This window comes from Drosophila obscura, unplaced genomic scaffold, assembly GCF_018151105.1.
Source record: "Drosophila obscura isolate BZ-5 IFL unplaced genomic scaffold, ASM1815110v1 contig_75, whole genome shotgun sequence".
NCBI classification, from domain to species: Eukaryota; Metazoa; Arthropoda; class Insecta; order Diptera; family Drosophilidae; genus Drosophila; species Drosophila obscura.
Window position 1 is genome coordinate 1,811,139 of NW_024542867.1, and position 70,525 is coordinate 1,881,663.

The following is a 70,525-nucleotide window of genomic DNA, read 5'->3' on the forward strand; positions in this document are numbered from 1 at the left end:
GAGGCGAGGCCTCGTTGAGGAGGTGTATGCTGGAGTGGACGGAGTACCACGACGAGCGGCGGTGCGCGTGGCCAGTGACGATCGATCCAAGCTTATGATGCGTCCCGTCTCCAAGTTAGCTGTACTGGATGTGGTGAATGCAGCTGCTTCACGGGGGTCGGGATGTCGCGGAACGGATTAGCTCTAACGATCGATAGTATTCGCATCTAGTATTTTTGAAGAGATTAGGTATTTGGGTGACCTGCGGTCACATTAAAGTTAAGAAGTCAAGCCATGTTTCCCGCTTCGGCTTATTCCGATTGACGTGACCAAGAGAGTAGGAGGAAAGACTGCGGTATGTTATAACTAAATAGTTGAGGTTAGACCTAAGCCAATGTATTTCACCCCTACAGAATAAAACACACCACACATCATATGGTGCACACGCACATATCATTTACGCTACGAGATCTGGTATTCTTGTTTCGGTGTCGATATACTGAAGTGTTGAAGGCAAATCCTACGCGGTCATCGTCGGTCGGCGTCAACAATTTTTTATATACAAAATCGACTATCAGTCTACTTCTTATAGTTAATTGGATTAAGTACAATAGTGAGAGTGCACACAGCTTAGTTTTCACTCCCATTTTACCTCCTGCCTTAACTCTGAGGTCTTCTTCTGGACCGAGCAATGATTTCTTCAACGTTCCAAAATCAAAAGTACCGCTATGTCCAAAACTTTCTTTCATCAAATTCTTCGATATCTAAATTGAGCTTGCGGGTGGTGGCTTATTTAAATTAATTTGTTTCATTTTTTCATTTTAAACGAGAAAGAACGTGTGAGTCGTTTCTGGGGACACGACTCTACTTATACCCGTACTCAGTCAGCATATACATTTTTGAGCTTATGATTTTTTAGAATTTTAGAAAAAAAATTTTACATTTTACATTTTTTTGCTACATCTGCTATCTACATATACAATGTCTATTCTACATCTAACATGTAGATTGTACATGTTCCATTCATATTCTACATCTCCACCGCTAGGGGTTGCTCGCGCACTGAACGCGGCGGAGTGTGCGAGCGAGAAGGAAAATGAGTTGTGTTGTCGTGGGCGGGAGGGGGAGGGGAAGCAACTGAAAATTTCTTCATTCTGGCTATAATTATGATCCGATCTGATTCAGATTCAGATTCAGATTATCTTTAAAAATGTGCCTGCCACAGATTTTCGTCTTTTGTGGGGGCGGGGCGAAATTTTGAAATACACTTGTAGCAGTGGGATATCACATGAGTCTGGAAACCAAATTTGGTTGCCCTAGCTCTTATAGTCTCTGAGATCTAGGCGCTCAACAAGACAGACAGACGGACAGACGGACAGACGGACAGACAGACATTGCTATATCGACTCGGCTATTGATGCTGATCAAGAATACATATACTTTATGGGGTCGGAAACGTTTCTTTCTCTGCGTTACACACATCCACTTTTACCACAAATCTAATATACCCCTTAACTCTTTTTTGAGTACGGGTATAAAAATTAATTAACCCAGCACTACTATTTCATTGAACAGCATATATTATGGTTAGTTGTCTAAAGTCATGAAAAACAAGAAAATGAATTGCAAATGTAGCGGGGTTTCTTCGAGTTTATAATGCTTACATTCCAGGCTTTCCGTAAAGGTATCACATATTCAATTTTAAAGACTAGAAATATCTCAAAAAAAGCTTTGAGAGTAGTGACTTGCGGCACTACCATTTCATTGAACACAACTGTAGGAGCCTCAGCGGAACAGAGGTGACAAAAGTCAAAGAATTTAATGAGCGCTTTGGATAAAATAAATAAACTAATCAGAATTTCCAGAGCTTTCGAAAATGAAATTTTCAAAATATTCAGTATTAATGTTTAGGAGATGTAAGCAATAAAAGTTGCAAATTTTTTCCGTTTCATAGAAAGTTCTAGACTGACTTCAAAGCGAAAAATATGTTGTTGTTGTCTATATGCTGCAATTGTGTAAGAACGAGGTTTTGAGCGTGTTAAAAGGGGGAGGGATCAAATGTATAGCCGTGCAAGACTGAGTTTGTGTTAAAATAAGTCGTGTTATGCGAGGGCCGCAATTTTGAACGAAAAAAGTTAAAAATAAGATTTATATGAGATATACAATACATATACATTAGGCTGGACCAAAATTTGACAACAAATTTGTTATGATCCGCCTTTTTGCCGCCCTGGTATATCGCTCCCAGCTAGCTCTCGGGTAAGTCAGGGGTGTTTTCGACCCGATACCCAGGGGACGGATTTAACAAAAATTATATATTGAAACATACAAAAAAAACACAAATCAAACATTCTTCCTGGTCTCGTCTTCGTTTGCACTCTCTTTAGCGGGGGCAGCCGGTATTCTTACCCTTAGCTAGGCCCTCCCTTCCATGAGCGTTTTCGAAATCTGCGCTCCCATTTTTATACCCGTACTCAAAAAAGAGTTAAGGGGTATATTAGATTTGTGGTAAAAGTGGATGTGTGTAACGCAGAGAAGGAAAATTTTCCGACCCCATAAAGTATATATATTCTTGATCAGCATCAATAGCCGAGTCGATATAGCCATGTCTGTCTGTCCGTCCGTCCGTCCGTCCGTCCGTCCGTCTGTCCGTCTGTCCGTCTCGATGAGCGCCTGGATCTCAGAGACTATAAGAGCTAGGGCAACCAAATTTGGTTTCCACACTCATGTGATATCACACTGCTACAAGTGTATTCAGAATTTCGCCCCGTCCCCTCCGCCCCCACAAAGGACGAAAATCAGTGGCAGCCACAATTTTAAAGATACGATAAGACTAAAAACGCAGTATAGTAGAGAATGCCCATATCTACCAGATTGCCGAATCTGAATCAGATCGGATCATAATTATAGCCAGAATGAAGAAATTAATTTTCAGTTGCTTCCCCTCCCCATCCAACCTCAAACGACAACGCAACTCATTTTCCTTCTCGCTCGCACACTCTGCCGCGTTCAGTGCGCGAGCAACCCCTAGCGGAGGAGATGTAGAATCTAAATGGTACATGTAGAATATACATGTTAGATGTATAATATAAATAGTATATGTAGATGTAGATAACAGATGTAGCAAAAAAATGTAAATTTTTTTTTTTTAAGTTTTAAATAATTATATGCTTAAAAATGTATATGCTGACTGAGTACGGATATAAGTAGAGTCGCGTCCCCAGAAGCGACTCACACGTTCCTTCTCGTTTTTATCTTGGTTTCGCCCTCTTCCCCGCTCTCGACTCACCCAACTACAGGTATCTACTCACTCTTTTTTTTTCTTTTCAATGCATAGTTTATATTATCTCATTAATCCTGCCTAATATTAAACATTAATTCCTTTTTTTTTTAATTTGAACTTATAAATAGAAAAAACTAAAAACACTGACAAACCAAAAATACTAGCAAAAGAAAATACGAAATCTATTCCGCCCCAGTTGGCAGCCCCATTTCATCGACAACAAATTAACATGAATCAGCTGAAAATTAATGTACATAAACGATCTTAAACTAAAAAGAGCTCTTGTTAGTGCAATAAATAAATAGGGAAGGGGGTGTCGTTCGGGGGAGGGAATAGTCTCCGTTTACGAATTTTTTTTTTTTTAACGAAAATCTAATTTATTTTATAGCTGTTTTTATTTCTTTCTTCTCCTTTTTTCTTTTTAGTCTTTTTTTTTTGTTTTGTGTAACTACTTGTGCGTTTGGAAAAACGTGGATATCATATATGTGTTTGACTTGAATGTGCCGGGAAAGGTGTTGGTTTGAGGTTTGGATATGTGTACGTGCGGGTTTTGGGTTAATGTGATGTGTGTGAGGTGGGCGAGTGTATCCCCATTGTGGTGATGTAGATCCGGCTCCTCCTCCAGGGGCTCTCCGGCCTGGTGTCGGCTGTGTCTGCTACTGCCGCCTCCTCCTTCCTGCGCCGTCGTCGTCCCCGTTGTTTCCTCGTAATGGCCGGGCTTCGTTCCCCCTGCCTTCGTGGTCACTGTGTTTTCTACGTTTTCTTTTTTTGTTCTGAATTATTTTCTTTTTTTGTCAACACACGTGTGCCTCGTTTGAACCTTTTCCGGAAACTGATCCTCGCAATCTAACCTTCACGGCCTCGTTTTTTCTTCTCCAGCCTTGCCACCTTGCTCCCTCCTTGCAACCCTGTTCCAGCCTCCCAGGATCCACAACAGAGGCCGCTGTCTCCTCTCCTTCTCCAGCCCTGTCAGCAAACGGCTCCTTCAAAAAGGCGTCCATAACACCACACTCCCGTTTAAAGGTCCTGCCGTCGAAACGGGAGTGCAAAACCAAGGCGGCGTCTGGATTCTATACGCCAAACGTAGGCCATCGCCCAAACCCTGAGATCGCGAGGCTCATGCTCTACCGACTGAGATGACAGGGCTACTGTTTGAGATCCTTCGCATGGAACACTCCTAGCCGTGCCCCTTGTAGCGTCTTCAGTTCGTACAAGCTGTTTCCGATGCTCCGGACCACTCTGCACTTAATATACTTCGGGCGGAACTTTTTTTTTTTTTGGTATTTAATCGCTAAAGCGAATAGAGTGGTCGCACGACGATGAATCTGCAATGACCAGATACTTCAGTTGGTATGGTGCTATCGATGATTTGTTGTGGAGGGCATGCACGGTGTTGCTTTTCGATGATTCCAAGGTTTTGTTGATGAGGGCATGCACGGTGTTGCATTAAGATGATGTTCTCGGTGATATTAATTTTACAAAGTAATGTTAGGTGTAATGATTTTAACAAAGTACATTAGATTGGTGTTAACGGTGTAGGTAATTATTCAGTATAATATTTAGTTTAAAAGTGTATTCGTGTGCGTGAGTTTTACAAGGAAATTAATAATAAAATGTCAATTATACAATGTAAGGGTTAGAAAGTGTAGTGTGTATGTTTTAATGTTTACGTTTTACAGGTATTCTAAGATTAAAGTGATATGTTTGCTTGAGATTAGTTTGTATGAAAATTATCACAGAAAAAAAGCAACAGAAGGTTGCTCCAGAGAGTAGGAACAACAGAAGGCTGCTCCTCAAAGTGACTTCCGATAGCACCGAGTTGCCTGACCTGAATTAATCCCATGTGCTTTGATTCAAAACTCCAAATTGGCCTCATCAATATATTTCGCCAATTCTCTAAAGAAAAGAGGCTCTTTTGTGAGTAATAACTCCTTGATGTTATTAAATCGCTTGAAAATCTTGTACTTTTTCCTAATACTGGCATGTCTCTGGCAGTAGAAAATTTCGTGTTCCGCATCATCGAGAACACTGCAAACTTCACAGATGTTGGAATTTCTGGCTTTGATCCTATGTAAAAAGACGTGATCATAGGTACGTCCAATAAGTAGTCTGTTTATGACCTTTATATTTTTGGCACGCCAGTCAAGAGCCCAGTGCCACGGTTTGACTGGAATCTCGCTATAAATTGAAGCAAAATACGCCCCTTTAATTTTTGATATTTCTTTATACTCATTATTCCAGTCGATCTGGACTCTAATCTTAACTGTTCTAATTACTTCATCGAAGCTGAGAGGTATGTTAACTATTCTACCCACGCTAGTGGCTGATTTGGCTAGTAAGTCAGTCTTTTCGTTAATAGCAATGTTCTTATGACCGGGTATCCAGTGCAAAACAAAGTTGCTAGTGAAGGAATTGTCTATATTGAGGTGTGTTTCGTCTGTTAAGTATGAATTTGATTCATTGCTTTTCAGAGCCTTTAAGGCCCCTTGACTATCACAGAGAATAACAGTTTTATTATATCTTTTTTTACTTGATATCTTTACTGCTGTTAGTATTCCTACAAGTTCTGCAAAAACAGAAGAGGAATTATTTTCAATCTTAAATTTATAGCTGTTGTTACTAGGGTAATCCAAGATACCTATACCTATCCTATCACCATTGATGGAGGCATCAGTGGAAAGAATGTTCCACCCATCTAACACCCACTCTTCAAGCTTGGCTTGAAATATGGCATTACATTCTTCGTTTGAGATGTCTTTTTTTTTCCTGTCAAAGACTGAGAAACAAATTGCAGCTTTAGGACTGTGTTTGTATTTTTTATTTTCAGTATAATTGTCGAAAAGGTCCCTAAATTCTTGGTACACGGCTGTGTAAGCAGTCCTTGCGTTAGACAGAGTGATATTATCATAAAGAGTCGGATTTAGCACTTTAACCTTAAGCAGTTCTCTGACTGTAAGAATCTTAGCTCTGTGTTTAGGCGGTAAAATACCAGCCAGAGCAAAAATCAGGTGCGTAGATGTTTTTGGAGGGACACCCACACATCGGCGAAGGCCGTCTGTGCACAGTGTAGTCTGTGCAGTATTAAGAGATTTGCTATTGCCAATGTTTAGATTTGAAAAACTGGTAATGGCGTGCTCCTGCTGAAATCTGATGAAAGATTTGAAGATGTTGCAAGAGATTTTGGGTTTGAGACCTGATTTAATGGTGGTTACAGCATGTAGCAGAAGCTGACTTTTGTCTGACTTGTCCCTGATTTTTGCAATGTGCAATTTGTCTGACATATTGGCACTAAGGACTCTGCCTAAAAAGGTGATGGATTCCTTTATCGGAAAACTGCTATTATTGCATGCTACCGAGATGTTGTTACGTCTTCCCCTCCCAGCAACCATAACTGCAGATTTGCTGGGATTGAAATTAAGACCTAGATCCTGACAGAGCAAATGAAAGTTATCGACCTTTACCTGTAAGTTGTTCCTAGCTTCAGTTATGTTGTACCCAGTTGAGATGATGGCAAAATCATCAGCAAACTGAATTACAGTCGTATGGCAATCATTGATTTGATGCAGCCTTTTGGTGTACAGATTGAAAAGTATAGGCGAGAGGCAGGAGCCTTGAGGCAAACCACCATTGACTTCTTTAATGCAGTCACCAAGTTTTAAGAATCTTGATGAGAAGAAATTAACAATCCAATCTGTATATTGCGTAGGAATGTGTTCATGATCCATTAACATTTGTAGGGTTTGTAGATTAACACAGTTATATGCATTATCTATGTCTACAACAACAGTTACAACCGATTTTCCCCGTTTTTTCTCATGGGCCATGGTATTGATAAGATCATTTATACACATGGCTGCTGATTTGCCTTTTTGGTATGCATAAGTCCGTCTGGGCATGGTATTGTGTTCTTCTAAGAACATATCGAGTCGATTCTTAATCATTAGATTAAGAGTTTTAGCCAACACAGAGATGAGCGAGATAGGGCGATAGTTTTGATAAATGCTGAGATCCTTACCGCGCTTTGGGATGGGAATGACTTTGATGGAACGCCATTGATCAGGGACTCTACACTTTGTAAATAGCTTGTTGTATTCTTGTATAAGATTGTTCTGTGCTGGACTACTGAGTGCTTTTACCATATCATATGTAATTCCGTCTATACCTCCCGCAGTGTTTCTGCCTCTGTTGAGAACAGCAGACAGGTCACTCAAGTCAAAAGAATCAATGTTCAGAGAAGTTTTTCTAGGAAAATATGTTTGAACTTTCGCTGATACAGAGACTTGTCTTCTAAGAAACTCAAGGTACGGAGAAGACCATTCTGAACTAAAGCTTGATTTTAAAGGATCATTGAAGGACTTGATGTTCCTCAAGAAAAGCCAGGCTTTCCTTGAGTTTGGCTGTTGATTGAGTAGATCAATTTTGTTGGCATACGAGTTCTTTTTTGCAAGCTTTACTGCCTTTTTCCATTCTGTTTTCAGGTTAACCACTCTTATATAGTTGTTCAGACTTGGAGCTCTCTGTGCCAGGATTTGTGATTCTGTATATTTGGAGTGCAGCAGCTGTAATTCTGGATTCCACCAAGCTTTGGGGCATCTAATGTTGCTTAAGGCATAAGTTGAGACCCTAATACTGTTTGTTAGGCTATTCGTGATGTTTGATATATTTCCTGCTAGCGTAGCACCTGCAAGTCTTCTAAGGAGTCTGTTTTTGGCAAGAAAGAGCCTCGGCTTCTCTTTGGTTTCTGGTATTATTATTGAGATAGGGTGATGGTGGCTGCCTCCAACAAAAGTGGAATTACAGCTCCAAGTGATATTTTCACAGCAGTTTGTGAATGTTAGATCCAAAACAGAACCGCTTTGACTGTCGATATGACGTCTAAAGGTGCAGTTTCCATCATTTAAACACTTATAGCCAGAATTACTCATATAGTCTTCCAGAAATCTACCCTTGGCATTCGTGACGTAGTCACCAAAGCAGGTGTTTTTTGCATTGAAATCTCCAGCAAAAATCACGTTGCTCCTGCCATCAAGCTTTTCAACAATGTCTTGAATTACATTTTTAAAAGTATCTGTCTTCATTGAAGGTTCAAAGTAGACTGAGACAATGGTAAAGTTTTTGTTTAAGTTGCATGTTTTGGCGATGAGAACATCATGATCTGAGTTGTAGACTTCCTTTTTAAGTTTTATACCGTTTTTAAAAGCAATGGCTACTCCACCGTAACCATCATCTCTATGTTTTTCAATAAGATCATAATTGATCAGTTTTCTATAGGTAGTATCATGAGAAAAAACTTCGGGAGAAAATAGCAATGCTATATTCACCAGAGTTAAGGGTATATTCTATGTCATTTTTATTGTTTTTAAGAGATTGGACATTGAGCTGTAAGATTTTAACAGTCATTATTATGTAAAATGTCTATATTCTTCCCTACATGCTGGTTGCTGTGATGCGAGCTACCCTGTAGGACTTTTCCTCTGATGTTTTGAAGAATATTAGTGCCGTTAGCTGACAAGAGCAGTACAGGAGTGATAAGTTCAAGAATTTCTTGAACTATAGTGCTGTTGACACTACTTAGAGTGTCCCCATTTTCCTTGTTGGGAAATTTATAGGCATGATCACTGGAGTCATTAGTGTATGAATCTAGTGAGAAGTGCGGTTTTTGTTTCGCAAAGCCTACAGTTCGTTGAACAAGTCTGCTGCTATAGGAGTGCTTTTTTAAAACATGGTTAGCTTCTTCATTCTTGTTGATGACTTGGGAGATTTGATCATTTGATTTGGTATTATTTTGATTGAACTGATTTTTGTGGATAATCTGAGGAAATTCTTTGTCGTAGTCAAGATTGCGATCATAGTTTTGTTGGAAAGAAAATTGCTTTAAGGCTTCTTTCCTGGCTAATTTTTTAATGGTCATAATTTTATTTATGTCGACTTCTTTGGCCCATACCTGACATTTGTTTCTCTCAAAAGCATTGTGCCCATCACACTGACACAAGATGCACTTGTTAATGTTGCAACTTTCATTGCAAGTATTGCTACCACATTTTTTGCAACGCTTTTGTGACTTACAACGTGAGGCTGTATGTCCTAAGCGACCACAATTGTAACACTGTCTAACCGCAGGAATATAATAACTGACTTTTAGCGAGCATATGTCATAAATTTGAACAGACAATAGGGATTTCTGTGCCTGCAAAAGAAATTTTGACAGTCTCAGTTGGTTCAAGAACTACTTCATTCGCTTCATTTTTAGATTTTCTTAAAATGCGTTCAACACTGTTTATTTTAATTATCGAGGAAAGATTGTCAAGAAGTTTTATGTCAGAGATGTTTGTAGGAAATGCCCCTAATGACACCTACGGTTTCAGTGAAGTTCTTTGGAATAAAAATATCGATATTTAATTTTTTTAATTCATCGTTAAGCACAAAAGCATTCGCATCATAAGGGGTATTAAAGTACAGTTTGTATAGAGTCGCTGCAAGGGGGTTTATGCGCTTAAGTCCATCAAGATTTGTATGTTTAATTTTTTCAAAGAGATAAAGGTCACTTTTTATATTTTTATTTTCAAAAATACTGCTACGTTTAGTTGCAAGAAGAACACAGGCTTCTCCTTTAAAAGAGAGCTCATACAGATTTATGTCATGTTGTTTGATTTTACTGTCATTTGGAGACACGCTACCGGCAGCAAATGTATTACTATCTTTGTTTGTATTGGTGCTATTTTCCATTTCGCTTGTATGTACGATTTTTTTCCCGATTGAAATCCTGCCTGAGCCCTGCTATAAACTTTTTGATATCCATAGTCTTGTTTGCAGCGCTCTCAGATGCACGCTTTACTCCTGACGGCCACTATGGTGGCGTCAGCCATCTTCGCTGGTGGTTTCACCAGCCTGCCAGGGACTTACCAGCTTTCTAAATGAAAAGCACTATTAGGACCGACAAAGTATAATAATTAGTTGAAGCTCTTTGATTCAAGAGGTTTTTAGATCTTAAAATCAGAAAAGAAAACAGTCGACGATTGCACATTAAACAAGATTGAACAAAGGGAGTTAAGAAAAAACATTAAACATTAATTCCTTTTTTTTTTAATTTGAACTTATAAATAGAAAAAACTAAAAACACTGACAAACCAAAAATACTAGCAAAAGAAAATACGAAATCTATTCCGCCCCCGGCGCCCCATTTCCTTCGACAACAAATTAACATGAATCAGCTGAAAATTAATGTACATAAACGATCTTAAACTAAAAAGAGCTCTTGTTAGTGCAATAAATAAATAGGGAAGGGGGTGTCGTTCGGGGGAGGGAATAGTCTCCGTTTACGAATTTTTTTTTTTTAACGAAAATCTAATTTATTTTATAGCTGTTTTTATTTCTTTCTTCTCCTTTTTTCTTTTTAGTCTTTTTTTTGTTTTGTGTAACTACTTGTGCGTTTGGAAAAACGTGGATATCATATATGTGTTTGACTTGAATGTGCCGGGAAAGGTGTTGGTTTGAGGTTTGGATATGTGTACGTGCGGGTTTTGGGTTAATGTGATGTGTGTGAGGTGGGCGAGTGTATCCCCATTGTGGTGATGTAGATCCGGCTCCTCCTCCAGGGGCTCTCCGGCCTGGTGTCGGCTGTGTCTGCTACTGCCGCCTCCTCCTTCCTGCGCCGTCGTCGTCCCCGTTGTTTCCTCGTAATGGCCGGGCTTCGTTCCCCCTGCCTTCGTGGTCACTGTGTTTTCTACGTTTCTTTTTTTGTTCTGAATTATTTTCTTTTTTTGTCAACACACGTGTGCCTCGTTTGAACCTTTTCCGGAAACTGATCCTCGCAATCTAACCTTCACGGCCTCGGTTTTTCTTCTCCAGCCTTGCCACCTTGCTCCCTCCTTGCAACCCTGTTCCAGCCTCCCAGGATCCACAACAGAGGCCGCTGTCTCCTCTCCTTCTCCAGCCCTGTCAGCAAACGGCTCCTTCAAAAAGGCGTCCATAACACCACACTCCCGTTTAAAGGTCCTGCCGTCGAAACGGGAGTGCAAAACCAAGGCGGCGTCTGGATTCTATACGCCCAAACGTAGGCCATCGCCCAAACCCTGAGATCGCGAGGCTCATGCTCTACCGACTGAGATGACAGGGCTACTGTTTGAGATCCTTCGCATGGAACACTCCTAGCCGTGCCCCTTGTAGCGTCTTCAGTTCGTACAAGCTGTTTCCGATGCTCCGGACCACTCTGCACTTAATATACTTCGGGCGGAACTTGGCATTGATGTTATTTTTAAAGCTGCTCAACATGAAATTCCGATTGTACACTTCCTGACCAGGTAAGTATCGAATTTCCCTTGCCCTCCGATCATATTGTTTCTTCGATCTCCCGTAGGCCTCATGCGAGTTCTTGCGGACCTCATCGCGGATGATCTCCTGCTGGTCATTCCTTGCCACAAGTGATACTTGCGCATCGTTCAACGCTCCAAGTCTCCGCGCCAATTCGTAGTCCCGCCCGCTGGTGAACATATGCTGTCCGAATAGTACGAAGTACGGTGACGTCCCGATACTCGTAGGTATGGCGCTCCTGGCCGCACACTGTATCTCCGGCAGCTTCTCGTCCCAGCGCGTGTGGTCTTCGCTGACATACGTGCGGATTGCTGCGAGGACAGTTTGCCTGTCCGCCGCGTTTGCCTGCGGTGCATAGTTCCCCGACCTCGTATGCGTTATGCTCATTTTTTCCAAAAATTGGTTAAACTCGGCTGACACGAACTGTTTCCCATTGTCAGTGTGGACCGTTTCTGGGACGCCAAACTGTGCTAAGACCTCATGCTGGAATAGGATCACGGCCGATGAAGTGGCTTTGGACAAGGCCTTCAACCAGACATACTTGACATGTAGTCGAAGACTATGAGAATGACCACATTCCCACCTCGTGTCCTAGGATATGGACCCAGAAAGTCGAGGTAAATCTTCTGCATTGGTCTCTCGGTAACGGTCTCGGCCCCCATCAATGGACGATTAACTTGCGTCGTGTGTTTCGTTTCTTTACAGGTACCACACTCTGCGACATACGCCTTCACCTGCACCGCCATCCGGGGCCAGTAATAACACTGCCGCAGTCATCCCGGTGTCCTCGCGACACCTCCATGCATTGCCACGTCGCTATCGTGTGCCTCCTGGATCAGCGTGTTCGTCAGTGCTTCTGGAATCCACTGCTTCCACTAGAACTCCTCCAACTCTGGCCGGGCAAATTGTTTACGCCTAAACAGCAGGCCATCCTCTACCTTCAGGTCTGGAAAGTTGTCCCTATCCTGCTGGACTGTCTCTATCCTCCTCAGGTATTCCTCGTCTTCGAATGCTGTGGTGTCGAAGTCCAGGAAGTCGATCGCCTCTACGTCAAACGGACGAGACAGCATATCCGCGACAACGTTGTCCTTCCCCTTGCGGTGCTCTATTTCGAAGTCATACGCCTGGAGAGCTAATGACCATCTAGCTTGTCTCCCATCCAGCGCCTTGAACTTCATCAGCCACTGCAAGCTTGCGTGATCCGTTATCACCGTGAATGGCATCAGCTCTACGTAAGCCCGGAACTTCTCTATTGCCTTCACCGCAGCTAAACACTCTTTTTCAGGAACGCTGTAATTCAGTTGCGATCGGGTCTTCCGCTCCTTCCTTCTGGAAGAGAACTGCTCCAATCCCCACGTGGCTCGCATCCCACTGGATAAAAAAGTGTTTCTTAAAGTCCGGGTGGCGTAACAAGGGAGCGCTGGTAAGTGCTTTTTTTAGCTTCTCGAACGACTCGCTCGCTTCTACCGTCAGCTTAAATGAACCTTTCCCTTTCAGGCAGTCTGTGAGAGGAGCTGATAATGCCGAGAAATTTCGAATAAACCGGCGATACCAGCCGGCAGTCCCCAAAAATCTCCGAATTTGTCGCACGTTCGTCGGCATCGGTATCTGCGTGATCGCCTGTACCTTCTCCGGATCGGTCCTCAGTGCGCCGTCGCCTACGATGTACCCTAGATAGTTCAGGTATTTATACACGAACCTCAACTTCTTTTTCCCGATTGTCAAATTTGCCTCATTGAGACACTTTGCCACCTTCTCCAACAGCTTCATGTGTTCCTCGAACGTCCGGGAAATGACTAGCAGGTCATCCAAATATACGAAGACATGGCTTCGTAGTCGCTGGGGAATCACGCGGTCCATTAATCGACACAGCCGCTGTGCTGCGTTTCACAATCCGAACGGCATCGACTTAAATTGATAGAGTGGTCTCCCTGGCACCGTAAATGCTGTATACGTTCGACTTTCGGGCTCCAGCTCTATCTGCCAAAAGGCGTGCTTCAAGTCAATGCTGCTAATGAACACGGTGTCCTCCACCCGGCTCAGGATCGATTCGATGCTCTGCAGTGGGTAAGCATCCTTTATTGTTAACTTGTTCAGCTTCCGCGCATCCAAACATAATCGGTTTTTTCCCGGCTTTCTCACTAGCGTCACCCGATTGCTTCACGGACTTTCGCTGAGTTCGATGACTCCTAAGCGCAGCATCTCATCAACCTCCGCAAACAACGACTCCTGCACTGCCAGGGATACTGGATAGAAGCGCTCCTTGACGGGTACTGCCCCCTCGACTAGGCGTATCTCGTGCTTCTCGATCTTCGTTCTTCCTAGACCGTGTGCATCAAACGACCGAAACTTCTCCTTCACTTGGTGTAGTCGTGTCTGTTGGGAGTATGTCAGCTCGTGGGGTTCCATCGGTCTACTCCTCGTCAGCAGTTCGGCCTCGATTTCAGCTACCTCTTCTCCTCGTTCCCGGCCTACTATCTGCGGCGCCAGTCGAAACTTCCGCCAGAAATCGACTCCCAGGTACAAAGGCTGTTTCAGCGAGGGACACAGGAACAATTCCATGGTAATTCCGTCACATGACCCAGGATTTGATGAGGCGTGCCTCCTGCGGCTTGTACTGAGGATTTCTTGGACTCTTGAAGTTTCAGTTCTAAATCGTCAATTAACTCCTTTCCACCTCTTTCCAGCAGGCTGACTGATGCCCCTGTATCGAGCAAACCCATCAGTTTCATCGAGCCCAGGCTAACTCGCGCAAATGGTCGGTCATCCTGGCTCATAGCAGAGCGGATTGCTGCACATATGCCGCGTCTCCTCCTCTGGCGTGCCTGGAACCTGACCCGAGCTCTCTGTGTTCTGGCTGAACCTGTTCGAGCGATCTCTTCCACCTCGTCTCCCATTATCCTCTTCCGGGTCTGCTCGTATCGATGCTGCCTTTCTGCTAACGGCTTACGCTCCGACCATCTTGCCCCAGGTAAGACTGATTGGTTTACCTTATATATTGTATTATATATATCTTTTTCCTTATTTCTAGGTACGATATCTACATGTAATTTTATATTATCATTGGAGGACAGAATTATTGGTTGTTCCTTCGCGGTGACGTGGAACGCGACTCCTCCAATTGTGTCGTGCTCCCTTTTCCGTTTCCCGGCCGGCATTTAGTACACTTAGGGAGGATTACCCCGGCTGCCCCACACTTGTAGCAGAATATATTCCGCACCGCCGCCTCACACTCAAAGTATGTGTGCCCCGGCTGAGCACAATTCCAGCACTTCAGCTGTGTGCGATCGCCCCCAGACTCCTTCGCCCTATATACGGCCTCCAGTGGCTCTGTCTGCTCCTCCAGCTCGTGGTTCGTCGCTTCTACTTCGTGCACTTTGGGGTCTTCCCTTCGCCTGTTACTCCCGTGATCTGTACCGCTCCTTGTCCATCGGGTTGACAGCAGCTTCTCGGCATCTGCACACTCTTCTCGTAGTTTCTGCAGATTTGGGATTTGCACGAGACTCTGACCACGAGACTTGGTACACCGTCTGCAAATGTTCCACTCGGAAGATGAACTCCGCCACAGGCATCCCCTTCGGATCGCCATCGAAGCTCAGACCCCATTTCCGGATCTGCACCTGCTCCTGCCTGACTTCCCCGTAACTTGGACGACTCCTGTTAGGGTTTGCGTTGGCCCCTGAGCCTCTGGTGTTGAACTACCAGTCATCCGGTGGCCGGTCATCCAGTCCCATAAGCATCGTGACTTCGTGTCCTGGCACCTGCGACGCTCGTTCCGGCCCACTGCCAACTTTCCCGTCCTGGGACCTAGTCGTCGGAATTCTGTATGGCTGGTACCTCCTCTGCACTTCAGTGCTTCGCCTAGTTTTTCCCGACCCTTTAAACACTTCCGGATCACTCATCAACCAATATATCTTTCCTTTACCTACTACCTAATCACCTATGCATCAATATATGTAAACTAACTCTACGTATATGTGTTGGTGCTAAATCAATTATCCTACAAAAACCTAAATACATAAATGGACGACGAGAGAATAAATAAATAAATAGTATAATAAATAAATACCCGATCACTCACACAAATGTTTAAATAAATATATGGTTTATACTCTAAATAAATAAATAAACACCTACGTAAATAATTAATCGCATAAATAAATAATACCATAAATAATAATTCCAATAAATAAATAACTCCTCTCCCAAAAAAAATAAATCCTTCTTCGCTGACCTACCTATTCCTTCTTTTAAAATTGCTACTTTACAATGATAGTGAGTATCTTCAGTCCTCGAGAATGACTTTTAAAATACTGATTCCAATCCAAAACACTTACGTCAACAAAACAAAAATCTTTCTTTCAGGCTAAACTAACTGGGCGAGACGAGGGACAACTGCAACTCACTGTTGCAGCAGGTGAGCGAACCAATCCGTTTCCATCGCTATTATTTTCCGCTTCTTTTTCTCTTCGGAGTGCCAACTCGCCTTGCTGTTTCTTTCCAGACCACAGCGGTTCCCCCCAGTCGGACAACGATGCTGATGCCCTCTCGGCATCGCACGGACCACAACCCGACAGACCCACGATGTCTTCCTTTTTTTCTGATCAGCTCCGTGGATTCCTCGAGTCGGAGAACGCTGCAAACGCCCCTAAGGCACTGCACGGACCACAACTCGCGAAATCCACTCGCCACCTCTCTGCGGCCTCCACGAATCGGGCAGCAAGGCTGACCACTTTTTCGCAGTCCCTGGACCACAACTCGGGACCCACTCTTCCATTTCTTCTCTCCTACTTCCCTCAACGGCTACTATGGCTCGGGTCTATTCCCGGCTCACGGACCAGCTGAGTTTCTCTATTCCAAGGCTCGATCTCAAACTGGGTGTCTTAAACCCCTCGTTTCAAAACCGCTACCTTCCGTTTTAAAATTGGGCCCCATTTGTTATGATCCGCCTTTTTGCCGCCCTGATATATCGCTCCCAGCTAGCTCTCTGGTAAGTCAGGGATGTTTTCGACCCGATACCCAGGGGACGGACTTAACAAAAATTATATATTGAAACATACAAAAAAAACACAAATCAAACATTCTTCCTGGTCTCGTCTTCATTTGCACTCTCTTTAGCGGGGGCAGCCGGTATTCTTACCCTTAGCGAGGCCCTCCCTTCCATGAGCGTTTTCGAAATCTGCGCTCCCATTTTTTTTATCTTGGTTTCGCCCTCTTCCCCGCTCTCGACTCACCCAACTACAGGTATCTACTCACTCATTTTTTTTTTCTTTTCAATGCATAGTTTATATTATCTCATTAATCCTGCCTAATATTAAACATTAATTCCTTTTTTTTTAATTTGAACTTATAAACAGAAAAAACTAAAAACACTGACAAACCAAAAATACTAGCAAAAGAAAATACGAAATCTATTCCGCCCCAGTTGGCAGCCCCATTTCATCGACAACAAATTAACATGAATCAGCTGAAAATTAATGTACATAAACGATCTTAAACTAAAAAGAGCTCTTGTTAGTGCAATAAATAAATAGGGAAGGGGGTGTCGTTCGGGGGAGGGAATAGTCTCCTTTTCCAATTTTTTTTGTTTTTTAACGAAAATCTAATTTGTTCTATAGCTGTTTTTATTTCTTTCTTCTCCTTTTTTCTTTTAAGTCTTTTTTTTTGTTTTGTGTAACTACTTGTGTGTTTGGAAAAACGTGGATATCATATATGTGTTTGACTTGAATGTGCCGGGAAAGGTGTTGGTTTGAGGTTTGGATATGTGTACGTGCGGGTTTTGGGTTAATGTGATGTGTGTGAGGTGGGCGAGTGTATCCCCATTGTGGTGATGTAGATCCGGCTCCTCCTCCAGGGGCTCTCCGGCCTGGTGTCGGCTGTGTCTGCTACTGCCGCCTCCTCCTTCCTGCGCCGTCGTCGTCCCCGTTGTTTCCTCGTAATGGCCGGGCTTCGTTCCCCCTGCCTTCGTGGTCACTGTGTTTTCTACGTTTTCTTTTTTTGTTCTGAATTATTTTATTTTTTTTGTCAACACACGTGTGCCTCGTTTGAACCTTTTCCGGAAACTGACCCTCGCAATCTAACGTACCAGGCAGCTGCGAGCAAGCTATGCGCACGTGGCAAAACAGGTGAGAGAGTTTTCGTTCCGATTCGACGGGACGGCAAAGCCCCTTGAATTTTTGGAGCAGGTCGAATGGTCAGCGGACATGTATGGGCTGGAACTGAATATGATCCCCAGGGCGATGCCCGAGCTGCTGAAGGGGCGGGCGCTTACGTGGTTGGTCGCCAACAATAAGCATTGCCAATCTTGGGCGGCGTTCTCACGCAGCTTCCAGGCGTTCTTCCTTCCGAGGGGTTATTTTGAAAAATTGCTCCAGGAGGTGAGAACGCGGAAGCAGAGGTGGGGAGAACCCTTCAAGGATTATATGGTGGAGATGCAGACGCTCGTCCGGCCATTGAAGTGCCCACCAGAGGAAGAGTTGGAGTTAATCCAAGAGAACAACATGCCGGGCCTAAGGATGTTCATCCGACCACACAGATGCAAAGATCTGTAAACGCTGATGACCCTGGCGGATGAGTTTTAAGCGCTGGAGAGGGATCGGGTGGAATTCCAACGAGAGGACCCGACGAGTCGGGCGAAGGCCAATAACCCATTCACCAAGACGGCCGGGACGGAGGTATGCCGACGATGCAAGGACGAGCCAGTGACCGACACCACCAAGTCAGCGGATCGGAAGCCAACGCAGCCAAAGGCAGAAGAGGCGACAGCGATGTAGTTATGACGAGCTGGGAACCGGCCCCCAAGAAGGCTCGACCAGTGGCGAAGCGGCCGGCGAAGCGGCCCTCAGCAGAGGCGGAGGAGCGACCGACGGTGAGGCGGCCACCGACAGACGCCGAGGAGCGAGAAGCCGAGGAGAAGCGGGTCGCGGAGTGGCGGCGGCGGATCGCGCTGGAGGCAGCGAAGGAGGCGCTGCGGCAGCTGCAGGTCTGGGAGGACGCGCAGGCGCTGGCGAAGAAGTTGAAGGCCACGCAGGAGGCGGAGCAGGCGGCCGAGGAGGCCAAGGAAAGGGCCCGGCGGTAGGCGGAGGAGCACCACCGGACGTGTGTGCTGAAGAGGTTTGCGGCCGAATTGCGAGAGAAGGAGCGGCAGAGGGCCGAGGAGAAGAGCCGTGAGGAAGAGGCGAGGCGGAGTGCAGAGGAGGAGGAGGGTCTGTGGCAGCCTTCCCCTCCGACGCCGGAGCCCGAGAGCCGAGGCCAGGCCACGCCGGAAGAAGAAGAGTGGCAGGAGCGACTACGCCGGGCGGAAGAGGAGGAGGAGGGCCTGTGGCAGCCTTCCCCTACGACACCAGAGCCCGAAAACCGTGGCCAGGCCACGCCGGACGGGGGAGCTGTGGCAGCGACGGCCGCGGCGACCTAGGTTCCCCAAGGGACAGGGGCCCCAAGCCTCGTCACAGCAACAGCGGCCGGGAGCGGACAAAATAAACAAAAAATACCTTTTTGAAGGCAGCGGGCCCAACTGCCAATTGGGAACAAAGCAAAAAAAAAAGGGTTGTACATTTGGTACCTGATCGCGATCCCAATTCCCAATGGCATTCGTATTTCCAAATGTGGCAGGCGCCTTACCCTCGTATCCAATTCCGCAAGGTTTCATAAAGGACTTGCCAAATCTTCCGTTGGCTGACCCTTCTTTCCACAAAAGCTCGTAGATAGATGTGCTCCTAGGTGCAGATATCCTTCCATCCATTTTGCTTGGCGGCTCTCAACACATTTGCGGATCACTACTCGGACAAGAGACCATTTTTGGATGGATCCTTACCGGACCAGTAGCTGAGTCAACTGACCTCCAATTTCCCCATTTGCTCCAAGGATAAATGTCAGCACAGAACAGCGTTTAGAAAACCTTCTAACGAAGTTTTGGGAGTGGTGACCTTCCATCCAGTTGGGTTGAAGATTCTTCGGAGTCCCTCCGCGAGGCAATATTGTTCGAACCACCCGTAGAGATGCAAGTGGCAGTATACGGTGTCGTTGCCTTTTGAATCCCGAAGCATAAACTTAGGGCATTCAAGATCAATTGCGCCAGCTCAGTTCCTGAAAAAAATGTCGGTTAAACGAAACGTTCCGTTGAAAGAGCAGTAGAGTCCGCAGAATGACTAGTTGATATGCGCCAAGTGCCACCAAGCAATGTTGATAATGATATCTGCCCCATCACGCTTTCAAAGCCGGACAGCACCACTACAAAATTGCGGGTAGTCTTTAACGCTTCCAGTAAGTCCTCGAACGGCAACAGCTTAAACGATATTTCCATCCAGGACCTGTTCTCAGATCCGATCTGACCATTCAGATACTTAATGGAATTCTTCCGATATGCCTTTGGTGTGACATCACAAAAATGTATCGCCAAATTACCCCCACCCTTTGCATACAAGATTCCAATGAATTCTGTCTAGGAATAAAAATGGCGAGCTCTGTGATTATGAGCTTACCACTGTTACGTTCGGGGTAAACTGCGCTCTTTTTTTGGCCATTCGTGCTGAAGGAATTGTGCAAGGGTCCTAAAGCGATTCCCACTGGCAAGCGATTATCAAAAAGGTATGCCGACGTTTTGGGGTGCCCACACAATACAAGGTGCAATCGCATCTATAAAGGAGCTCGCGCTGAACTTGACAGTGCGGGTTTTCCGCTAGGAAGTGGACTTCGAATGCAAAGCCGGTCCTCCAAGGTCATTTGGGACCATTTCCTGTGCCGATTTCCTTGAGATGGAGGACTCTAGTTCCGCTAAGCCTTAGGTATAGGTGGCAGGCGGATAGTGATGAATTCTTTTTTCGGTCATCCGGGGTAGCCATAAGCTCCTCCTACACAAAAAGAGAAGTTCTATCCCAAATATCCAAATTATTCGATCCAGCAGGATGGCTGGCTCCCTTCATAGTCCGAGCAAAGATCTTTATGCAGGAAATCTGGCTTAAAGAGCTCGGGTGGGATGACTCTCTGCCAAAAGTCCTCCTCACAAGATGTCAGGACTTTCTCCTTAGCTATCCTGCTCTTCAACAAATTCGCATACCGAGATGGGTGCAGTATCACCCTAGCACGAAATTACAATTTCATGGGTTTTGTGACGCATCCCAGCACGCTTTCGGCGCTGCCATCTACGTTCCTGTAGCGAGGGACAACCAGATCTCCGTCCATCTACTAGCAGAAAAGACGAGAGTTGCTCCTGTGAAGACCGTGTCTTTACTACGCTTGGAATTGTGTGGGGCCGTTCTTCTCGCTGAGCTGTCCTCGTCTCTTCTTCCTCAACTGTCCCTTGATAGCTACGAATGCTTTTATTGGACAGACTCCACAATTGTGCTAGCCTGGCTAAACAAAGCTCCATGTAGATGGACAACTTTTGTGGCCAACAGGGTGACTAGAATCACACAGTCCGTCATCCAGGGAACATGGTCTCACGTAAGATCGGAGCACAACCCAGCGGATCTAGCTAGCAGAGGGGTTTCATCCCAAGATTTGGCGAGAATGGTTGCAACTCAACCAAGACCAATGGCCCATCCTAGCTGAACCTCCGCACGAGACGGAACTGGAGCAACGCACGGTGAATTGCAACTTGTCCAAGCCGTCCCCGGAACCCAATGTCATCGACCGCTTCTCAGAATTCGGAAAGGCCATGAGAGTCCTATCCTTTGTCTTCCGTTTTATAAAGCGGTGTCAGAAGCCCGATACTCTAGTTCCAGTCCAGCTCGGTAGCAACGAGCTCTCCGAGACTCAAGAGCGTATGGTCATCTGTGCTCAACGTGCCGAGTATGCAAAAGAATTCCAGCGCTTGCTAGACAAGCAGTCACTTCCAGCGTGCAGCACCAGTTACCTCAACCCCTTTATCGGCCAAAAAGGTGTCCTCAGGGCATGCGGTCGGGTGCGAACCTCCGAGTCATTGAGTTATGATGAGAAACACCCGATCATTCTTCCTTTTTTCTGCGTACTCACGCGTCTCCTCGTTCGGTTTACTCATCGCATCTCCTTGCACGGTGGGAACCAACTTGTGATGCGACTTGTCCGATCCAAATACTGGGTCCCGAAACTGCGGACCTTAGCGAAGACGACTATTAATTCGTACCGAGCTTGCACGATTTATCGACAAAAATTGCAAACCCAGCTTATGGGGGACTTGCCTAAGAAGAGGACATCCTTCTCTCGTCGTTCGGCCCGGCCACTTTCTGGTTGGCGGTCCGCTGATCTCCATTGCAGAGCCAGAAATAAAAGATGAAGCAGGGTCAATAATCAACAGATGGCAGCGTCTGTAGTGCGCTTGTTCATAGAAAAAAATAAAATTATTTCTCTATTTTACTTTTTTTTAAATTCAACGGTTTAATTTCAATAACCGCCTGAAGATATGCCGTTCAAAATATTGGTTTCCGATCGTAGTAGCTTCATAGATTCATAGAGCTTTTGACGAAGCATATGTTTTGACAAAAAGTGGCAGCGCCATCCCGTTGTTTTGATTCTGCATTGTGCTTATATTTATTGCTAATTGCTTTTATTCGAAGTATAAGGCAAAAAGTACTGTACTGGAGGGAAGACAAAACGTGGGCTGCTGCACAATTCTGTTCCGGGAGTCTGTCTTTCCCCTCGTGATCGTCAAAGAGTTCAGTGGTGCGATATTCTGGTGCTCTGTATAATAGATGAATCTTAACCCTATATACAGCCAGACACCACGCGAATTAATTGAGATTAGAGTTAAAAGACAAATTTTCCAACCATTCATATTCGGGCTATATCTGTGAGTATGCTCATATTTTAACCGATATCCAGTGGTCTAAAAAAGTGAATTGTCGCAAAATTTTTCGATGCAGCGTGAGGTGTACCTAACCCCAAGACCACGGCAGCACCTGCGTGGTCAGCCACAACGCTCGTATCAACCCTCCTGGAGAAGAAATCCACGTTTTCGATTAAAGTGGTGCAGTTCCCATTGGGGTAAATATCTAGCCGCTCATTCCCAATATTTGGTTTTAAAGTGTTCCTCTGTATATATAGGACTTAGCACCACTAATTGCGTTTTGCAAGTAACGTCTGTGTGTGCATAACCTTGCCGAAGGGTGTTCCTCGTGCTTTGCCCTTGAACCATCGCCACTCTCCACGCCCGGCTGTACCGATAGGCTTGCCACTACATTGAGCAGCCTCCTATAGGAGATCATAGCCACCTGGTGAACTGTGCGCCCTCACGATCTGAGACGCCAAGAGAGGCTTTCATGTCGCAGTGAAGGGTTTTGCTGGATCTGTTAGGTGCCGTGCCGCAGCACCAGCTATGCCCGCCCCATAGTGCCAGCCTCGACGGAGTGCCTGCAGGTCACTGACCTCAACGTCTCGACGCCTTCACGTGGCATTATCTGGATTCTGCACCCTAAGCTGCAGCAACTGTTTCGGCTGCCTTGGATTATTAGATTATATGGGTATAATTGGGACCTGAAATGACCATATTTTAATTTAATTTTGAATTTTTGTTTAATGAAAAATATCCATGTCAAGGTCTAAGTGTATTTATATATTTTTGGAACTCGTAGTAACACTATTATATTTCACAGAGACCATCATTCATCTAATCGCTCATCTAACCATTCATCTACTCATCCCAGCACAATCAACACAAGGAAAGATCTTTCTGCGTGGAGCAACGTAACTAATATCGTAAGTGATGAACTAAAAATTGAAATCAAGCCCTGAGATTAATGAAGGTGGTAACCGTTTGCTTTGCATTGGCCTTTAGCCATTAATGAGTTCCCTAATATTTACATCTGCACCTTGCCATTGTGCATGTTCTCCACTGACCTTCTGTCACAAAGCTTTCCTGGTTTTTTCTTGAAATTTTGAAATCAGTCGAAAAAAGAAAAGAAATGAACTTACTTATTGATAAGGTTCCTCATACTACATACTTAATCTAAATATTTCGTATTTTTGTATCATATATTCTTTTTTATATCTCTATACTATCATTACATTCTTTTTCTCTTTGCTTAACTGATTCGTCAGTCACTAATTATAACTTATATACATTTACCCATTTATTATTTAATCTACGCATATATCGTTATGAATCCTATTATAATTCGAAATTAGTTGTACAAACATTGGGTGTTAGGCTCGGTTAGAGTTAGTTCGTTTTTTTAGTATAATAAATGAATAATTCTGAATTTCTGAAAGTATCTTAGTGTTGCCATGAATACATGCTAAATTTCGTATTAGGAGCCATGCGAGTGTCTGGTCGGAGGAATATGGTGTAAACCTAAATGAAAAGGGATCATTCCATAACACCAAAAAAATCGGGGAAATGGGGTGATCAAGGTTGGGTGGGCATTGGCTGTTGCAACAACACCTGCACAGCTAACAGGCATTGCAGTCGTTTCGCTTCCCCTTCCCTTTAAGTTCCCATTCTATATGTAGTTCTCCTAGCATCCTCATAACGCTTAAACGGTAGAAGCAAGGTTATGCACGCGAATAAAAAGAATACGATTTGGTACATACAGCGAGCACGTATTCATAAGCCCAGATCGGAACCCCCTCCTACTACCGATAATACATCCGGAGCCAGCGCGTGCAAACTTATGATATACAACCCAGACCAGCTCGAGTGGCCCATCTACAGCAATTATCGTTGTAGGTGACATGCTACACGTCTGAAGGCTCAAAACCAGCAGTTTTGTCTCCGTTGGAAGGACGAATACCTAAAAGAGTTACACAAAAGGAATAAGTGGCAACTCCCAACAAGAAATCTTCAGGCAGGCGACATGGTTGTCATCAAGGAAGACAACCTACCCCTCAATGAATGGCGCCTAGGAAGAATTGAGCGAACGTGTCCGCGGCACCATTAAGCGGCCAGTAGCAAAACTCATTCTTCTTCCGGTAGACAGTGCTGTCCACGTCCCAGTATCCAACTAACCAATATGTTTGATGTTGTTTGTTGAAAATGATCCATCCGCTAATATTCCACGATCTCTCTTTTTCAAGCATGACACCTCGCCAACGTCCAGTTCAGCTGGCGAGCTTCCGCTGTCGGGTCTGCCGAGGAGTCCACGCGCTAAGGAAGTGCCAACGGTTCCTGAAGCTGACCGCGGAGAAACGTCAACGGGCAGTGCTGATTAACAAGTACTGCCACAATTGCCTGGCTCAACAGCACTCCGGTCGCTCATGCCGAAGCGGCGAAAGATGCCGGGTGTGCGGAAAAGGCCACCACACACTCCTCCACCTGGGCGGATCGCCCCAGACTTCACGTCCGAAGTCACGCTCTCTTCCATCAAGGGAAGACTCACCACCAGCAAGATCGACCTCCAGATCCACTGCTCCTCCGACGACACTGGCATCGCTCCTGCAATCCAGGAGCACCAGCATCCTCCCGACGGCATGGGTCGTCGTCGATGCGGGGCACAAGACCTTCGAGGCTGGCGCACTCATTGATCCGTGCAGCCCAACCAGCTGCATCAACGCATCATTGGCAACGGCTTTTGGGCTTTCCGTCACTCGCGTTGGTGCCGAAGGTGCTTGCACCGCCTTCATCCAATCAAGGACAAGGAGCGATGTCAGGCTGGAAGTCGTGCTGTCTGTGCGACCTCAACTCCGGATAAGGACTCCGGCCAGACCCTTGGGCGACCACGTCAAGGACCACTTCGCTAACATGCACTTGGTGGATGAGAACTTTCATCGGCCGAGCACCGTGTCATTGGTACTGGGGGCAGATGTCTACCTCAAGATTATTCTGCCGGGAGTGATCCCAAGCAGTGAAGGCTTCCCTGTGGCCCAGAACACGGTGTTCGGATGGACCCTTTCCGGAACATGCAGCACGGCATAACGGAGAGACGAATGTCCTCCCCCGTTCCTGGGCGCCCCCTTCTTGTTGCAATTATATTGCAAGGGGGGGAGGATGTTCATGCCGAAAAGCATGCACCATGTGCCCTATCATCTCAATAAGCAAAACAAAACTCACCTACAACCCGAAAGCTCTGAGCTGAGCAGCGGTCTGCGCGCCCAACTAGAGTAAGAACTGAGCTTAGAATAGAAAAACAGTATCACGAATAAACGGAACGACACCAGACGCACGCGCACCTTTTGCTTTGGCGAAACTGCTATTTTGTTCCATCTATCTTTCCGAACTTACTGGCAAGAACCTCCCCCCACGAACAGTTAGTATATAAATCGCTAACATCATATCTTGCAGTAATTTTCGTACCATGTTTAAAGAAACATAGCAAATTTTTAACTTGCAAGGTCACTAATTTGCGTACTTCGTCATTATTGATGACTCCGTATGCGCTGGGCTTTGAAGCTTTTTCTAGATATTGCCTGGACAATTCTACTTTTTCTTTTCCTGAGCAGGATTTTTGTCTACTTGTCTGTCTTGTAGTGACTTTTAATATATTCGTTGTAATGTTTTTCAATTCTTTTATTGTTATTCGTGACATTGCATCTGCCACGAAATTGTCCTTACCCTTTAGATATTCGACTGCGAAGTCATATTCTTCTAATTCGAGCCTCATACGTGTCAGTTTTGAACTTGGATTGATCATTAAAAATAGATATAACAAAAGGCCTGTGATCTATTTTAATTATAAAATGTTTTCCATAAATGTATGGTCGAAAATGTAATATTGCCCAATGAATTGCAGCTAAATCCTGCTCAGTAGTACACTTGTTACTTTCACCTTTTGTAAATGCTCTTAATGCATATGCAATGGGAAGTTGGAGTCCATCATGGTTTTGAGTTAAAACCGCTCCACACGCTTGCTTACTTGCATCTGTAACACTACTCGACAAAATCGAATTTTTTTTTTCCTCAAGGATCCAAACCGACTTTTTCTGATAGATATGGGGCTTTAAAATTTTTTAAAGAATTATGGTTTTTTTTCTATGGCAGAATTTTTTTTTTTTAATTTTTGAAGTCTGGTATTTTTTTTTAAAGCTTTTTTCAGAGGTAGCGCTTGTTTTTTTCACATAACTCTAGTATCTTACGTCCGGTTGTAAAGAACTTTGCTATTTTGAAAAGATAATTAGAACAGCCCAAACACTTTGTGATTTCAGCTTACCGTCTGGGAAATATAAAGCACTGAAATGCAAAAATTGTTCCCAATTGGCAGTTGGGCCCGCAACCATCGAAAAGGTATTTTTTGTTAATTTTTTTAATTTTTTAGGTTTGATTAACGAATTTTTTTAAGTTTTTAATTTGGTACCCAATTAGTGTTGGAATTGGCAAATTAAAAATTTGCTAATTCGGCTCTGCAAAAGCCACGTGCGGCTTTAGCTTGACAACAGGTGCGTATAGCTCGTAAACAGGTTCGAGTTCGAAGCTTCCGTTCGAAGCTTCCGCTCAGTGGACAGCGCGAAGTTCCAGGAAGCAGGACTGGAAGTGAGGAAGAGCCCGGAGACCAGGCCTCAGGTCGTGGTGTATGACGTCGACACGTCCATCACGCCTGAAGAGTTCATGGAGGAGCTCTTCACTAAGAACCTGGAGGATTCCATGTCCGCTGCGGAATTTAAAAAGACGGTTCACCTGGGCAGTAGACCCTGGTCGGTCACCGACGGCGCCACGGTCAACGTGACGCTGGAGGTCGTTGCGAAGGCACAGGAGGTATTACGCGATTGCGTATATATCAAGTGGTTCCGATGCCGCTGTCGTTCCCTGGTCAGGACCTACGCCTGCCACAGGTGTGTGGGTTTCGACCACAAGGTGTCCCAGTGCCGCCTAAAGGAGAACGTGTGCCCCCGGTGCGGACAGGGCGGCCACAACGTTTCGAAGTGCCCAACCCGGTGGACTGCCGAAACTGCCGCTTCAAGGGCTACCCGGCAGCACATTCCATGCTGTCAGCGGCATGCCCGATCTACGCAGCGGTATTGGCGAGACATTAAATGCTTAGCTTCATACAAGCTAATTGTGGCCGTGGCCGAGCGGCCGTGGTGGATCTTGGATCCATCATGCGCAACTCTGGCCATCTGTTCGCACTGGTCCAGGAGCCGTAAGTCGATAGAGCAGGGCGGATTACTGGCCTTCCTTCGGGAATGCGAGTATTCCAGGACCGCCCCTTTCGTGAAGGAAACCCGGAAGCCATCTGCACGCCAATAGACCCCCTTACCACCGAACATGGAGTATGCGTCAGAGTGCAAGGAAGATTTGGCTCAATCATCCTATGCTCGGTATATTGCCAATTCAACACCGACTTGGCGCCGTACCTCAGGTACCTAGATGCGGTGCTGCTGCTGGCCAGCCGCACTCCCGTCATCTTTGGGCTCGACGCGAACGCAGTATACCCAGCGTGGTTTAGCAAACTCTCCGAGCATGCTCGGGGGCAAGCTAACTATGCACGGGGTGAGCTGCTGTCTGAGTGGATTACCGAGAACCGAGCCGGCGTGCTCAACGAGGCCAGTCGGGTGTTTACATTCGATAACCGCCCACAGCGACATCGATGTAACAATCGCCAATCAAGCTGCGACTATGTGGGCCACATACGCTTGGGAAGTGAGGGAATGGGATACGAGCGACCACAACATGATCCATGTTGAGGTGACGCGTGATCCTACCGACACAGTTGAGAGCATTGCTCCTGTGCCGTCCTGGAAGCTTTCCAATGCGCGCTGGCGATTGTTCGAGGCAGAGGTGGTAAGGGAGACATCCGAATTGCCGGAGGACATCGCCGAATCGCCGTTGGACAACCAAGTGGCTGCACTGCGGCGCAATACAAGAAGCTCATCCTGAGGACGAAGGAGGACAACTGGCGACGCTTCGTGGGAGACAGCAGAGATGATCCATGGGGGCACGTCTACAAGATTTGCCGAGGACGCAAAAAGTGCACGGAGATTGGATGCCTTCGGACGGATGGTGGGCTGGTTGCAACATGGCGCGACCCTGCGTATGTGCCCCTACGCAACTTTTTCCCTGTTGCGGAGTCGAATTCGCACATTGCCATCACGTCCGAAGCTCCACCGGCCCTCGAGGTTTCCGAGGTTGATGCTTGCGTCGCCAGGTTGAAGAGCAGACGCTCTCCCGGCATGGACGGCATCACAGGTGCCATTTGCAAGGCATTGTGGCGTGCCATCCCTCAGCACATGACAGCGTTGTATTCCCGCTGCCTGGAGACCGGATACTTCCCCAAGGAATGAAAACACCCTAGGGTGGTTCCACTCTTGAAGGGACCCGATAAGGACAGGACGGATCCTGCTTCATATCGGGGTATCTGTCTGTTGCCAGTGCTGGGCAAAGTGCTTGAGGGAATCATGGTGAACCGTCTGAAGGACATCATACCGGATGGCTGCAGATGGCAATTTGGATTTCGCCATGGACGCTGTGTGGAGGATGCTTGGAAACACGTCGTGAGCACTGTTTCGGCCAGCCGGTCGAAATATGTGCTCGGAGTCTTCGTGGATTTCAAGGGAGCCTTTGAAAACGTCGAGTGGGATGCTGCACTACGTCGTCTCCTCGAGCTGGGCTGCCGTGAAGCAGGCTTGTGGCGAAGCTTCTTCTCCGGCCGGAGTGCGAGCATCGTCAGCAGGCATGGAGTAGCCACTGTTCCGGTGACAAGAGGTTGCCCACAGGGGTCCATAAGTTGTCCATTCATATGGAACATCTTGATGGACGTATTGCTCCAGCGCTTGGAGCCACTTGGAGCGCTCAGCGCGTATGCTGACGACCTGCTCCTCCTCATCGAGGGAAACGCCCGTTCAGAGCTCGAGCGAAAAGGAGAAGAACTAATGTCCATCGTAGGCGCTTGGGGAGTTGAAGTCGGCGTTGCCGTTTCAACTAGCAAGACGGCGATCATGCTGCTCAAGGGCATACTTAGACGGCCATTGGTACGGTTTGCTGGAGCAAGCCTGCCATATAAGCGCGAGTATCGGTACCTTGGCATCACAGTCGGTGAGCGGTTGAGTTTTCTCCCGCACATCACGGGCTTGCGTGATAGGCTGACTGGAGTCGTAGGGACATTGTCTCGCGTACTGCGGGTCGACTGGAGACTCAGTCCTCGCGCAAAGCGGACAATATATGCCAGACGCCTGGCAATCAGATTCAAACTCAAGCGTGACTACCCGCTGGAGGAGAGCGATTGGCAATACGGCGTAGATTTGGCAAATCTTAGCTGGAAGCAGAAGATGGCACGACTAGAGGAATGCCTGCTGATCGGGTGGCAACGCAGATGGGATGATGGAAGCCATGGATCGCTGCATTTCTGCATGAGAGAAGCCGAAGCGACACGCCTGAATGTCTATGCGGCGCAGAGCGCGGGGATTGGCAACATGTTCTATGTGTTTGTCTGCTCTATGCAGATTTGCGAGACCTCGATGGACTTGGAGTGCAGTACACGGATGGCGAATGGATCGTCTCCGAAGTGGTGGCTTCGCAGGAGAGGATGCAGTTGCTGGATAGATACGCTGGCGAGGCGTTCTCCAGACGGCAACAACTGATGGACCCAATTTCGACAGACGGGCCGAGAGCCCCGCACTTAGAGAACCCCCTCAAGGGTACCCTATCCGAGCCATTCGGGGCTAAAAGGGGAGGGTCCACTGAGCCCTAAAGATTGGTACCACGGGTTGTTCAGCGGTCCAAGGCTGTTCATTGAGGTAGGCCAAATTTAACGCGGGAAGAGCCGCTAGGCTCCACGTGGAGTTGCGATCTCAACCGGGTGCCGAGACCCTTAGATCGGAAGAAGTGATAGATACACTTCGTTCCTCACCAATGGGAAAATATGCCCGACCAGTATACTTTCGAATTGGTACCAGGATAGGTCGTTATGCATTTGCTATAGCTTCTTATTCTGGGGCGTAAATTGGCGCATGTACCAGATTAACCGTGACATGTGCATTGCACTAAGCACATTAAACACCGTGGTTGAAATCCTTTCCTGTGGAACCGCCACGTTAAATAAAGCTGAGAGATCAGATTCATCTGTCCTTGTGTCCTCAAGTGCTCTCTGACTTCTACTGGAAGCAGACGTGTTTTTTAAGCGCCCCGCTTTACCGTCGACTTTCAATCGTTGAAGAGGAATTTTTCCCGTGTGGAAAGTGTTTATATTTGTCGCGAGTGTTTCGCGCTATTGTGTATTAAATTATGCGTTAATTTGGTGCCCAAATAGTGTTGGAGTTGGCAAATTAAAAATTTGCTAATTCGGCTCTGCAAAAGCCACGTGCGGCTTATCTCGACAACAGGTGCGTATAGCTCGTAAACAGGTTCGAGTTCGAAGCTTTCGTTCGAGGCTTTGGCTCGAAGCTTACCTGTCGGAAGTTCCCTCTGGTGCTTTCGGAGCTTTCAAGTCGAGCTTCTTTTGAAGCTTGGTTGAGAGCTTGGAGAGCAGCGCTTTTGGTTCGTGTCTCCGCTAAGGCTTAGTGTCAGAGAGAACCGGTAGAGGGAGCCAGAGCATGGAGGTGGACACGGAGGCCGACGCCAGCGACGCTAGCCTGACTAGTGTTGGGGCGAGCTCGTCGTCGAGTGTCCCCGTCCGTAGGAGGGGTCGGCCGAAGTCAAATGCGGCAAAAAAGGGAGCGAAGAAGATCGGGCGGGGGATTGGGGTGACGGGAGAGTTGCCGATCCCAGCAGTCAGGTCGCCGCCACTGTCGCTCCCCTTTGTGGAAGTGGAAGTCAATGGAGGCATGACCCCGGAGGCCGCCATGGCAGATTTCGTAGCTACCAATAGGTACGACGAGCTGGTTATGGCTCTGGCTGTGGACAAGGTGCGCCTGGAGGAGAGGGCACGTATGCCGCCTCCACAGAGGCCCGCTGCCGCTGCCCACGCTGCCACCACTGCTGTTCCCACCGCAGCGTATGCGGCAGCCTTCCCAGGCTTGCCGGCACCGAGCGTTGTTGCTCCACCGATCGCGAGGCCGCGCGAAACCTGGTCGGCTCTTATAAAGAGCACGAACCCGGAGGAGACGGGGAAGCAATTAGTGGAGCGAGTGAGGAAGGACGTTGTGCCCAAACTCGGAGTCCGAGTGCACGAGGTTCTTGAGCTGAAGAGCGGAGGAGCGATCATTCGCACGTCTTCGGTCAGTGAGCTCAAGAAGGTAGTGAACAGCGCGAAGTTCCACGGAGCAGGACTGGAAATGAGGAAGAGCCCGGAGACCAGGCCTCAGGTCGTGGTGTATGACGTCGACACGTCCATCACGCCTGAAAAGTGGTTCATCATCAAGTGGTTCCGTTGCCGCTGTCGTTCCCTGGTCAGGACCTACGCCTGCCACAGGTGTGTGAGTTTCGACCACAAGGTGTCCCAGTGCCGCCTAAAGGAGAACGTGTGCAACCGGTGTGGCCACAACGTTTCGCAGTGCCCCAACCCGGTGGACTGCCGAAACTGCCGCTTCAGGGGTTACCCGGCAGCACATTCCATGCTGTCAGCGGCATGCCCGATCTACGCAGCGGTATTGGCGAGGGTGCAAGCTAGACATTAAGTGTTTAGCTTCATACAAGCTAATTGTGGCCGTGGCCGAGCGGCCGTGGTGGATCTTGGATCCATCATGCGCAACTCTGGCCATCTGTTCGCACTGGTCCAGGAGCCGTACGTCGATAGAGCAGGGCGGATTACTGGCCTTCCTTCGGGAATGCGGTCCCTTTCGTGACGGAAACCCTAAAGCTGCCATCATCGTCGATGACCGGAAGCCATCTACGAACATGGAGTATGTGTCAGAGTGCAAGGAAGATTTGGCTCAATCATCCTATGCTCGGTATATTACCAATTCATCACCGACTTGGCGCCGTACCTCAGGTACCTAGATGCGGTGCTGCTGCTGGGCAGCCGCACTCCCGTCATCTTTGGGCTCGACGCGAACGCAGTATACCCAGCGTAGTTTGGCAAACTCTCCGAGCATGCTCGGGGGCAAGTTAACTATGTACGGGGTGAGCTGCTGTCTGAGTGGATTACCGAGAACCGAGCCGGCGTGCTCAACGAGGCCAGTCGGGTGTTTACATTCGATAACCTTAGAGCCCACAGCGACACCGATGTAACAATCGCCAATCAATCTGCGACTATGTGGGCCACACACGCTTGGGAAGTGAGGGAATGGGATACGAGCGACCACAACATGATCCATGTTGAGGTGACGAGTGATCCGACCGACACATTTGAAAGCATTGCTCCTGTGCCGTCCTGGAAGCTTTTCAATGCGCGCTGGCGATTGTTCGAGGCAGAGGTGGTAAGGGAGACATCCGAATTGCCGGAGGACATTGCCGAATCGCCGTTAGACAACCGAGTGGCTGCACTGCGCGCGCAGGTGGGTCCGTCAACGGGTGGTCCGGGTGCGGCGCAATACAAGAAGCTCATCCTGAGGACGAAGGAGGACAACTGGCGACGCTTCGTGGGAGACAACAGAGATGATCCATGGGGGCACGTCTACAAGATTTGCCGAGGCCGCAAAAAGTGCACGAAGATTGGATGCCTTCGGACGGATGGTGGGCTGGTAGCAAGATGGCGCGACCCTGCGTGGTGTGCCCCTACGCAACTTTTTCCCTGTTGCGGAGTCGAATGCGCACATTGACATCACGTCCGAAGCTCCACCGGCCCTCGAGGTTTCCGAGGTTGATGCTTGCGTCGCCAGGTTGAAGAGCAGACGCTCTCCCGGCATGGACGGCATCACAGGTGCCATTTGCAAGGCATTGTGGCGTGCCATCCCTCAGCACATGACAGCGTTGTATTCCCGCTGCCTGGAGACCGGATACTTCCCCAAGGAATGAAAACACCCTAGGGTGGTTCCACTCTTGAAGGGACCCGATAAGGACAGGACGGATCCTGCTTCATATCGGGGTATCTGTCTGTTGCCAGTGCTGGGCAAAGTGCTTGAGGGAATCATGGTGAACCGTCTGAAGGACATCATACCGGATGGCTGCAGATGGCAATTTGGATTTCGCCATGGACGCTGTGTGGAGGATGCTTGGAAACACGTCGTGAGCACTGTTTCGGCCAGCCGGTCGAAATATGTGCTCGGAGTCTTCGTGGATTTCAAGGGAGCCTTTGAAAACGTCGAGTGGGATGCTGCACTACGTCGTCTCCTCGAGCTGGGCTGCCGTGAAGCAGGCTTGTGGCGAAGCTTCTTCTCCGGCCGGAGTGCGAGCATCGTCAGCAGGCATGGAGTAGCCACTGTTCCGGTGACAAGAGGTTGCCCACAGGGGTCCATAAGTTGTCCATTCATATGGAACATCTTGATGGACGTATTGCTCCAGCGCTTGGAGCCACTTGGAGCGCTCAGCGCGTATGCTGACGACCTGCTCCTCCTCATCGAGGGAAACGCCCGTTCAGAGCTCGAGCGAAAAGGAGAAGAACTAATGTCCATCGTAGGCGCTTGGGGAGTTGAAGTCGGCGTTGCCGTTTCAACTAGCAAGACGGCGATCATGCTGCTCAAGGGCATACTTAGACGGCCATTGGTACGGTTTGCTGGAGCAAGCCTGCCATATAAGCGCGAGTATCGGTACCTTGGCATCACAGTCGGTGAGCGGTTGAGTTTTCTCCCGCACATCACGGGCTTGCGTGATAGGCTGACTGGAGTCGTAGGGGACATTGTCTCGCGTACTGCGGGTCGACTGGAGACTCAGTCCTCGCGCAAAGCGGACAATATATGCCAGACGCCTGGCAATCAGATTCAAACTCAAGCGTGACTACCCGCTGGAGGAGAGCGATTGGCAATACGGCGTAGATTTGGCAAATCTTAGCTGGAAGCAGAAGATGGCACGACTAGAGGAATGCCTGCTGATCGGGTGGCAACGCAGATGGGATGATGGAAGCCATGGATCGCTGCATTTCTGCATGAGAGAAGCCGAAGCGACACGCCTGAATGTCTATGCGGCGCAGAGCGCGGGGATTGGCAACATGTTCTATGTGTTTGTCTGCTCTATGCAGATTTGCGAGACCTCGATGGACTTGGAGTGCAGTACACGGATGGCGAATGGATCGTCTCCGAAGTGGTGGCTTCGCAGGAGAGGATGCAGTTGCTGGATAGATACGCTGGCGAGGCGTTCTCCAGACGGCAACAACTGATGGACCCAATTTCGACAGACGGGCCGAGAGCCCCGCACTTAGAGAACCCCCTCAAGGGTACCCTATCCGAGCCATTCGGGGCTAAAAGGGGAGGGTCCACTGAGCCCTAAAGATTGGTACCACGGGTTGTTCAGCGGTCCAAGGCTGTTCATTGAGGTAGGCCTCCTAGTGGGAGCATCGAGGTGGCTGTGGTAGCCCAAATTTCACACGGGAAGAGCCGCTAGGCTCCACGTGGAGTTGCGATCTCAACCGGGTGCCGAGACCCTTAGATCGGAAGAAGTGATAGATACACTTCGTTCCTCACCAAGGGGAAAAGTATGCCCGACCAGTATACTTTCGAATTGGTACCAGGATAGGTCGTTATGTATTTGCTATAGCTTCTTATTCTGGGGCGTAAATTGGCGCATGTACCAGATTAACCGTGACATGTGCATTGCACTAAGCACATTACACACCGTGGTTGAAATCCTTTCCTGTGGAACCGCCACGTTAAATAAAGCTGAGAGATCAGATTCATCTGTCCTTATGTTTCCGTTTGGCATACTACGTACTCACACACGCAGGAGTCGGATGCGGAATCCGCGGATTGGCGAAAAAAAAAACTTAGGCTAATCCCTTAAACACACAAAAGAGAACCCACCACTGGGTGAATGGAAGAGAAAAGGCCTCGCGCGTTGCTGAACACCAATTTTTATTATCGACTCGGATTATTTGTGGTCGCTCTTGATCGAGGTTCCCAAACAATGAGTGGATAAAACTGATACACGCCGAGGAGAGGAACGGTCACACTGGCTGTGGCAATATTTAAAGAAATATTGTAAGTACAACGCTCCTCCGTTTACCTTTTGACAGACTTGTGAAGTGAGCAAATTATCTTGTTTGTTTTGTTCGGATGGATTGCAGACGAAATTTTCGTATATTTCTTGCTATATTATGCCATGGCTATCGGAACGAATATGAAATAAAACAATGATTCCGTACACAGTCGGTTTTTACTCGATGCGGAGCAAACGTAGGACTTTGAATTTTTGGACAATTCGTGGGCTTGAATTTACTGATTGGCTTATATTTGGTGTTCGGGCAATTTTTGTAAAATTGAGGTCATCTACATCTTTATTTTTAGCGGCCAAAATTGCTCGCTCACTTAACCATTTAGTATTTTTGTGCTTAGCAATGATATCCGGGAATACTTTGTTGATAAGCTCGTCTTTTGATGATACGAAATTGCAAAAATTTGGAGGAAATGAAATCAAACCGCTCGATTTGTCAACAGGAACACGGCCATTACCGATAGTCAGCAATTGCTTCGAGAAATCATCAGCAGATAGATCGTTCAACAATGCAACTCTCATCTTTACAGACAGTTGAAGTTTCTTTACATATCGCCACAGATTTGATGCTTTGAGGCAAGCGTTTATTTCGTCGGCAGCAGTAGATGGAATGACTGGTAGTGTTTGTCGGAAATCGCCAGATAATAAAATCATTGCACCACCAAAACATCTCGAGTCATTGCGCTGTTCTCGTGCAATTTCTCGTTCTCCATCAGATAATTGACTCGCGATATTCCGTTGCCATTGCATTACGGCGTCGCTGGGAAAGATTAGATCTTCTAGGACGCGGCATTGTTATTAAAATGTGCACTCGCATAAAACCACCAAACAGATTTTTTATTCCCTAAATTCCGTTCCTTTCCGATGATTTTATGTTTTTACTGTAGAATAAATCTTAGGTATTATTTTCGGGAATTAAAAATTAAATAATTAATAAATAATTTAAAATTAATGTCTAAAACAAACAAATATAACAGTACCTGAACTTTGTAGACATTTTACAAAAAATAAATTTCTGAACGCACACATGATGTCTTCAGAAAAAAATAAAGTTCTGGCTTAAAGGTCTCAGCAACCAGGCCATAAGCTCCAAAAAATAGTTGTTACACTATTTGACAGGATTGGACAACAAATGTCTGACATGTAATAAACAAATCAGCATCTATTGAAATGATTAAGTATTCATTAGACATATCGAGTTTTCATTGTTTTTAAGATGTATTCAGCTATTCGGGACGGAAACAAATCCAACAAATCAAAAACCATGGCAATCAGTCCAGCCGTTCTCGAGTTATAAGTGTTGTAACAAACACGACTTTCTTTTATATATATAGATTTATAGCTACATTATACTTATTTATTTATTGATTTTTACTTTTTTACTTTTACTTTTGTTACTTTTACCTTTTTTACTTTTCCTTTTTTTACTTTTATTTTTATTTTTTATTTTGAAAAAAAGATTTTTTTGAAATTAAAATTAATAAAAAAAATTAAATTGAAAATATCATAAAACATTTTAAAATAATTAACGATAGCAATTTGATTGTTGATAGACATTTGCGCAGACTAGTTAAGAAAGAAAGGGAAGAATTGGCCAGAAAATTTGAACTTGTCGATCGCCAAAGAGTAGAAAGGGAATCTGATATTCAAATAGACTGCGAAGATTCTGTAATGCAGGAAGATGTTGAAGTAGTGCAGGAAAATGTTGAAGTAGTGCAGGAAAACGTTGAAGTAGTGCAGGAGGGCATGGAAGTAGAATTGGCACAAGAAGACTTAAATTCAAAACTTAAGAAGTGGTTTGTAAAGCACAAACCCACGCGTAGTTGTGTTTTAGATTTGATAAAGATTTTAAATGAGGAGAACTTGAACATTAGGCAATTTTATAGATTCAATTGCAAGGAAAAGCCTGATATAGAGCATATAGGTGGCGGCTCCTATATGCATATCGGTATATCCAAGCAATTAAATAAATTATCGGTGGTTCAGAATCTTCCCGATATACTTAGCATTGACGTCAATGTTGACGGTCTTCCCTTGTTTAAAAGCTCTCGATCGAAATTGTGGCCCATTTTAATTAGAGTAAATAATATAAGCAAATGTCCAGTCTTCCCGATAGGTATTTTTTCGGGTCACAATAAGCCATTCAATTCCGTAGAATTTTTGTCAAAATTTTCAAGCGAGTTGTCCGACTTAAAGGCCAATGGCCTCACCATTCAAAATAAAACGGTCAGCTTGGAAATTCGAGCGGTTGTTTGCGATGCTCCTGCAAGAGCATTTGTTACAGGCACACCTGGACATACATCCAGACACGGCTGTACCAAATGCTTACAGGTAGCACATAAAGTGGATTCTACATTAACTAACAGCACTCGTTGTGCAGAGTTAGTAACAGAGGAAGCTTTTTCAAACAAATAGTACCCAAGTAAGCATATAAATGATTATTTTATGGTTCAGTCCGCTTTTGAAAAACTGGCGTTCGTATGATAACCCAAGTTCCCCTTGATTGCATGCACCTGGTAGAACTGGGTGTAATGCGAAAGTTTTTGAACAGAATAAATTATAATAAAGTAGAAAGAAAAATATTGAAGGAAAACAAATGTACGATTTCCGAGATATTAACGTCAATGCGTAGTCACATACCTAGGGAGTTTGCACGGAAGCCGATAACACTGTTAGAGCTTCCAAACTGGAAATGCACTGAGTTAAGGCAATTTTTGTTGTACACTGGCATTGTAGCTCTTAAGGATACAATCCATGAAGAGCAGTATTACGTATTTTTATTGCTGCACTGCGCATATAGACTGCTCTGCTCGGAAAAGCAACGCGAAAATAATATAGAAAACGCTTAACAAATGTTGAATCTTTTTGTTGAGAATTTTCCTATTATTTTTGGAAAAAACAGTGTGTCCTACAATGTTCACGGATTACTTCACGTAAGGGAAACTATTAAACAGATCGGAAATCCGATTTCAGGATCGTCTTACGCTTTTGAAAACCATTTGCAAACTCTGAAAAATTTTGTCCGTAAGCCAAAACATATCCTAGAGCAAATTTTCAGAAAAACAGTCGAAGATAGGTACGTGGCTCCCGGAAGAGAACAAATATTGTTAGTAGGCAAGGTTCTAAAGATTGAGAACTGTATCCTTAAAGTTAGTAAGCCAGACAACTTTTGCTTTTTAAGAGGAGATATTCCTATTCAAATCGAGTCATTTGAAGAGGAATTAGGGAACATTTTTATTATAGGTAGAAGACTTAAGGACATCAGATGTTTTTTTAGTATGCCATTAAATTCGACTCAGTTAGGTATATATTTAGTCAATTTAGAAGTGCCAAATATTCAGGAAAAGTTTTCTGTAGAAGATTTTGAACGGAAAGCCGTTGCCATGCCATATCAGGGGGAAATAGTTTTAGTTCCATTTTTGCATTTTGATTAGGTTTTTGCTATTGTTACTTTTTTAAATTGTATGTCTTTTTGTATTAAAAGAATCAAAAGGAGGTGTTTAGTCCGTAGGCGTGATTTATTTGCGAATCGGGCATATCTATAGTGCCGGCGCTATAGATATCTTTGGAAGATTCACCGGCTTGTTTCCAAAACAAACAAACAAAAAAAAATTGTATTGCTTTAAATTCATTTAACATATTTTTTTAGTATGGACAACGAACAATATAGCAACATTAAGCGCTTTGTGTTTGCTTCAGAGCGAAAGTATACCATAAGTTTGTTTGATATATTAAATAAGGATTAACCTAATTCGCATTGTTTTTTCTAGAACCTGAACCAAAGGAACAGCCTGAATCGCGTAAGTATATGCTTTTTGATTATTATTTGTATTATTGCTAAAATAAACATTTTGGTTACAGAGACATCAGAAGAACGGATTATTGCGGCGATTAAAAGTAAGTTATAATACTTTTTTTTTTCTTATATTTTCATTTATTCTAATGTCTTTTAATGTTTTAATTTAAGAAGAAAATAAAGAACTGCACCAAAAAATCGACACTTTGGAACGAAAATTTGATGTGTTGGCGGAATCTTTGGCGGAGGCGTTGGCCCTGTTGAAGGTTCAAGTGAGACAAGATAGAAAAGCCTCCGAATGCCACTTCCCAATCAAATCAAGGGAAGAGTTAGAGGAAATTAACGGCGCCATAAATGAGGAGCACATTGATTTATATGTAAGTGCAAAATTAATATCCTCCGATTTCAGTTTTGTTTTGTAATTCTTTTTTCTATTTTAGACAACGAAACTGAAAAATATTTTGGGGACCGGCCAATCGTTGGCTAAATGTTTAAAAAATGTGCTCGACGAGGAGCTCTTGATGGAATATAATTTGGACGGGACATCAGGAAAGAGTTCCCTGAAAAATTTGAAAAATTTTTATAGAGCCCTGGAAAGTAAGTCTATGTTTTAAAAAAACATAAAAATATATTAATTGCTTCATATAATTTCAGTGGCGGTGCAGTTGAAAATTCCCAATGAGCCCGCTGAGAAGACAATAAGGAAAGCGATTCACAACATAAAAAATGGAGCATTTCAAAAATTATCTAGGGCGATTTAGGGCGATTTAGGGCTCAGGGCCAGCCAGATGATACCCAAATTTAATACAAATAAAAAAAATTAATTAACCAAAAATGAAATACATCACTTATTAGGGCCTTACTTTTCAAGGGAAATTCATCGCTTATTAAGGCCTTACTTTTCAAGGGAAATTCATCGCTTATTAAGGCCTTACTTTTTAAGGGAAATTCATCGCTTATTAAGGCCTTACTTTCGGCTAATTCTCGCTTACTATGTCATCGATTATGCTCCTAGGACATCCCTGTGTTAAAGTAAACAGCCCATCGTATGGCAGGTCATCGCTTATGTCATCGAGCTGCATGACGTTGCCATCGATGTGTGATTGCTTACACATCGCTTAACTGTACTGCAGGGTATCGAGAGTGGTATGTAGATGTGGAGTGGTATGTAGATATGGAAGTATATGTATATGTTTTTATATATGTATGTTGTTTTAATACAATAATTATATGCAATATAATTTTAAGTAGAAGTTAAATGTTAGGACCACTTGGGATTATATGTTAGTTATTTACTAACCAGATACGGAAATAAAAGGAAAAGACATCAACCCAATTTGCTGTGTGAAATGTGTTTAGGTATGTAACTATGTAACAATTAAATGCTGAGAGCGCGTACTTATTAAGGGGGTGGATTGCACGTGGAGTATGTGCGTGTATGTATGCACTTATGTAGATCAGCCGTTCTTTTGAACTGGATTTTGTGTTGTCTTTTTTGGGCGACTGGATTTGGGTGAATATTTTTATACCCCGGGGTGGTGGGTGCGCCCCTGCCTCCTGCCGTCGTCCGCCGGTCGACGGCAACCAGCCCCGTGTCCCCCCCCCCCCCCCGCCGTAACCCGACCCATTCCCCGACCCAAACATTCAGTGAAACGCCTTCGGCACTCCAGTCCTTCTCGTTATATTTAAATTCACAAGCGTAAGCACAGACAAAGCGGAATGGATGCACTACCGTAAAACTGGTAGTTGGAGGTGAAGGAATGGAGAATGGCCGGAATCGTCGATAATATGGCGTTGACGAAAAAGAAAGTAAAACAGAAACTGGATAGCACTGGATGAACAGATATGTATATAAGAATATATATACATATATATGAAACAAAATCGCACTCGGAAGCGATTTGGGAAGACGAAATCGTACTTATCTTCGGAACGTAGCGATGTAATCCACCGATGCTTGAAGGTTGGACTCCTCCTTATGGGGAAGGTGAAGATCCGGCTCGAAGGACCAATGTTTGTAGGAGGGTGGATGTGGTCGGGTCGGCTTCGGTTCCCAAAGAATGAATTCCCAATAAACGTAGTCGGATGTTGCTTGAATTATATGGCTGGTTTATTTGCTAACAAAGTCTCGGTTCGCGGAGCTTGTATGCTTTGTCGGGGGGTGGTATCGACACTGCAATAGCGTTCGCGGTAGTCCAAAGCGTCACTTATGCTAGCTTTTATGTAAGCCCGCTCGGGAGCCGTGTGGATCGTGAGAGCGCTAACAGAGCTGTACACGGGAGCGGCGAAAGAAAAGTAGCGGAGAGCGGAGAACGACGGTTACGCTGGCATGTTAGCAGCGCTGCTGCCCTGTTCAGGCTGCTGCCTGAACACCGTGTAAAGGTGCGTCTAGACGATGCAGCGGCTGCATGAGAAGCTTTTATGTCTGTGAGCCTGCACGCTTTGTTCACACGCTGCAGCATTTATCATGCAGCATTAAGCTTTCAGTTGTGCTCTCGCTTGTGCAAGCACGTAAAATTTGTCTAGCAGCAATATGGACGATAATTTGCTAATGGGAATAACATTGCTTCTGTGCAATAAAACAAAACAAAAAATCTGAAAGGAAAAGAGTCTGGATGAAGGAGTGGTTGACAGATCGTTCGTTCTCTTTCGTAGTGACCAGACGTGTTTTTGTTTTGCGCTCCGCATTTTCCTTTTGTTTAACTTAAACAGCCGGTGTTTTTTATCTATAATTTAACTCTCTAACTAACTTACATTAAAATCATTCTTTTACCGCGGGTGCATGCCTGATAATTGTGTAAAAACACAACTTATTTAATACATTTTTTGCGTTGGTTAGTCGTGTTTTTGTGTTGTTGCTTTTCGTAAGTACGCCCTCTCATTACATTTAGCCGCTCTTTGTCGTAGTTATTGCCTTCTATCACTCTCTCTATCACCTAACTCTCAATAACTGTTCTTTCGCTCTCGCTCTTGTAACTTTTTGTGCAGTAACGCTCTCACTTATAAGCTGTTGCTGCAAGCACTCTCCTCTCTCATCGTTTACCGATTCCGCTTTAAGCATTGCTCTAAGCATTTGCTCTGCACAGTGGTCTGATTGTTATTTGTTTTGAACTTTTTTTCCCAAAGTAAAAAAAAATAAAATACATAAATATGGAATTTTCTGTCGTCTGTGCCAAAAAAACCTGCAAGAAGCAGATCACCCATGACCAGCCCAATATCCCCTGCTGGCTTTGCGAGAGCGTAGTGCACGCAAAATGTGTAGGGATCTCGGGCCGTGTAGGAGACGCCATTTCCCAAAACAACGGCCTACATTATAGTTGTGAGGAATGCCGTGCTGTGGAAAACGACATGCGTTCGTTCATGAGGCAGACGCGAAGTGGCTTCAAAGAGCTGATCGTAGGCTTTAAACAGCAATATGATCGGCTCTTGGCCATGAACACTCAGTTCAGCAGTTTACAGCTGCTGGCTGAGTCTTGCAAGTCTCGCGGGACTTGCAAGTGTCGACTGGCTCATGTCCGCCGGCATCTGAAAAACTTACTCCGACCACTCCCTTAGTGCAGCAGTTGATTACGTTTGCTACTCCAAAGGCAACGATCGCTGCTGGTGATGCAGATTCGGGAGCCGAATGCGTCACTTCGGAGAGTATGCAGTGAGAAATGTCTGTAGAGTCCGTGTCCATCGAGTCCGCACCCAACCACTTAACTATCCCCTCAGTTTCGCTCCCACCAGCTAATAGATGTCCAGGACCACCGGATACTACCATCACAGGTACTAGGCCTGTGGTGCCAAAACCACTGGTAGGAGTCCCACCAAAGCGACAAGTTTTTGTCTCGCGGCTAGCCCCTGACCTCACATCCAATGATGTGACCGCTTTTATACAAAGCAAAATAAAAGCCGTCGGCTTAAAGGTGAAAAAATTTAACTTTTCTTACGCCATGGAGATATCTTCCTTCAAGATAAGCGTCTCCCCAACTCAATTTGAAACCATTTGTTCCGCCAAGTTTTGGCCAGAGCATTTGGTGGTTAAAGAGTTTAAGGCTAAGAAAAAGAATAGGCCCCCCATTACTCTTCCTAGCATTCAGACTAGTGCTCCATCTCCATCCTCATCTTCCACCTCTACTTCCACCCATCTAAAAAACTAACTTCCTCTCTTGTAGTTACCTACCAGAATGCTAGAGGCTTGCGTAGTAAGCTCAGCACTCTTTTCCTTGAGAGTCTCGCATTCTCATCCCACGTTATTGTGTTCACCGAGACCTGGTTAAAGCCGGACATCCTTAGTTCCGAAGTTTTGGCAGGTCGGTACACAATTTTTAGAAATGACCGTTCGTCTCGACGTGGAGGTGGGGTCCTTATTGCAGTGGACTCAAACTTCACGTCGGAACATTTCATGGTCCAGGTTCAACAAGACCTGGAATTCCTGTGCGTAAAACTGATTCTCCCAGGCTTTTCCATTTTCATTACTTGCTCGTATATTCCACCTTCCTCGGATATCTTAATATACGAGCATCACCTGTCCGCTTTAAAAACTGTTTCTTCCTCGCTATCAGATAAAGACCATATGATAGTTCTTGGTGATTTCAATTTGCCAGGTACTGTTTGGTCTTCGGTAAACGAGTCTAATAACCTAGTGCCCATGTCACCTATCCCTGTCTCAAGTCAACCATGTGAAAAATTCCTTGGGTCGATTGCTTGATCTGTGTTATGTCTCGGATCCGACCATAGCGCTGTTAACCCGAGCCCTTCCGCTCACTATACCTGAAGACTCCTACCATCCTACATTCGAAGTGTCAGTCGATATTGGCCCTACTGTATTGGATCGAATGGGTAGGCTATCTGAACGTGTCTGCTGCTTTCGTAATGCCGAGTTTACGAAGCTTAATAACCTTTAGGGATTTTGATTGGTCCGCTCTGTACTTGTGCACTGACGTTATGAAAGGCACAAACATTTTTTACAATGTACTTGACACATTTTTTGATTCTTGTGTCCCACTTTCTTGTCCGGTTAGATCTGGAAAGCCTCCTTGGTTTACCAAAGAGTTATCCAGTCTAAAAAATTTAAAATCAAGACTTTATAAAAAATTTCGAGAAGTTGGCTCTCCCTCTTCTCTTTCTCACTATGTAATAGCTCGGTCAAATTTCTCCGTTCTTAACGCTCAATGCTATAAAAACTACCTATCTCGATGCAGGATACGATTTTCACAGGACCCTAAACAGTTTTACAGCTTCGTAAATAGTAAGCGTAGAACGTCCGCACATCCATCCTCGTTATCTTTTCTCAATATGTCAGCAAACAATGATCAGGCAATTGCCGATCTTTTTGCCAAATTTTTCCAAACAACCTATTCTCATGAAAGCTACTCTGGTCAGCCATATCCATACAGTTTACCAAGGTCGAATGGCATCTTCAGCCCCTTGTTAAATGAAAGCTCACTGCTTCATGATCTTCGTCTAGTTAAGCCGGTGTTTTCACCAGGTCCCGACGGAGTTCCCGGCTGTGTACTTAGGTACTGTGCCGCGCGCTGTGTGGACCCTTGCTTAAACTACTCACCCTATCCATTAACTCTTCATGCTTCCCCCCCATCTGGAAGGAATCTTTTATTATTCCGCTCCATAAGAAAGGTAGCAAGTCTGATGCAAATAATTATAGAGGTATATCTAAGTTATCCGCTATTCCTAAAATGTTTGAAAAAATTTTAACTCCGCACTTGCAACATCTCTGTAAATCACTTATATCTCTGTCCCATCACGGATTTATAAGGCGACGATCAAAAACCACAAATTTATTAGAGTTTACCTCTTTTATCATTAAAGGCTTTCAAGGTAACTTGCAGACGGATGTCATTTACACTGATTTTAGTAAAGCATTCGATTCTGTAAACCATTCCCTTTTAGCACAAAAACTTGACCTTTTAGGGCTTCCACCTAATCTTTTGAGATGGATTTCAAGCTACTTTCGTTCTAGGTCTCAAAGAGTCCTCTTCAAAAACTCCTTCTCTTCACCTGTTAAGGTTACTTCTGGAGTACCACAGGGCAGCCATCTAGGCCCCCTACTATTCACACTATTTATTAATGATCTTCAGTATTAACAAACTCTCGAGTACTCATGTATGCGGATGATGTTAAACTTTGTGTCCAGTATAAGGACATGTCATTTCACTCTCGCTTGCAATCCGATCTCAATAACTTTCAATCATGGTGATGTGCAAATATGTTACACCTAAATGCCTCGAAATGCAAAGTAATGACATTTCATCGCTCCAACCCCCTTTTGGCTCCTTATAGCCTCTGCGGTGGTTCTCTTGAGAGAATTACCTTGGTTGATGATCTTGGTGTTAAATTAGACCGAAAGTTAAAATTTTCTGAACACATTTCTACCATGGTAAATAGGGCCATGGGTGTGCTTGGGTTTATAAAGAGGTGGTCAAAGGAATTTGACGACCCCTATATAACGAAGACTCTCTACATCTCGCTTGTTCGTCCGATTTTAGAGTACGGCTCTTGTGTATGGTGCCCCCAGTACAAAGTACACCAGGACCGTATAGAATCAGTCCAGAAAAACTTTTTACTTTTTGCTCTGCGTGGCCTTAACTGGGATGCAGGTGTGAGATTGCCATCTTATCCTCGTAGATTGCTTTTAATAAACCTTCCAACCTTAGTTAGTCGTAGAAAAATGCTTGGTGTGATTTTAAGCACAACCTGATCAAGGGTGACGTAGATAGCCCTGACTTGTTGAGCCGCATAAACTTTACGATTCCTATTAGATCTACTAGAAACTTCATTCCTTTGTTCCTTCCGCTTTGTAGATCGAATTATTCCTTGCACGAACCATTTAGGGTACTTTGCTCGGACTTCAATTCCCTCTACCACATAATATCAACTACTAATTCCCTTCCTCTTCTTAAATCACTAATACTAACATACCTTTCCCGTAATTAGTTATATTTTTTAGCTATCTTTGCATGTTTAGCTCTTTGAGTTGTGTTTAGCTCTAATTTTCCTCGAATTTTAGTCTAACACCTATCTTTCCTGCATGCCCGCGATCGGTTCGGTAACACGCGTCGCGCGTCATGCGGCAGTGCCCCTCGGTCGGTTGGGCGGGAGGAGGACTGCGTTTCTGCCTGGGTTCCGCGCGTAACAGGCTTCGGCTTGGTGTCGCATGGGCCACTTGATGGTGCAGTCATTGCATATCAACGTCCAGATAAAAAAAAAAAAATACCAGATTTCATGCACCAGAATTTATTAAGAGAACTAGCGCTGACTGAGACGAACGATTTTAAACATTTTTTGCGAATGGACACAGAAGTTTTCGATGAACTGCTGAAATTATTTGATCCTCTAATTAAAAAAAAACACTGTAATGCGGGATGCAATTCCTGTTGAACAGCGATTATCCATTGCTCTCAGGTTTTTAGCAACGGGTAATTCTTTGCAAGATCTCCATTGCACGGGAGCGATGTCTACCCAATCGGTTGGCAACATGGTTTTGGAAACTTGCCAAGCCTTAATAGCGTCATTAAAAGAATATATTAAAGTAAGTATATGTTTTGTTTATTTATTTAATAATTTTTAGGAAATATATATTATCAAAATCGTATTGTAATGAAATTTACTTGTTCATATTGTGGGTCAAAATTTTGGAAAAAAACTTCCTGCATCAGAAAGTTGAGTACTGCTCTCATCAGTGCTAAATTTACTAGTAGTAGTTGTCTCGTCAAATACAAAATGTTGTGATTTTTGTGCCAATATTGGCGTTAATGGCAAATACAGATGGTGTGGTGGAGATTTTTGTGCTCTGCGTGAGGTTGCCCATTTTTCCAATAAAAAAAACTTCATGAATGAATTTCTGAGCCAGAAGGGATTGGGGACGAGCCATTTCTCGCAACTTCAAAGCCCACAGCTCACTGGCCTTGCTCGCTTTGTCTTGCGGGACTTTTAGCCTTTCCGTTACAGTCTTCATTAACGTGTCCATAGCATCAATTTTTTTTTCTTTTCTGCTGGCTGCTCCGCATCCTGAAATTTAATAAATGGTTTAAGTCATTTTATACATTATTTTAATTTATTAATAACACTAGTCAACACGATTTTTCCTCAAGGAACAAAACGAACTTTTTCTTAAAGATTTGGGGCTTAGAAATGGTTTGATGATATTTTTTTTTTTTCTATGGCAGAACTTTTTTTTGAAGAATTTTTGAAAACTCGTATTTTTTTAAAGCTTTTTTCAGAGGTAGTGTCTTGTTTTTTTCACATAGCTCTAGTATCTTACGTCTGGTTGTAAAAAACTTTGCTATTTTGAAAAGATAATTAAAACAGCTAGAAGTTAAGCCCAAACACTTTGTGATTACAGCTTACCGTCTGGGAAATATAAAGCATTGAAATGCAAAAATGATGATTTTTGTGCGGTATTTTTTACGAAATTTTGACTTTAAAAACTCAGAAAAAGTCGAAACAAAATTATATCTTGTGTCCTTTATTTTTTTGTGTATAGGTGCGTTAATTTGGCGTCATTTAAGGTATCGCTCATTAAAATCTATGGAGAGACTTTGGAGCTAAAATTCGTTAACCAAACCTAAAATATGGAAAAAATGAACAAAAAATACCTTTTGGAAGGTTGCGAGCCCAACAAGATAACAAAAGATATAATTTTGTTTCGACTTTTCCTGAGTTTTTAAAGTCAAAATTTCGTAAAAAATACCGCACAAAAATCATAATTTTTGCATTTCAATGCTTTATATTTCCCAGACGGTAAGCTGTAATCACAAAGTGTTTGGGCTTAACTTCTAGCTGTTTTAATTATCTTTTCAAAATAGCAAAGCTCTTTATAACCAGACGTAAGATAGGTTAGTGAAAAAACAAGCTCCAAAAAGCTAAAAAAAATACCAGACTTCAAAAATTCTTCAAAAAAAAGTTCTGCCATAGAAAAAAACCATAATTCTTTAAAAAATTTTAAAGCCCTATATCTATCAGAAAAAGTCGGTTTGGATCCTTGAGGAAAAAAAAAGTTCGATTTTGTCTAGTGTAGTCAGACACATTACCTTGCTAATAAAATGCTTGGATGCCCAGGATATGCCTGGGGAAGGGCAGCCTCAGTGGGAAATAAATACAATATATAAAAATAAAAGATGATAATTTTTAGATTTGTTTGATATTGCACATTTAAATATGCATATCCCTGTTTTAGACATGTACATATATACTAAATTAAATGTGTACATTAGGCCGGGCCAAATTTTTTCGAAATTCAAACGGGACACTCTCTTAGTTTTGTTACCTTGGACTTAATAGTAATTTACATGATTTTATTTAATTTTTTTTTTATTTTTTAGAGGTTACTACCGAATTTTACAAAATATTTTAGTCAAGAAAATTAAAAAAAACGAGAAGGAACGTGTGAGTCGCTTCTAAAGACGCGACTCTACTTATACCCGTACTCAGTCAGTATTTACATTTTTGAACATATGATTTTTAGAATTTTAGCATTAAAAAAAAAATTTTTACATTTTACATTTTTTTGCTACATCTATTATCTACATAAACATATACAATATATATTATACATCTAACATGTAGATTGTACAATGTACATGTACCATTTAGATTCTACATCTCCTCCGCTAGGGGTTGCTCGCGCACTGAACGCGGCAGAGTGTGCGAGCGAGAAGGAAAATGAGTTGCGCTGTCGTTTTCTGGAGGTGGGGCAGGGGAAGCAACTGAAAATTAATTTCGTCATTCTGGCTATAATTATGATCCGATTCAGATTCGGCAGTCTGGTAGATATGGGCATTCTCTACTATACTGCGTTTTTAGTTTTATCGTATCTTTAAAATTGTGGCTGCCACAGATTTTCGTCCTTTGTGGGGGCGGAAGGGGGCGGGGCGAAATTTTGAAATACACTTGTAGCAGTGGGATATCACATGAGTCTGGCAACCAAATTTGGTTGCCCTAGCTCTTATAGTCTCTGAGATCTAGCCGCTCATCGAGACAGACAGACAGACAGACAGACGGACACACAGACATAGCTATATCGACTCGGCTATTGATGCTGATCAAGAATATATATACTTTGTGGGGTCGGAAACGTTTCCTTCTCTGCGTTACACACATCCACTTTTACCACAAATCTAATATACCCCTTAACTCTTTTTTGAGTACGGGTATAAAAAATTTGCTGAATGAGTTGGATAACACTACTCGACAAAATCGAACTTTTTTTTTCCTCAAGGATCCAAACCGACTTTTTCTGATAGATATAAAATTTTTTAAAGAATTATGGTTTTTTTTCTATGGCAGAACTTTTTTTGAAAAATTGTTGAAGTCTGGTATTTTTTTTTAAGCTTTTTTCAGAGGAAGCGCTTTTTTTTCACATAACTCTAGTATCTTACGTCTGGTTGTAAAGAACTTTGCTATTTTGAAAAGATGATTAAAACCGCTAGAAGTTAAGCCTAAACACTTTGTGATTACAGCTTACCGTCTGGGAAATATAAATCATTGAAATGCAAAAATGATGATTTTTGTGTGGTATTTTTTACGAAATTTTGACTTTAAAAATTCAGGAAAAGTCGAAAAAAAATTATATCCTGTGTCCCTTATTTTTTTGTGTATAGGTGCATTAATTTGGCGTCGTTCAAGGTATTGCTCATTAAAATCTATGGAGAGACTTTGGAGCTTAAATTCGGTTGCGAGCCCAACTGCCCATTGACCCTAAGAGGTTAAGGTCTATCCGGGTTGTCCGGATAACCGGATAACGGCGAATTGCCTGGGAGGGTCTCGCTCAAGGGAGGGGCAACGGAGAGAGAGCCGCGATCAGAGGGCGCTACCAGGGAGAGTAAAGGAGCGCCGAAGAGAGGCGGGATAGTGGGATCGGGCCGGCAGTGGTCCAGCGCATGACCATTTATGGCCATGCGATCACGCCACCGGCTTGGTCCCGTTACGAAGCAGGTGGAGAGCATCAGACTAGCCGATGGAAAAATACCGCCGACGCCTGGAGGAAAGTCCCGTTGTTGCTAGGCAGCAACGATGCGGCCGTTCGCTAACAAGGAAATAAAAGGAGGCGCGCGACAGCGGCTCGAGACAGTCAAGTGCGAAGAGTGCAAGTGCGTGCATTGGCGAATACCAAGGAAAGTCGAAAAGTTATCAAAGAGCGTCAAGAGAAAGGACCTGGTGTACCGGTCGCTCAACGGAAGGATCCAGTGAGAACGAACGTGTCGTGTGCGAACTGAGTACGGCGGATTTGGGCCTAACGCTAGGAATCGTTGTCGTACCAGTTCTAAGAGCCACGGTCCAGTGCCGACAGTGCCACGCTTGGGGATTCCGAGGAACGGCGAGTGGTCAAGAAGGACCGATAGTGATAGTGATCATAGTGCTAAACGAAAGAATAGGCTAAGTTGTCGTCCTTAAGCGTACTTCCTAAGATACCAATAAAGAACTCGTGTATAAAGAAGACAACCAAGTCTTTCTGCTTTGTCCCCCGGGCAACACCCAAATTCGTTGCAACGAACCCACCGGCCGCTGAGTACGCCAAGCGCACATAAGGCGGACAAAACGGTTAGTTACAAAATATAAAAAGGAAAATATATATATAAAGTTTCTACAAACAAAAGGGGGTGGGATCAGGTATGATTGGGTGCAAGCAGACCCCACCGGCCGCCGAAGGGCTAACGCGGCGAAGAGCCCCAGTGCTGAGAGGCAGAAACCTTCGAGAGAGTGGGAGAAGGAATGCCCAACTACCGTACGACGGAACGACGGGAAAGACAGCAAGGGCTCGATGGCAGCAAAGGCTGGAGCTGTCGATTAGTCACGAGCCAGAGGTATCCAGACACAGACGCAAGCACGGAATTAAAAAGGAAAAAAAAGGGACGCCATGTTGAAAATGTACTTGAAAGAAGAAGACAAGAGTGTGGGGAGCCGCAATCCCGAGATCACGTCCCCAGCGACGGGCGGAGCCCTCGCGAGGGTGAGCGGTGGATTGGGCGGAGCGAGACTCCAGAGCATGGAGATCATGGCGTCCCCATTTGGAGCAGGAGCATGCAGCTCAACGAGGAGGAGAAGCGGGAACGGGAGCAGGAGCTGCGGCGCGACGCAGCATTCCTCGGCATCGCCATCCGATCGGCGGAACGCTATTTGCGTGAGAGGAAGCGCGAAGCTGCAGGGCAACGGAAGCCGCAGCAGCCTACGACACTCAGGCCGCCAGCGACGCCATCGCAGCCGACGGCAAGGCCAACAAGGAGGCCAGCAGCACAGCAGAGACGGCCGGCAGAGGTACCGAGACGGACGGCAGAGTTTACCGCTGCAACGGATAGCGCGGCCGACAGCGACGCCAGCAGCGCGGCCACCAACCGAGGCCATACGGAGAAGCCATATGGAGCAGCAGCGCAGCCGGCGAGCAGCCGCAGAGGCGCGACGCGAAGAGGATCGGCGACGCGAGGAGGAGCGGCGACGCGAGGAGGAGGCCCGAAGGAAGGCAGCAGAGAAGGCGCAAAGGGAGGCGGCGCTGAACAAGGCCATAATGCGGGAGGCACAGGCCGCCCTGCAGCGGCAGATGGAGGCCGCGCGGCGTGAAGCCGAAGCCCACGAGGGGAACGAGAAGGAGGCTCCGCCTCCTCCGAGGTTCTTAAAGGTGAAGACGGGCCTGTTTGACAGACCGGCGGGGCAGCAGCAGCCACAACAGGGTGAAGAGGCACCCTTATGGGAACGCCGGATACCGGGAAGCCTGCGACAGCGACGGAGACGCCGACAGCGACGGAGACGCCGACAGCGGCAGCGACGGAGGAAGCGGCTGCGCCAGCGCCAGCGATGGCGACGGAGGAACCGGCAGCGCCAGCGACGGCGTCGAAAGAACCGGCAGCGGACACGGAAGGTGAGAGGTGGGAACGCGGTCCGTGGGTGTGGCCCTCACCTGCGAAGGCCAAGGCTAGGCCTGTCCTGATGCGGCAAACATCGTGCCCAGATCCCAGGGCTGAGGTCGCCCGGCCGCAGCTGCAGAGACAGCAGTCGATTGAGGAGCCGACGGGGGAGATTGTCCGCTGGCGACACGTGGCCATCGAAGAGTGGCCGGAGGCAGTGGTCCGGGCAGTCGAAGGCACACGCCGGATCGGCCGGCGCGTAAAGCATCTCGTGAGGGTGCGCGGGGTACGGTACCGGGTGTCGGCGTCGGCAAACCGGGTCGAGGTGTCCATCGAGGTATGAAAGGGGGCTGAGGAAGAAAATTGTTGAATGGGAAAAAAAAATGAATAAAGAATATAAAGTAAAACTTACCCAGGGAATGGCAGCATGGTGTCGGGCTAGTCGTAGGGTTAACACGCGGGGTACACAGAGCCCACGAGGGCAGTAAAATAAACAAACGTACGCGAAAACGCGGCCGGCGAAGCGTATACAATACCGCAAGCGGAAGCAACACGTGAAAAGGGGAGCGATCTGGCAACACGTGAAGGGGGTCTGGCAGCACGATCAGAGGCGCACTATCGTGCACGCGAGGCGCGCACCTATCGGGAGAACCATGCATGGAGCTGGTTCCGGAACTAAATCGGCAGACCCGATTCGATAGGTGGCGAACCGATCGGGCATTGGAGGAACCAGTCCGGAACCAGCGTGAGCGCGCGCCCGCGCGCACGCTTGAATTCAAACGGGCAGGTGGCCGGGAGGAAAACGAAGGGAGGTAAAGAAAGGGGGAAGTGTGAGGAATGGAGTTTCCTCACAAGGGGACCAAGTCCGGTACGATCCCGTGGAGAGAGTCGAGAATGGAGGAGCACGCAAGAAGCGGCGATCACGTCAGGCTAGGAACGGCGGGAGTGGGCTTGCAGTGGTCCAGCGCATGACCATGTATGAACATGAGATCACGCCACCAGCCCGGTCCCGTTAAGAACGTGTTGGAAACAAGCGAAGAGGCCGATGGAAAATTACCAACGGTGCACGGATTTACCGCTGTTGCTAGGCAGAGGCGCGGACGCCAGCGTCGAAGCGAGGGTATAAGAGGAGCCCGGCAACAGTAAAAGGGACAGTCAGTAGAGTGCGAATCACGAGGAAAGGCGCGAACATAAGCGAGTGCGGTAGAACCAACGACAAGGAGAGTCAACGTAAGAGTCCAAGGAAGGATCAAAGTGACTCAACCAACAGGCACAGTCCCGCGGGGTACCAACAAACGTTGGTGTGTGGTGAGCCAGGCGGACACATAGCCACAGCACCAGCGAGGAGCCTGAGGGGCCGGTGGCGCGAGAGCGTATAGAAATAGAGAAACGATTCATTGTTATATAGAACGTATCCGATGATCCTATTGGGCTTTGAGGTGGCTCAGAGGGGGCCTAGCTGAGGCCACCGGACGGGTCGCAGGTTGCGGATAGCGAACGGCCTACCCTAGTGGGGAGGTCAGCTGCGAATAAGCGGGCATCCCAAAGAGAATCAACTAAGTTGGCTCTGAGGGAGAGTACCGAAATAAGCAGTCCCGGACAGCCAGCGGGTGTTAGCGACGCAGCAACACTGACGATGCGCTTGTGGTGCCGCCTCTCATTAAGTAGCTCACACACTCCCATCCCTACACATTACCTACCCACATCCCAGCCCCAACACTCACCTCACACCGGGCCGGACTAAGGTGTCACTCGACCCGTGCCAAGAGTCAGCCTGGCTGGGGGCCCGGTACAAAACTAGCCCAGTCGTGAACGGAGAGCTCAGGGACTTGGCAGCCCCCTGTTCTAATTATGCCTTACCCGGGTAAAGTAAAGCTCTGCCGGGGTGGACCGTTCCCCTTCTTTGCAGCTCGTGGGAATCATATGGATAAATACAAAAAATGCAAAAACATAAACAAAAAAAACGAGAGAGGCACTCCCCAAAGCAATCCCAAGCGGGAGAAGGCAGCGGCCCAAAGGCCTGGCCCGATCCGCTCAGATGCAGGAAAGACCTGCACGGTGGAAGGACGCGGGTATGAACCCGGGTGGGTCCCATCCCAAATCTGGGATGGGTGGAAAGCCAACACCCAAAACTGATACCATAGTAGGGCAGCTAAGCAATATTGCGGCTGCTCAACCTTCCGGTGAAGCGGCGGGTGATGGCTTGCCATCAACCAGTGTCCAAGCCAAAAAATTCAGCTATGCCGAAAAGAGGAGTGCTGGGCACATACTACGTCGGCAGAACGCCAGCAAAGAAGTCAGTCCAACAGCAGACTGGCTGAAAAAGGTGGAATGGGCCTCGGCGGTGCTGCCCAACTTCAGTGTGGAGCCACAGACGGTGGCTGCACAACCGAAAATGCAGCGCTCGCAAGAGACGCCCGGACCTGCCGCGAAGCGCTCCAGAGTGCTCCCCAACGTATCCTTCGCGCAGATTGCCATGGAGAGGACGCTGATAGGCGTTCTCGACAAAGGCAGCGCGGAGGGGAAAATACCCAGAAGCCAATGGAAGTGGGTGGAAGCGGCACTGGCAGACCGCTGCTTCGAGCTTCTCGAGAAGGATCCCAGACCACCCCCAGTCTGCAAAGACATGGGATGGTTCCAGGGGAGCATCAAAGTGGTAGCCTGCGAAGATGAGCGCTCCGTGAAGCTATACAAAGCTGCGGTGGCGCAAATCGGAGAAGTCTACGCTGGGGCGAAGCTCGTCGCTGTTGAGTGGAGCGAGGTGCCCAGTAGACCAAGGCCTCGTATATGGGTGACGGCCACTTTTAAGGAGCCCAAGCGGATCCTCAGGATGTTGCAGAGATGCAACCCAACACTGCCAACCTCAGACTGGAAGGTGGTCAAAGTTGAGGCATCAAAAGGCCCCACTAACCAGGCAGTGATAATCCTAAATAAGGAGTCACTAGCCCCAATCGAGGCAGCCAAGGGAGAGCTCAACTTCGGGTTCAGCTCGGTGACCATGAAGGTCTACAAGTCGGATGCAGCGGCCTAGGCGCGTCCTGTCAACAACCCAGTTGAGCAGGACGTTGCCTCGGAGATCGAGGCACCCGACGTAGACCCGAGGCCGGCCCTGGAGAGCTACTCCTCGGAGACGGAGCTGATGCTCGATTTTGAGGCGTTGTGTCGTGAAGAAATTCTCGACGACTCTGACGCCGACATAACAGTGGTGGAGAACAACTCTAATGAAGTCTCTGAGGCTTCTGCAGATAAATCTCCACCACTGTAAAGCAGCATCCGTTGACCTGATACTCCGCTTAGTCGCGAGCGGAGGGGACATAGTCCTAATCCAAGAGCCTTGGGTGGTAGGAGGCAAGGTCTGTGGATTAGCGACGAAGGACTACAAGCTGATTGTAGCCCAAACTGAAGGTAAAATTAGAACCTGCATTCTAACAAGAAAGCACCCAAATATCTTTCTGCTCCACAATTTTAGCAATGGCGACAACACGGCGGCTAGCCTAGAGCTACAGGGGACGCGCCCGAACCTGGTGTCGACCTACATGGCTCACGAGGAAAGTGATCCTCCCAGTGACCTCGTTCGCAAGATAGCCAGCGACAGCTAAAGGTCGGATACAGGCCTAATAATAGGCTGCGATGCCAACGCTCACCACACCCAATGGGGGAGCTCGGATACAAATGTAAGGGGTGAGTCACTTTTCAGCTTCATCCTAAACTCCAACCTAGTTATTGGTAATCGGGGTAACGACCCCACATTCATTATAAAAAACTGTCAAGAGGTTATTGACCTCACTATATTGTCTCACAAACTGTCCGACATAATGAAGAATTGGAGAGTCCTAGAGGACCACTCCTTCTCCGACCACAGGTACATCGAGACAGTCCTATCGCTCGAAAGCACCAAACCTACTAACTATATTAACCCCAGGAAAGCCAACTGGGATATATATAGTGCAAAAATGGAGGAATTACTCCCTCCCCTAGCACCAAAATGCCCAGACACACAAGACGATCTTAATCGTCTTGTGGACAGCTTCACGGAAGCTTGCTTCAACCAAACCAAGAGGGAAAAAGAAACCCCCCTGGTGGTCTAAACAAATAGATACCCTCCGAAAAGACTGCAGGACTCTCTTTAACAGAGCCAAAAGCAGCAGCGAGGAAGCGCACTGAGATAATTACAAAAGTAAACTAACCCTATAAAAAAAAGAAACTAGGAGAGCAAAAAGGGCCTCTTGGCAAAAATTTCTCAGGGACAGCGCCCCCCCAAAATGCTCCGAAATGGAAGACACGTCAGAAGCCGCACGGCTACGCAAGATCCTGTCAAAAACTCTAGTGAGGACTCCCTACATATTCTCCTCGATACTCATTTTCCTGGGTGTACGACCATCGAGCCGGCAGACACCCCAAGTGAAGGCCCGGAAACCTCGATGGGGCACATCCTCACAAAACGGAATATTAGCTGGGCAGTAAACAGCTTTAAATCCAACAAATCGCCTGGCCCGGACCAAGTCATTCCGGCTCAGTTGCAAAAAGCCGGGGACATGGCCATCAACTGGCTGCAAAGTATCTTCAGAAAGAAACTGACAGTGGAAAAAATCCCCCGCGCTTGGCTCAAGGCTAAAATAGTCTTTATCCCCAAAGCAGGGAAACCCTCACACACAACCCCAAAAGACTTCAGACCAATAAGTCTATCGTCCTTTCTTCTCAAAACCTTTGAGAGACTAGTTGGGCTGCAGCTGAAGACAACCATAAAGCCACTGAGGCTGTCTGGCGCACAACATGCCTACCGAAAAAGAAAATCCACGGAAACGGCACTCCATGAAGTAATCTCGGCGGTAGAGAAATCTCTACACGTCAAAGAATACTCCTTAATCTCTTTCCTAGACATTGAGGGAGCTTTTAACAACGTCATACCAGGAGCCATCACAGAGGCCCTGACTGACCTGGGAGTGGATCGTCACTTGGTGATGCTCATAGATCAATTGCTCACATGCAGGACAGGGACATCATCAATGGGATCGTCCACTCAGTCAAGGTATGTCAACAGAGGCACCCCGCAAGGTGTCCTGTCGCAGTCAACAAGATTCTGTGTGACCTGGAAGGGGAGGGCTGCAAAGTGGTAGCATACGTGGACGACGTTGCCATTATCTTCTCGGGAAATTCCCTCAAACACTTTGCGATCTAATGACCGCAAAGCTCGCGCGACAGTCAGAATGGACAGAGTCGCGTGGACTGGGAGTTAATCCCTCTAAAACGGAACTTGTATTGTTTACAACCAAATACAAAATCCCGTATCTCAACCCCCCAATACTAAACGGATGCATGCTCTCCTTTAGCGACAGTGCCAGTAACTTAGGGTTGGTAATTGATAAAAAGCTTAGCTGGAACCTGAGCATCAAAGACAGAGTGAAGAAGGCTACGATAGCCCTCTATACTTGCAAGAAGGCCATTGGGTAAAATGGGGCATGAACCCAAGAATAGTCCAATGGATATACCTAGCAATAGTCAGACCAATACTACTCTACGGAGTCGCAGTGTGGTGGCCTGTCCTATCGAAGGGGACCATCACTAAACAACTGGGCAAGGTGCAGCGCACTGCAGCACCACACCAACGGATGCGCTAAATGCTATCCTATGCCTGTAGAGCCTTGACCTTGCAGGTAAGGAGCAGGCAGAAATGGCAGCAATCCGTGTTAGAGACTCTGACCAATGGGTGTCACAGCACACCGGTCATGCATCCATCCTAAATGGAAACAAAATCGTCCCCACAAAAACGGACTACTGCGTTCCGAGGGAGTACACAGATACCCCTTTCGAAACAATCATCCCTCACAGAACTCACTGGCTCGAGGGACCACCTGGCCCAGATGGAGCCATTCAAATCTTTACTGATGGCTCAAAGCTGGACAACAAGGTCGTAGGAAGAATCTACTCCGAACAGCTTAACATAAGACACTCTTTCAGGCTCCCAGATCACTGCAGTGTCTTTCAAGCGGAAGTCATAGCGATCAGGGAAGCTTTGAGTTGCCTTCAGGAACGTGCCCCTACGGCAACTCATATAAATATTTATAATGATAGCCAAGCTGCGATCAAATCGCTGAATGCGATCTCTCCAGGAGATGGTTTATCAGTTTGTCATCAGCCTAATATGGGTCCTGGGCCACCAAGACATTGAAGGCAACTGTATAGCAGACGAGCTGGCCAGAGCTGGTACAACAATCCCCCTTCTCCATGATATGGAGGATATTCGTATGCCAATGGCCACCTGCAAGCTCAAAATAAAAGAACATTTTAAGCGACTAATAAATGACAGATGGCAAACAATGCCACTATGTCGCATAACTCGGCAAACATGGCCTAACATTACTAGGAAGCGCACCGATGAGCTTTGCAAACTCAGTAGGAGCAGGTGCAGCTCAGTCATACGCTCCCTTACGGGACATTGGCTAATAGGCACCCATGCAAACAGGCTGGGTGCCCCCTACAACGACTTCTGTCGGAGCTGTAGAGATGAGGACGAGGAGGAGACTGTGGAACATCTGTTCTGCTCCTGTCCGGCTCTCAGTAGAAGGAGACTTCAATACTTAGGCGCACCTTTCCTAATTGACATTTCAGACATGTCTACAATTAGTCCCAGACGGATCGCAAGCTTCATAAGGGCATCCGGATGGGACAATAGATAACATAGTGTCTCACGAGGGAAGAGGGAACGATCTATGCGGTATCACAATGGGCCGAAACCGGCCTAGGTGTGTCGGGTCTCTTACGATCCCGATAACCGCCTCAACCTAACCTAACCTAATCAGATCTCGCGGAGTCACTAATAATAATCCAACCTTATATGAGTTTAATGCGATTATTAGTAAAATGCTTTCTATGAAAGTTCTAACGTCTAGTTCAGTATCTGGGTACTGTTCTCCCGACGATGATACTATGTTGCTTAACATTGTCAACGATATTGAGAAAAGTCAATCGGCGTCAGATTTCAAAACTCTTGATGACGATGACTTCATGTCAACTGACGAGAACTCAGAGTTAGAATTTGCAATAGAAGAAACAGATTTAGGTATCAAAGCCGCATTTAATGAGAATGCATTACGTTATTAGGCAGGGTATTTATTGCATAAGGTACTGAAAAAGTACGACTGCAAAAAATGCTCTGAGCTTTTAAGACCGTCTGATGAGGTCCGATCTTCTTCTGAGTGTTTAATACTCAACAAAAATTTTGGCTATGTCAGTAGTAGTTTAAAACTTAAGGCTCCTTCAGACGATTTTTTTACATTAGTACAAATTGATTTTGATAATTTTAATCGGAATTTTTGATTTTGATTAGGAAAAATTGTAAATGGCTTACAGATAGGATGATAGGGAATCAAAATGCAAAGTCATATGAGAGAAAACTCAAAATAATGCGGCAGTAGGATTTTTTATATATTCTAATAGGACAGGATAGGATAGAACACACTGCGCTAGCGTGTTGCGTGTGGTAGGCGCATAAGCCTAGAGTCGGGGTTCCACAGCTCCAGATTGGAGTAGATAGAATTATATAGGACAGGATAGGATAGAACAGAATAGGTTAGGACAGGACAGGATTGTATAGGATAGAACAGCATAGGATAGGCAGGCGTGTGGTAGGCGCTTAAGCCTAGTGGCGGGGCCCCAGAGTGGAATTTATAGGTAAGGATATAGGATAGGTTTGAATAGGATAGGATTGCATAGGAGAGGATTGGTTGCATAGGAGAGGTTCGAATAGAAGAGAATTGGATAGGCGTCACAGGCCGTTTCCATTGATTAGACTAGCAAGTTGGTTCATTCTTCAGCCGGATTCGACAGATCGACCATCCAGTTTGAGCCTGGCCTCCTAAAGCAGCTTGTTCGCTGTTTCTCTGGGAAGGAGATTGTGTTTGCCGTCAGTGTATGGTATGCTTTGAGCAGCTCTGGGACTGATTCGGTCGGTAGATCTCCGTCAATCTGTGCGAGGATGTCTTTGAGGACTTCTTCTAGCGTTGGCCACTCCGATTTCTGTCTGACCTCAATCAGAACCTTCTCGGATATAGCCTTGACCTCGGCTATCTCGCCCACTTTCAAAAGACTGACTGCTTTGAAAAGTTTAGCAGTTTTTTTCAGATATTCTTAATAGGATAGTACAGGATAGGCAGGCGTGTGGCAGGCGCAGGATAGTTGTATGTTCTATGTTTTCTGTGTAGGCGTGGTGATGGGTGGTGTTCAGGTTTTAAGAGATTTTTGGTTTGGTTCTCGGTTCATAAAACAATTAAGCTGCTTGTCAGCCAAATCGTTTTATATATGTACATACATTTGTAGATATAAATGCATGCATAAGTTAATTATAATTTTTTTTTGTTAGGGGCTGTCCATATATTACGTTATCACGTTTTCGATGATTTTTGACCCCCTCCCCCCCTGATAATCAAAAGTAATCATTCAAAGAACCTATGTTAAGTCCAACCTGACATCTAATGTAATAAGTAAGCACACCAACGAGAGTCAAATAGAGTATATCTTTCTCGAAATAAAGGGAGCCAGACAAGCGTCCAGGTTACTTATTGGCTGCATTTACAGACCAAATCGCACAACAGACTTTTCGGAAGCCATCTCAATACTGGACACAATATCATTAGGGTATGACAATGTAGTAATCACCGGTGACCTAAATAGCAACATGCTGAAAGAGCACCAGCTAAAAAACAATTTGGAAGCGATAGGTCTGCATGCTGCAAACTCTGACTACCCAACTCATTTCTCACAAAGTACTGACACCCTGCTTGACGTATTTTTTGTTAGTGATCGCCAAAGTATTCTACTATATGACCAAATTTCTGTGCCAGTATTCTCTAGACATGACTTAATATTTCTGACGTATGATGTTTACTTCGAAAACTCTGCCGAAACAATATATTAAGGGGACTTTAAAAATATTGACTATGTTTCGTTAAGTGCTGAATGTGACCAACTGGACTGGAATAGAATCCTTGCTACAACCTCAGTGGACGAACAAGTTTCATTACTTCAGAATAACATAGTGTACCTTTACAACAAATTTGTACCAACTACATCACGCACAGCCCCCTCGGAGAACTACCATCTTGCCGCGATGAGGGGGCTTAGTAAGCGTAAGGAACCCAAGAGCTTTACCGGCGGTAGCGTAATGCTGCCAGAAGGGCCACCCAAGCCGGGCAGGTCATGGGGGAGCGCCGAAGCTAAAAGTAGTTCACCCTGGCGGTAGGGATAAAACGCATCCGTTATGGGGGAATGTCCGATAACGAAAAAACAGTTAAGGTGCAGGGAGTCGGAGACCCAGTACCGGCGGTGATTGGGGGTGCGAGCGCAGGCCCCCCGGCGTCGATATCCTGTGACTGCAGGAAACCCGAGATGGCAGTGGAGTGCTTGGCTGCCAAATCGCGTAATGCCACAAGCAACAGAAGGATCCGCAGACAGAAAGGGACGATAGAGGATCTGGAACCGGGAACCACAGACGGAAGCTTCGTCTTCACTGGTCCCTCAGTGTCGGAGGCAGAGTTGGCTACCGCCTTCTCTCGACTCGGATACAACGAGGAGCCGCAGAAGGCGGAGCCACAAGTCACGGCTCCCAACATCCAGGTCGACTCGGGTCCACTACCTGTGACGGATGAGAAGACGGAGGCTGAGACCCTACGCAAACGGCTGTCAGGATACAGGGCATCGGCAAAATACCTCCGTGGTATTAGCCAAAGACCCCCCGATACGCTGACGGCGAGGGAAAGGAGCCTCAAGAAGAAGCACGAGCAGAACGTGCGGAGGTACGAGCGGCTTAACGGAGTCGCTCCTACCAACGGAGACAAAGCCCCCCCCCAAGCGCACACGCGGCGGTGACTGAGGACCCCAAACCGTCGACTTCAGCGTCAGCATCAGCTGGCACGAGGACGAAGGTGGACCAACCCTCAAAGTCATCGTCTGCGAACGCGCGAGGGAGAAAGGGGAAAAAGTTGTCCGGGAAGCAGAGGGGGAAGACCACACCTCTGACGCAGAACACGGCGAGTGCCAAGGCACCACCAACGCCCTCTGTACAGAAGGCACCGGTGGAACCGACTGGTCGAGAGCCAAGGTTCAAGCGACAGAGAACGGACGACTCCACAAAAGCTTCCGAGTCGAAGAAGGCGAAACCAGATGACATTCTGGCCAGCCTAGGATCGCCGGCCGAGCTGCAGGTAGCCATCATCGACCAAAGTCACCCAGAGGGGAAGATATCGGACGTCAATTGGCTGAAGGCAGAATCGGAGATCCTGACCGCCATGAAGGATGCCATTGTGCGCGCAGATAACCCGTTTGTCTGCGAGTTCAAGGGTATCAAGTGGTATAAGGGAGCCAAAGCAGTGGCCTGTGGCAATGCAGAAACTCTTGAGTTTCTCAAAACCACGGTCCAAGGTTTTGGTGAACTTTGGCCAGGAGCGGCACTCCGCGTGGTCCCGACGGATCAGATTCCCAGGAGAACGATCATGAAGGTATGGATTCCTCCCCCGATTAAGGCGGATGAGGACACACTCGTTCTGATCAAGGCACAGAACCGGATCCTGGAGACATCGGACTGGACCATCACAAGAGCGATAGCGCGAGACAAGGGGAACGGCAAGGAACTCTGGATCAGCATTGGTCAAGAAAGCCTGGCCAAACTCCTTGCAACGGACTGCCGCATATCCTTTGGTATGGGCACCCTGGCGGTAGCAGTACCGCGACACCCCAGGTCCGCTGAATAGCATGAAGGTGGTGCAGATTAATCTGCATCACTCAAGTGTACCATCGGCGGACACCCCGCGGGTAAGCCAAGACCCTGTCAGGGCCCTGATCCACCAAGCGCGGAGGGAGGGACTTGATATTGTCTTAGGCTGTGACGCGAATGCCCATCACTCCCTCTGGGGAAGTACGGGCACAAACTCTAGAGGAGAGTCGCTGTTCGAGTACATTCTGTCCACAAATCTTGTTGTGTGCAACCGGGGAGACCACCCCACCTTCCGCAACAGGAACCGTGCAGAGGTTATAGATATAACACTGGCCTCGAATAGCGACTCCCTTACCATCGATGACTGGCACGTGTCCAGTGAGTGTTCCTTTTCGGACCACTACAGGATAGTGTACATCATCAAATGGAACAAGGAGAGGCCCAAGGCCTACCGCAATCCCAAGCGGACAGACTGGTACCGCTTCTCCGCAACCGTACAGAAGGTGCTGCCTAACCCACGGAAGGGGACATAATTCAAACGGAAGCACTAGAGAAAGCTACGCAGACCGTCACTAATGCTCTACAGATGGCGTTTCTCAAATCCTGCCCGATCAGCCGACCCCCAAAGTCCAATCACAACCCGTGGTGGACACGAGAGTTGAGCGAAGTCAGAAAGGAATCGAGGAAACTCTTCAATAAAGCAAAAGTGACAAACACACAGGAAAGTTGGGACGAGTATCGCCGCAGCTTCAATACCTACAAAAACACCTGTAGGAGGGCAAAAAGGGAATCATGGGCAGCCTTCTGCGATGCCATAGATGGTACCACTGAGGCCTCAAGGCTTCGACGCGTACTGTCGAAGGCACCCACCACACCAGGCCTGCTCCGCAGCCAGGACGGTACCTTCGCAGAGAGCAGCCAAGAATCCCTGGAGCTCCTCATGAGTACTCATTTCCCGAGTTGCTCAGATGTCACCGGTGACGAATCCAACGTCGAATCTTCGACACTGAGGATCATCCAGGAGAGGAAATCGAGGATCTCATACGAAATATAATGACACCAGATAAGATTATCTGGGCCATTAAATCATTCAGTCCCTACAAGTCACCGGGACGGATGATATCCGACCAGCCATGCTGCAAGCAACTTGCCTGCACCTACTACCATGGCTGAAGAAAATATTCGAAGAATGCCTCCTAACTGGGTACGTCCCCCATGGGTGGAGGGAGGTGAGAGTGGTCTTCATCCCCAAGGCCGGGAAGATAAACCACATCTCCCCAAAGGACTACAGACCCATCAGTCTGTCGTCATTTTTGCTTAAAACGATGGAGCGACTAATGGATCTATATATAAGAACCAAGCTAGACAAACAAGTGTTCAGTGGAGCTCAGCACGCCTACCTCAAAGGTAGATCAGTTGAGACCGCACTACACGAAGTTGTTGGGCATATCGAAAAGAATCTAAGCTATAAGTAATATGCCTTGGCGGCCTTTCTAGATATAGAAGGGGCCTTCAACAACGTCAGGATCGAGTCAATAACGGCCGCACTGGCCAAGATTGGTACACACCCGACGGTAACCGGATGGCTAGACAGCGTTCTCAGGAGCAGAACGATAAGCGCCAATCTAGGCTCCTCCTCGTCAAGAAAGACGGTCACACGAGGTACTCCGCAAGGGGGAGTTATATCCCCTCTCCTGTGGAACCTGGTCCTCAACGACCTCCTTCTTCAGCTGGGGAGGAGCGGATATAAGGTTACGGCCTATGCAGACGATCTAGTAATACTGGTAACGGGTAAATTTCTGCCCACAATCAGTGACCTTCTAGAATCTGCACTGGGCACTACCGCCAGCTGGGCACACCAGAACGGTTTGGGGGTCAATCCTCAAAAAACAGAACTGGTGCTGTTCTCACGAAGATATAAGATACCGAGTTTCAAACTACCAGCAATTGGGTGGAACGACACTCAAGCTATCGAGCGAAGCCAAGTATCTTGGTGTCATCCTTGACTCCAAACTCTCCTGGAAGAGAAACACGGAGGAAAGGAAGAAAAAGGCAATGGCAGCTTTCTACACCTGTAGGAAGACTTTTGAACGAACATGGGGCTTACAGCCGCACATCATCCATTGGATGTATACAGCGGTAATAAGACCCATCCTGACATACGGAGGCATGGTATGGTGGGAAGCGGTTAACACCAAATCCCACCTGGAGAACCTCCGTAGAGTCCAACGGACAGCATGCCTTGGGGTCACCGGATCTCTCAAATCCACCCCACAGGCAGCTCTGGACACCATGTTAGGCCTGGAACCGATAGACCTTCATCTTAAGTGCAAGGCTGAGACAAGTGCCGCTAGGCTATTAGCCGCGCAGTTCTTCAAGCCATCGCCTTATGGCCACGCCACTATACTCCGTATGGAAGATAGTGGAACGGCCAGGTGGAGTGACTACTGTGTCTCAGAGTTCTCATGGAAAAGAAACTTTAAAGGACACATACCGGATAGGGAGAAATGAAAGAGTAACACTGTCCTGGGGCAGAACGAGCTCTCCATTTTCACCGACGGGTCAAAGACGGCCGAAGGGACAGGAGCTGGAATCTTCTCCGAAGAACTAGCCCTAAGACTACCAGACTGGTGCAGTGTATTCCAGGCGGAGATATATGCAGTATGGCAAGCGGCAAAGTTGGTATACACCTTGGAGATACCTCCGAGGAACATAGCAATCTGCGTTGACAGTCAAGCTGCCATCAAAGCCCTGGTATCCTGCAAGACCACAAGCAGACTCGTACGTGATACGGTGGACGCACTAGACCAGATCAGCGCGCACTCAATCACACTCATGTGGGTTCCGGGTCACACCGACATAGCGGGCAACGAGAGTGCGGACGAGTGTGCCAGAACTGGATCGGCCAAGCCAATGGCGGACGCAGTCAGCGACATAAGGAGACCACTACGAGACATCATCTCGCAGATGATGGGCCGAGCCAGAACGAGATCGGACAGGAGGTGGAACACCACACCCAACTGTGAGATCTCTCGCTCGCTCTGGCCCCACTATGACCTTAAACGCACCAAGACTCTCCTAAGCTTCAGGAAGAGTCGGGTGCGAACACTGACGGGAGTTATAACGGGGCACTGTGTCATCGGCCGCATGGCCACAAGGTACAGACTGCCCCACCATGACTTCTGCCGCAGCTGCAGGGACGAGGAGGAAATAGAGAGCATCCAGCACCTACTCTGCAACTGTCCTGCACTCATGGGGAGGCGTCACCGAACACTCGGTGGAGCCTTCTACGAAGATCTGGACAGCCTGGCAAACATGCCTCTAGAGAAACTGGTGCTCTTTATAGAGGCCTCGGGATGGTTCGCGAAACCTCCCTAGGCACCGGACAATATCCCGTGACGAGTGTGGGCATCACAATGGGCAGACTTGCCTCCGAGTGACCTCGACTTCAGTCGAGCAGCCCTATAAACCTAACCAACCTAACATCACGCACTATTAGGCCGTCTCTAAAGCCCTGGTTTTCTGACAATATAAAATTGCTAATAAATGCTCGAAATGTTTCGTATGAGCGATGGAAACGATACAAGACAAGCCATCATTACGCTATGTTTAAGGAAGCGAGACACAAAGTGCAGAATAGCATTAAGAAATCTAAAACTAACTATTGCACGATCAAATTTCATGAAATCATGTCAACTAGCCAAAAATGGCAGGAACTAAAATCACTCGGTATCGGCAAACAGATGCCGAAATCACCACAGGTTGATATAGACCTTGATGATTTGAACAGAAAATTTATGCAATCTACCGTACCTACTGTATTAATAACGTATACCTTGACTGTGATATTTATTGTGATAGTAGATTTAGCTTTGAATGTGTGTCCCAATGTGATGTTGTAGAGTCGATTCTTAAAATTAAATCTAGTGCAACAGGACCAGATGATATAAATCCCAAATTTCTTAAGCCACTGCTACCAAAGATAATACTATATATAACACATGTCTTTAATAGTGCAATAATGAGCTCGTCATTTTCTAAGGCCTGGAAAGCAGCCAAAATAATCCCAATACCGAAGTCAAATAATGACTTTAGACCGATTGCCATTTTGCCTTTTCTTTCAAAAGCTCTTGAACGATTGCTCTCAACCCAACTTAGTAACTATATGGCAAGTAATAAACTGCTTAATGAAAAACAATCGGGGTTTAGGAAAAACAGGAGCTGTATCTCTGCAATCCTTAAAGTCACTGAAGACATCCGTAAACAAATTGATGAAGGACAGGTGGCATTCTTGACATTATTAGACTATAGCAAAGCATTCGATACCGTCAATCACGAGGTTATGTGTACAAAACTACAAAGACTATATGGACTGGACAGCACTGCAACCGAACTAATTCATTCATACTTGACAAATCGATCACAATCTGTAGTCACGAAATTTGGGAACTCGTCATCTCTGTCCCCTACGAGAGGAGTTCCGCAAGGATCTATCCTTGGACCATTATTGTTTACTGTTTATGTAAATGACCTTCCCAATGTATTGTCTGAGTGTGAAGTCCATTTATATGCTGATGACGTCCAAATGTATGTATGCCGTCCCATAAATAACATAAATGAGTGTGCAATAATAACCAACAGGGAACTAACAAACATAAGCAGTTGGGCAAACAATAACCGTCTAGGATTAAACCCAACTAAATCTAAATGCCTAGTAATCTCAAAGAAGAAAATCGAACTTACTAACCTACGCAAAATAAAAATAAATCACAATACCATTACATACACAACAACAGCAAATAATTTGGGAGTGGTTTTTAATAGCATGTTTACATGGAATGATCACATCATAAATGTCGTAGGTAGAACCTATGGTTTGCTAAGAACTTTAAACATGACACAACGTTACCTTCCAGAAAATATTCGTCTCTTAGTTGCTAAAACACTATTGATACCAACCCTTTTTTATGGCGTAGAGCTATGTGCAAACTGTGATAGTAGTTGTAAGCAAAAACTAAACGTCGTATTCAATAGTATAGCAAGATATGTGTTTAATATAAGAAAGAGGGAGCATATAACACTACTCGACAAAATCGAACTTTTTTTTTCCTCAAGGATCCAAACCGACTTTTTCTGATAGATATGGGGCTTTACAATTTTTTAAAAAATTATGGTTTTTTTTCTATGGCAGAACTTTTTTTGAAGAATTTTTGAAATCTGGAATTTTTTTTAAAATCTTTTTCAGAGGTAGCGCTTGTTTTTTTCATATAACTGTAGTATCTTACGTCTGGTTGTAAAGAACTTTGCTATTTTGAAAAGATAATTAAAACAGCTAGAAGTTAAGCCCAAACACTTTGTGATTACAGCTTACCGTCTGGGAAATATAAAGCATTGAAATGTAAAAATAATGATGTTTGTACGGTACGAAATTTTGACTTTAAAAATTCAGAAAAGTCAAAAAAAATTATATCTTGTGTCCTCTATTTTTTTTTGTATAGGTGCGTTAATTGGCGTTAAATGGCGTCGTTTAAGGTATCGCCCATTAAAATCTATGGAGAGACTTTGGAGCTAAAATTCGTTAACCAAACCTAAAATATGGAAAAAATGAACAAAAAATGCCTTTTGGAAGGTTGCGGGCCCAACTGCCCAATTGGGAACAAAGCAAACGAACAAGGGTTGTACATTTGGTACCTGATCGCGTTCCTTTGTTCCCAATGGGCAGTTGGGCTCGCAACCTTCCAAAAGGTATTTTTTGTTCAGAGGACACAAGATATAATTTTTTTCGACTTAGTTTTTAAAGTCAAAATTTCGTAAAAAATACCGCACAAAAATCATCATTTTTGCATTTCAATGCTTTATATTTCCCAGACGGTAAGCTGTAATCACAAAGTGTTTGGGCTTAACTTCTAGCTGTTTGAATTATCTTTTCAAAATAGCAAAGTTCTTTACAACCAGACGTAAGATACTAGAGCCATGTGAAAAAAACAAGCGCTACCTCTGAAAAAATCTTAACAAAAATACCAGATTTCAAAAATTCTTCAAAAAAAAGTTCTGCCATAGAAAAAAAAAATATCATCAAACCATTTCTAAGCCCCAAATCTTTAAGAAAAAGTTGGTTTTGTTTCTTGAGGAAAAATCGTGTCAAGTAGTGTAACCACTCATGCAGTCAGAATTTTTGGTATAAGTTTAACGAAATGGATTGACTCGCGAGCATTAATATGTTTACATAAAATTATAACCAAGAAAGAACCACCATATCTATCAGACATACTAAGGTTTACTGCATCACGAAGAACAAATAATATAGTATGTCTTAAGCACAGACTGGCTAGCTCTGAAAGACACTTTTTCATTTACACTGTTCGCCTATGGAACCAATTACCAAACAGCTTAAAAACAACTGTAGACGCATTAAAATTCAGGACAAATTTGACTATACATCTGAAAACTCTAAATTAAAAGGAAAAAGAAAAGAATAACATTACTAAAAATAAAATTAAGAATCTATTATGCTTAGGAGATATTTAAATTTATAATAAAAAATGTGTATAAAATTAAGCAAAATTAGGTATAAGAAATATTCAATCTAATCCAATTTCATTTAATAATTAATCGTATTGAAATTTTTGTGACTAGTGCACTAATCATAAGGTACAACCTTGTAGCACTAGGAAAATCAAAATAAACAAACAAACAAACAAAATTTTTCGGTACGGCATTTAACAATTTACAGAAAGTATTGGCTTTCTCGAACATTTTCTTGATACCAGTACTGATCAATGTCATCCAGTTCTGCCTCTTCTTCGTTAGGTGCAACATATTCGGCAGTCACAGGAAAGTCATCGAGGACCATGTTGCCCCAGACTTCGGCCAATGTTCTCCCAGCGAATTCAAAATTTTTTTCCTCCAAGTCGAAGTCTGTTGTTTTGCCTTGGTTATCCAAATGGCTTCCATACTTATCATGCGGCAAAATCAACTCAGACAACTCCCGGCTTAATGGGGCCATTCTCCTTTCTACTCGGTTAAAATCACTTCTTCCTGAAATATAAATGGAATTTATAAAACAATTCAGTTTAGAAATAGATAAACATGTTACCTGGAGCATTTGTGGCAACAAAAATTGCATCCAAATTGTATGCCTTAAAATGTTGTACTGCATGGGAAATAACCTTCCCATATCTGGGATTTTCATCAGGGCCACCATCGGAAGTTATTATAACCACTGGCTTGACTCGTCCTTTATCGGTATTTGCTATTGATTGAAAGGACTCTAGCTTAATAATACTGTCGAAATCTTTGGCATGAGTTTCTGCGGTAGATGACGAGTGCTTCCCACTCCCTATACTGATAAATGTGGGGCCAGAATAACCGACAGCTTTCGGGTCTCCCATTTTTTCAGGACTTATAATTACCCCAGCATAAACTGATGGGATTAGCTTATGCCTTGGGGCAACCACCCAATCGTGATCTGGCAGCTTGATCTTGTATTCAAGATGCATGAGCAGAGGTGCTTGCTCATTTGCAGCAGTCTTACCGATTGGCACCCTAGCCTTGTCGTCTTGTGACAAAAAAAAACTTGAGCAGGGCCGAGAACAGAGGCTATGCTTTCAAGATATTTTATGGATGCTGTAGCAAAATATCCATCTACATGCTGCTTGTGATAATCTGCCTGGGCTTGACAAAGCTTTACCGGTACCGTTCTTACATGGCGTCTTCCTTCAATTGAGGAAGAGTTTCTGGGCAATAGTTTAAGATAGGTTGAGCTTCTGGACAAATTAAATCCTTCTTTATTAAGCTCTTCATGGAGATC

The 70,525-nt window shown here is 45.8% G+C and overlaps 4 protein-coding genes and 3 long non-coding RNA genes across 9 annotated transcripts; 6 read left to right on the forward strand and 1 right to left on the reverse strand.

Annotated features, from left to right (window-relative positions):
- The first annotated feature begins 5,120 nt into the window (after positions 1-5,120).
- On the forward strand, positions 5,121-5,688 carry LOC121405141. The gene is made up of 3 exons (XR_005968389.1): positions 5,121-5,353; positions 5,504-5,555; positions 5,622-5,688. It is a non-coding gene; the product is annotated as an uncharacterized LOC121405141 (long non-coding RNA).
- Positions 5,689-9,682: 3,994 nt separating this feature from the next.
- On the forward strand, positions 9,683-10,104 carry LOC121405140. Its single transcript, XR_005968388.1, has 3 exons — positions 9,683-9,773; positions 9,847-9,995; positions 10,064-10,104. It is a non-coding gene; the product is annotated as an uncharacterized LOC121405140 (long non-coding RNA).
- Positions 10,105-12,018: 1,914 nt separating this feature from the next.
- Positions 12,019-13,438, forward strand: LOC111078283. Its single transcript, XR_002608243.2, has 5 exons — positions 12,019-12,189; positions 12,278-12,804; positions 12,858-12,995; positions 13,070-13,255; positions 13,337-13,438. It is a non-coding gene; the product is annotated as an uncharacterized LOC111078283 (long non-coding RNA).
- A 4-nt stretch (positions 13,439-13,442) lies between these two features.
- LOC121405114 lies at positions 13,443-15,989 on the forward strand. Of its 2 annotated transcripts, none has more exons than XM_041595715.1 (4): positions 13,443-13,639; positions 13,718-14,135; positions 14,263-14,543; positions 14,604-15,594. In XM_041595715.1, the coding sequence occupies exons 2-4, from the start codon at positions 13,960-13,962 to the stop codon at positions 14,732-14,734; spliced, it is 588 nt and encodes a 195-aa protein (XP_041451649.1). In that variant the 5' UTR covers positions 13,443-13,639; positions 13,718-13,959; the 3' UTR covers positions 14,735-15,594. The 2 variants fall into 2 exon arrangements, with proteins under 2 accessions (XP_041451649.1, XP_041451650.1); XM_041595716.1 differs by lacking the exon at positions 14,604-15,594 and adding an exon at positions 15,938-15,989 and having other exon boundaries at positions 13,445-13,639.
- Positions 15,990-38,666: 22,677 nt separating this feature from the next.
- LOC111082024 lies at positions 38,667-39,976 on the forward strand. 2 transcript variants are annotated; one of them, XM_041595724.1, is made up of 6 exons: positions 38,667-39,089; positions 39,143-39,172; positions 39,234-39,269; positions 39,340-39,545; positions 39,609-39,765; positions 39,823-39,976. In XM_041595724.1, the coding sequence occupies exons 1-6, from the start codon at positions 39,023-39,025 to the stop codon at positions 39,927-39,929; spliced, it is 603 nt and encodes a 200-aa protein (XP_041451658.1). In that variant the 5' UTR covers positions 38,667-39,022; the 3' UTR covers positions 39,930-39,976. The 2 variants fall into 2 exon arrangements, with proteins under 2 accessions (XP_041451658.1, XP_041451659.1); XM_041595725.1 differs by having other exon boundaries at positions 39,343-39,545.
- Positions 39,977-51,025: 11,049 nt separating this feature from the next.
- On the forward strand, positions 51,026-52,025 carry LOC121405173 (eukaryotic translation initiation factor 4 gamma-like). Its single transcript, XM_041595780.1, has 2 exons — positions 51,026-51,771; positions 51,884-52,025. Exons 1-2 carry the CDS (start codon positions 51,026-51,028, stop codon positions 52,023-52,025), a joined length of 888 nt encoding a protein of 295 aa, XP_041451714.1.
- A 31-nt stretch (positions 52,026-52,056) lies between these two features.
- On the reverse strand, positions 52,057-52,510 carry LOC121405174. Its single transcript, XM_041595781.1, has 2 exons — positions 52,420-52,510; positions 52,057-52,357 (listed from the first exon to the last, which is right to left on the reverse strand). The coding sequence occupies exons 1-2, from the start codon at positions 52,434-52,436 to the stop codon at positions 52,057-52,059; spliced, it is 318 nt and encodes a 105-aa protein (XP_041451715.1). The 5' UTR covers positions 52,437-52,510.
- Positions 52,511-70,525: the final 18,015 nt, after the last annotated feature.

What these genes read in the sequence shown, in the direction of transcription:
- LOC121405114 (XM_041595715.1), top strand. Translation starts at nt 13,960, where the DNA reads ATGTCAGCTCGTGGGGTTCCATCGGTCTACTCCTCGTCAGCAGTTCGG. An exon ending in GACACAGGAACAATTCCATG is followed by an intron (nt 14,136 to 14,262) that starts GTAATTCCGTCA and finishes TCTTTCCAGCAG; the next exon opens with GCTGACTGATGCCCCTGTAT. An exon ending in CTCCGACCATCTTGCCCCAG is followed by an intron (nt 14,544 to 14,603) that starts GTAAGACTGATT and finishes CCTTATTTCTAG; the next exon opens with GTACGATATCTACATGTAAT.
- LOC111082024 (XM_041595724.1), top strand. Translation starts at nt 39,023, where the DNA reads ATGGACAACGAACAATATAGCAACATTAAGCGCTTTGTGTTTGCTTCA. An exon ending in AAAGGAACAGCCTGAATCGC is followed by an intron (nt 39,173 to 39,233) that starts GTAAGTATATGC and finishes TTTTGGTTACAG; the next exon opens with AGACATCAGAAGAACGGATT. An exon ending in GATTATTGCGGCGATTAAAA is followed by an intron (nt 39,270 to 39,339) that starts GTAAGTTATAAT and finishes TTTTAATTTAAG; the next exon opens with AAGAAAATAAAGAACTGCAC.
- LOC121405173 (XM_041595780.1), top strand. Translation starts at nt 51,026, where the DNA reads ATGTTGAAAATGTACTTGAAAGAAGAAGACAAGAGTGTGGGGAGCCGC. An exon ending in GAGGCTCCGCCTCCTCCGAG is followed by an intron (nt 51,772 to 51,883) that starts GTTCTTAAAGGT and finishes AGCCTGCGACAG; the next exon opens with CGACGGAGACGCCGACAGCG.